The sequence below is a fragment of the Candoia aspera genome, chromosome 2 (assembly GCF_035149785.1).
Source record: "Candoia aspera isolate rCanAsp1 chromosome 2, rCanAsp1.hap2, whole genome shotgun sequence".
NCBI lineage: Eukaryota > Metazoa > Chordata > Lepidosauria > Squamata > Boidae > Candoia > Candoia aspera.
Genome location: NC_086154.1, coordinates 247,740,847 through 247,812,935, shown reverse-complemented (window position 1 = coordinate 247,812,935; position 72,089 = coordinate 247,740,847). Strand labels below are relative to the sequence as shown.

Sequence of the window (72,089 nt, the reverse complement as noted above, 5' to 3'; positions counted from 1 at the left end):
TAGCAAGTTTGCCACAGGTGGCTCCTCATGACACGCTTACAACCTCTCGCTTCCCTCAAGTGCTTGGCCATTGCACAACATTTCTGTGGGTGTCAGGGCCAAAAGGAAGGTTCCTTTGGAAATGGAACCAGAAGCATGAGTGATATGCAATCCAGTATACCCATACAAAGTCATTCCTTACGTACCAGGACTTCTGGAGCCAAGAGATAAAATAAATAGAACATCAACCTGATACTGATGTCCGTACGAAGGAAATTAATGGGGGGGAAAGGCTCTTTGGCTGTGCCTGTTAGATTCCATATACCAGGCATGGGGCCAGGTGGAACAAAGAGAGAGAGAGATGGATTAGGATATAGTGGGTGGTGTAGAACCCTGGTTCATAATCGGCCGGCTGACTCACTCAAGAACTGGTCTGGTGTGGAGGAAATGCTTGCATCTCCCCTAGCAACTGCTCATTCCTCCCATACACAGTCCCATCGCAAAGTTAATGAAACTGAATTGCTGTTCAAAAGAAAGAAAGAAAGAGAAACCCAAGTAAGATGAATGGCTGCTTTCAATGAGGGATTTCCCAGTGTACAGAGTGGAGTGAGTCCCAAATACAGTTAAATGGGATACACTACCAGAACACTTGCCAACAGATCACAAGTTTCCAGCAAACACCGGGTGGTAGACAGAACTGGATAGAGATGCTTGTATTTTCTGGAGCCAGGCTTTATAGGACACTGTTAATGAGCTTGCCTCTTCTTTTTCCCATTACACTGCCTTTCAGAGTCTATTTTCTAAGGTGCCTGTCTCATTGCTCATATGAGCTTTTAGGTTTAGTACATTAAGTAAGGTGAAAGGTGAAAGGTCCCCTGTGCAAGCACTGAATCATGTCTGACCCTTTGGGGGGACACCGCTTTCGTGATGTTTTCTTGGCAGACTGTAGCGGGGTGGTTTGCCACTGCCTTCCCCAGTCGTCCCCTTCCCCAGCAAGCTGGGTGCTCATTTTACCAACCGCAGAAGGATGGAAGGCTGAGTTGACCTGAGCCAGCTACCCAAGAATCCAGTTTCCGCTGGGATCGAACTCGGGTTGTGAGGAGAGTTTCGGTTGCAAAGCTGCCGCCTACTCCTCTGCGCCACACGAGGCTCACACACAAGGAAAGGCTATTTTGCACTTCACTCCTTAGGGCTGAATGTTGCCACATCAAGAAGATGTGGTGTCCCTTCCTTTGACTTTAACAAAGAACCTTGTTTCACTTCCATATAAACTATGCCTGGGTTCTTCCCCAGAGATTGCTTTCTTAGATTCATTTATTCTACCATTCAAGAACGTAGGGACTTTACCTAAGCATTGCTTCTGGCTTAGAGATTAGGACAAGTCTAAGAAAAGAAAATGGAACAAATTTGAAACATGCCGAAAACACTCTTCTTACTATTCCCGATTCATAGGGCAAATATAATACAGTAAATTGCCCAGGCCTTAGATAACATTTTATATAATTTTGATTGCCATACAATTTATCATTCTATGTTTCTTAGTGAAGCAACAATACAAGCTAAATAATACACCTAAAAACATCAATACAGCAGTCTTGTCAATGACATTTAGAACTATAGCCATTTTACAGTAAGTTTAAAATTGGACCCAAACAAATATATAATCTAAACCTGATCACCATTAGTTTTATTTTTCATAAAAATGAATGTGACACACCCTCAATGACTCAATCTCACTATACACTTCTTGTTGAAAAGGCCTATTAGTACCATAAATTGTTGTTGTTTATTCGTTTAGTCGCTTCCGACTCTTCGTGACTTCATGGACCAGCCCACGCCAGAGCTTCCTGTCGGTCATCAACACCCCCAGCTCCCCCAGGGATGAGTCCGTCACCCCTAGAATATCATCCATTCACCTTGCCCTTGGTCGGCCCCTCTTCCTTTTGCCCTCCACTCTCCCTAGCATCAGCATCTCCTCCAGGGTGTCCTGTCTTCTCATTATGTGGCCAAAGTACTTCAGTTTTGCCTTGAATATCATTCCCTCAAGTGAGCAGTCTGGCTTTATTTCCTGGAGGATGGACTGGTTGGATCTTCTTGCAGTCCAAGGCACTCTCAGAATTTTCCTCCAACACCACAGTTCCAAAGGATCGATCTTCCTTCTCTCAGCCTTCCTTATGGTCCAGCTCTCACAGCCGTATGTTACTACGGGGAACACCATTGCTTTAACTATACAGACCTTTGTTGTCAGCGTGATGTCTCTGCTCTTAACTATTTTATCGAGATTGGTCATTGCTCTTCTCCCAAGGATTAAGCGTCTTCTGATTTCCTGACTGCAGTCAGCATCCACAGTAATCTTCGCACCTAGGAATACAAAGTCTTTCACTGCTTCTACATTTTCTCCCTCTATTTGCCAGTTATCAATCAAGCTGGTTGCCATAATCTTGGTTTTTTTCAGGTTTAGCTGCAAGCCAGCTTTTGCACTTTCTTCTTTCACCTTCATCATAAGGCTCCTCGGTTCCTCTTCGCTTTCAGCCATCAAAGTGGTATCATCTGCATATCTGAGATTGTTAATGTTTCTTCCAGCGATTTTAACTCCAGCCTTGGATTCCTCAAGCCCAGCTTGTCGCATGATGTGTTCTGCGTACAAGTTGAACAGGTAGGGTGAGAGTATACAGCCCTGCCGTACTCCTTTCCCAATCTTAAACCAGTCTGTTGTTCCGTGGTCCGTTCTTACTGTTGCTACTTGGTCGTTATACAGATCCTTCAGGAGGCAGACAAGATGACTTGGTATCCCCATACCACTAAGAACTTGCCACAATTTGTTATGGTCCACACAGTCAAAGGCTTTCGAATAGTCAATAAAACAGAAATAGATGTTTTTCTGAAACTCCCTGGCTTTTTCCATTATCCAGCGGGTATTGGCAATTTGGTCCCTAGTTCCTCTGCCTTTTCTAAACCCAGCTTGTACATCTGGCAATTCTCGCTCCATGAATTGCTGAAGTCTACCTTGCAGGATCTTGAGCATTACCTGACTGGCATGTGAAATGAGTGCCACTGTTCAATAGTTTGAACATTCTTTAGTGTTTCCCTTTTTTGGTATGGGGATATAAGTTGATTTTTTCCAGTCTGATGGCCATTCTTGTGTTTTCCAAATTTGCTGGCCTATAGCATGCATTACCTTGACAGCATCATCTTGCAAGATTTTGAACAGTTCAGCTGGGATGCCGTCGTCTCCTGCTGCCTTGTTATTAGCAATGCTTCTTAAGGCCCATTCAACCTCACTCTTCAGGATGTCTGGCTCTAGCTCACTGACCACACCGTCAAAGCTATCCCCGATATTGTTATCCTTCCTATAAAGGTCTTCTGTATATTCTTGCCACCTTTTCTTGATCTCTTCTTCTTCTGTTAGGTCCTTGCCATCTTTGTTTTTGATCATGCCCATTTTTGCCTGGAATTTACCTCCAATGTTTCTAATTTTCTGGAAGAGGTCTCTTGTCCTTCCTATTCTATTGTCTTCTTCCACTTCCGCGCATTGCTTGTTTAAAATGGAATTTTGGATTTAATTGGGCATATCTCCCCCTATCACTGTTGCCTTTTGCTTTCCTTCTTTCTTGGGCTACTTCTAGTGTCTCAGCAGACAGCCACTTTGCCTTCTTGGTTTTCTCTTTCTTTGGGATGTATTTTGTTGCCATCTCCTGAACAATGTTGCGGACTTCTGTCCAGAGCTCTTCCGGGACCCTATCTACTACATCCAGTCCCTTAAATCTATTCTTCACCTCCACTGCATATTCCTTAGGGATATTAGTGAGCACATATCTAGCTGATCTGTGGGTCTTCCCTAATCTTTTTAGTCTGATCCTAAATTGTGCAATAAGAAGTTTGTGATCTAAACTACAGTCAGCTCCAGGTCTTGTTTTTACCAACTGTATAGATGTCCGCCACCTTTGGCTGCAAAGGATGTAGTCAATCTGATTTCAGTGTTGTCCATCTGGTGAAGTCCATGTATAAAGCCGTCTCTTAGGCTGTTGGAAGAGAGTGTTTGTTATGCAGAGTGAGTTGTCTTGGCAAAATTCTATCAGCCTATGTCCTGCTTCGTTTTGTTCTCCCAGGCCATGCTTACCTGTAATTCCAGGTGTCACTTGACTGCCCACCTTAGCATTCCAGTCTCCCGTGATGAAAATAACATCTCTTTTAGGTGTGTTGTCCGGTAGGTGCTGCAGATCCTCATAGAACTGCTCTACTTCAGCTTCTTCAGCATCTGTGGTTCGGGTGTATATTTGGATCACTGTGATGTTAGATGGCTTACCCTGAATTCGAATTGAGATCATTCTATCGTTTTTTGGATTGTATCCAAGCACTGCTTTAGCCACTTTACTATTAATTATGAAGGCTACTCCATTTCTTCTGTGGTCCTCTTGTCCACAGTAGTAGATCTGGTGGTCATTTGATGTGAAGTGGCCCATTCCAGTCCATTTCAGTTCACTGACGCCCCAAATGCCTATATTTAATCTTGACATCTCACCAATAACCACATCCAATTTGCCCTGGCTCATAGATCTTACATTCCAGGTTCCAATGGTGTGTTGATCCTTAGAACATCGGATTCGCCATTCACCACCAGCACTGTTGGCTGCTAGCTGTCCTTTCGGCTTTGAGCTAGCTGCGTCATCATGTCTGGGGCTAGTTGAACTCATCCTCTGTTCCTCCCCGGTAGCATTTTGACCATCTTCCGACCTGGGACTCTCATCTTCCGATGGTATACCGACCTATCTCTGGTTGTACTGATCCATTTAGTTTTTACAGCAAGAATACTGGGGTGGGTTGCCATTACCTCCCTAGGGATCGCATTTAGTCTGACCTCTCTGTCATGACCTTCCCGTCTTGGGTGGCCCTTCACAGTTTAGCTCATGGCATCATTGAGGTGCTCAAGCTCCAGCACCACGACAAGGTAATGATCTTTTGCTGAAGAGTACCATAAATAGCATAGTACTAAATCTCAGCAGCAAAAAGCTAAGTCAGAAAATTAAAATATAGGGCTCAAGTTCCTCAATATGTGAACTAAACCACAATGTGATGATAAAACATGAAAGATTATTACAATCATTATTGTTGAATAAGCCTGGATCAAGATATTTTGCTGTCAGAAGTATTTTATATAAACTGTCCTTTGATTCTACTAATCATCATCTTCCTTTGCTTCCTTCCTTTTTAATTTTAATGTTCAAGTAGGGACTGTATAGTTTTTAACACTTTGTAGGTGCTTTGTAAATCAATAGCAAGAGCTAAATTGAACTTAGATGTTTTATTAAACCTTCATGTATAGAGATGAGAACAAGCCACAAAGGATAGACATGTCCTTCATGCTCTGCCATGTACTGCTTACATCTAAATAGCCATGGATGGAAATCAAATTATTGGGCTACACAGGCTTTGAATTAATCCAGCAAGAAAATTCTTACATTCTTTACAGAAAAAGCAGAAAATGGGGAAGGGGGGAAGAGAATAAAGAGGAGAGAGAGTAGATGGTTGACAAACAAACAACAGCAATGCTTGCAGGCAATTCAGAATTTTGAGAAGTCCCAGGTACCAAAATGGCTTTAATAGAGCAGGAACTTACTCATTAAAAAAACTCTGCCCTTGTCAAATAAACATGTATCATTTTTCTATTTCTAACAATGTGTATAGGAGCTTATGTGCCATCTAGGAAATACTGTATACAAAATGTGGAAAGGTGGCAGTTCACTTTCCTATCTGACTGTGTGGCAAAAAATCACTTTAAAAAATCAAGTAAAATAAGCAGCCCATTTTCCTAGGCCGGAACTACATATTCCCATAGGCATAGGGTGGTCTGAAAATGGTGTCCTTCTGCCAAATCCCTTACTCAAACTCCTGTAATGTGTTTTGAAATATACCTAATGGCAGGCACTGATCCAACTGTGCCTTTGCCTCATCTCTGCCAACTGCGATCATATAGGTGGGTTGGGGAATAACCTGATACAGGACAGAGGCCCATTGTGTACAATGCCATGGTGATCTATCTCAGTAGAAGTGCAACTACATCAGAGACTAGAGAAAATTCACATAAAGGTGCTCTCCCTGGAGCAGTCCTGTGTCTCTAGTAGCATGCTCCATCCACAGATCAGATGGGTGATAGTTTCTGGTTGTCTGTAATGGCCTGGCTCTGGTTCGTAAGAGACACAAATGGCTGCAGTTAAAAGCTACTCAAGGTTGTGTTGTTAAGCAGACTTAAAGCAAATGTGCAGGAAGAATATCTACGTAGCAATGAGGAAAACAGTTATTTTATTTTTATTTTAGATGGCTACCTTTAACAATCCTTGAGAAATCTCAGCATGAAAACTCTTAAATATTTTCTGTAGTTTCCTGGTAACTCAGCCATGAAAACATTTTCCACAGATCTTTCTCTTTTTCTTTTTATCAAAGCCCATCAGATCTAGGAGAGAAAATTATTTTTCACCATTATGGCATCATTCAATACAAAATGTGCCTCGTACATATTTGCGAAGGATCAGTCTAAAACCGCCCTGAATTTTGCAGAAAATCACCATCAGAAATGGAAGGGCTTGAAACCATCCTTAGCATTCTAAACTTGAAGCTGCATTTTCCCTTGCTAAAAATTTACATAGTTTTTCAGAGTCTGTTTCATTCCCACAATAGACAATATCTGAACCTCCTGCCAAGGATATGTCCAAATGCTAATCAGTAGCTATAACAGTCATTACTACAAGAATAACTCTGAATTATGAACATTCTTAAATTACAATTACAACTACAGATGATTTTACGTGTCTTGATGGCTGTGATTAATGATTATACAACTATAAATGTGATTGTTTTATAAATTCATGCTGACATTAGGCACTATGTTAACAGAACATTATTAACTGTATTTAGTTTTAGTTATTTGTCTCCTTTGCATTCACAATACTGTACATTTGCTGATGAAAAACCAACAGAAATTTGCTAAGCAACTGGTTTAAATTCACTAAGCAAAATTCACAGCCTTCTCTAGAAAAATGAAGATTCTCAATGGAAACGTTTAACTCTTTCATCTAGTGTCCAATGTTAAACACATAGATCCTCTGCCAATTTCAGAATGTTGAACACATTATCTGGATTTGTAAATATTTAAAATCTGCAGGACTTTTAATAATGGGATGCCTGTAAGCATCGAACACTACTGAGCTTCTGTAATAAGAGATAAAAACTCTTGAGACAATCAAATGTGTTGATATGAATATAACATAAATGTATACATAGTCATGGAAGAACAGATATCCCTCAGCAGTGGAAAGTCAAATGGTTTTGAGCTTCTTTGATTTTATTTATTTATTTATTTATTTGGTGCCTTTGAGTCAGTTTTGACTCCTAGCGACTGCCTGGACTAGTCCCTGCAGTTTTCTTGGCAAGGTTTTTCAGAAATGGTTTACCATTGCTTCCTTCCTAGGGCTGAGAGAAAGTGACTGGCCCAAAGTCACCCAGCTGGCTAGAACACACGGTCTCCCGGTTTCAAGCCTGATGCCTTAACTGCTACACCAAACTGGCTCTCTGTTTGACTATATCATTCTATTAATTAACTTGATTATTATTTGTTATTCGGATGTAGTCCCAAATGTTAAAACTATGCAAACTAACTGGATATTACCAAACCAACTGGAACCAGTTTTCTACAAGGCTATTAGCAAGATGCAGGATTACTTAACCCAAGTGAATCATGGAATCCAATTTTCCTATATTTTGCTACATCCTCATTGGAATCCAATCTAAAATGACAAGACGTTGTTTACTGATGTTTTACTACATACATTACAATATCACATTCAGTCTCTGGTGACAAGACATTCTTGATTTCATTTTGTTTTGTTTTGCTTTTAAATGTATTCAAATGTGTTATGGATTAGCTGTGCCTGAGAATAAAAGGATGGGGCTTAAACACTCCAAAATTTGATTTGCATGTAAATAAGGATAATGAGAAGTGAATGTCTGAATGATCTGAATATTTTTGAATTTTTAAAAAAATTGAGAAACGCTAATTTTCCATGAAGATTGAACCCTGTGTAAGAATGCAGGTACAAAAATTAAAGCAGCAACATCCTGTTACAAATTATCCATATGTTCAAGGAGATACTCAGGAATTCAGTTGTTTAAAAGCTCAGGTCAAGATTTCTCCCAAATTATTCTGTACAGTTCTGGTGAGTTTACACAATAATGTATAATAAGTAAAAATATGATGTACCTTTAATTTAGCTGTGACAACATTTCCTTGTATATACCTTCCCCATGTGGACACACATGCACACCCAAAGATAGCCTTATATTTCCATTTTACTGAGAAATAATAATACACTCATCTTCTTCAGGCCACTGTTGAACATAATTTTTAAAAATGTATTAGAAATGCAATATTGAAAAAGGAGACAAAAATGTGGTGGCATTTTTCAGTTATACAGTAATCATACAAATTCATTCTCATTTTATTCCATGCAGACACTGAATCATTATTACTTTCTGTATTTGTCAATTAAACTTATTTTCTAAATACCCACAACAGAATAAATGCAAAAAACAAGAGGAATTTCCAGTCATATGTTTGAGCATTATCCTGAAGACCTAGTTTCTGGGCTGAAGGTCCTCTGTGGACATTTTTATCATTGTCACCAGAGTAAATTTATTTATTTATATATTTACAGTATTTATATAGCTGCTCATCATAGTCTTGTGAATGTCAGCGGCTCACTAATGCAGTCTTAAAAACAAGAAACAAGAAAACAACATTACAACACCACAACAAAGCCAAGGCTCCTAAAAGCTATAATTCAATCAAACCATACTAATAGCCTGCCCCAACAATATTGTGCTGTATTTCAAGATTAGTATTGAATAAATTGCCTTTACCCAGAGGTATCTGCCCAAAATACACAGTGTACATTGCATATATCTCCTACTTGTTGACTTGCAAAGTATACATTTACATATGCTTCCTAGTTGTTGCCAGTACACTGCTTATGTCTCCTAGGTTTTTTTTTTTGCAGAGTATATGTCTACACTAGCTTCCTAATAGTTGCTAGTACATTGTATATATCTACCAGTTGTTGGCTTGAAGGAAGATTCTAGATTACAGATCCTAGCTTGCATAAAATAGTATGAGCATGCTTGGAGTAGAATTGGGCATTGGATGTGCTTGTGCTATGCTGGCTAAAATATGCCAAAACTGACTAATTCTGTCCTTACTATTAACAGGGTTTAATGTAGCATGGGTGTGACTAAGGCTGGTAAAGTACATGTGGGAAAACGTACAAGGCTTGCCTATGATGATATTAGAAGCAGGTTTGTCAGGGATGTGAAAGCATGTGTACTTTTCAGTGCAGATAATGCCATGTTGTTGGCTGAGAACCCAAATTATTTCCAGCTGTTAAGAACAATAACACTATGAGGAATATGGATCTGAAAATCAGTGTATCAAAGACCAAAATAGTTGTGTTTGAAAGAGGAAAGGCGGTGAATGATGGTAATGCATATACAAATGGCAAAAATCTAGTATAAGTAGATGAATGTATATAGCTTGGTAGAATATTAGTAAACATTGGGGAAACTGATGGAAAAAACTGAAGTGTGCAAATGTTTATAGAAAGGTCGTGGGTAGTATGTGTTCTGTTGAAGGGAATGAAAGTTTGTTAGAAGTCACAAAATCGTTTGAGTAACACCATGCTCATGATCATTTTGTTATATGGGAAGGTCCCCATTTCATTGTTACATTAACACCATGGCTTTTAAGATCGCTTGGCTGTATTTATATTTATATTTAATTTTTGTTATTGTTGTTATTGTTTTATATTACGACTGTTTTTATTGCTGTTAGCCGCCCAGGGTCAGTATTTTGAGATGGGCGGCAATATAAATTGAATGAATGAATGTGAATGTTATGTCAGGGGAACATGAGAATAAATTGAATGCAATGAGAATGGGGTACTTAAGAAGTATCTCTGATAGAACAAGAACAGGCAGGACCAAGAATGAATGGGTGCTGAATGAAGGTGCATTGAAGTATATTAAGGTGGCTTATATAGAGAGAATAAGGGACGCGGTGGCGCTGCGGGTTAAACCGCTGAGCTGCCGATCGGAAGGTCGGCGGTTCGAAACCGCGCGGCGGGGTGAGCTCCTGTTGCTCGTCCCAGCTCCTGCACACCAAGCAGTTCGAAAACATGCAAATGTGAGTAGATCAATAGGTACCGCTTCGGTGGGAAGGTAACGGCGTTCCGAGTCGTCGTGCTGGCCACATGACCCGGAAGTGTCTATGACAACGCCGGCTCCAAGGCTTAGAAACGGAGATGAGCACCGCCCCCTAGAGTCGGATTCGACTGGACTTTACGTCAAGGGAAACCTTTACCTTTACCTATATAGAGAGAAAGAGGAGAAATGATGATCAAATTGCAAAATAAAACTATGAAGGAAGAGTGAATATGTAGGGGAAAAAAGGGAAAGATTGAGAAAATTGTGGTTGAATGGATGAAATCCTCCATCTTTCTGATGAAATCTTAAAAAGAGAGAGGTGAAAAGGCAATGTATGAAATATATATGGATGTAATGGAAGCAGGGATGGTTTGCAAGGATAGAAAATTTTGACAAGATCTATTGAATGGTGTTTGTGTACACTAGATTTTGATAACACTTCCTTTTCTTTTCCATATCTCACACCTGGAATTTCTTTAGATTGGTATTTCTTACTCCTCTGCACTCTGCATAACTCTTCCTGTCCTTTAACCTCATGCTCATACACAGATACACAATGATGCACAGCATTTAAACAAGTTCCTCAAATCCTTTAAAAATAAAAGCACATTAAAAAACCAAGTTCAGCATAGTCCTACAAAGAGCATTTCATTCATTAAAATGGTTTTGGTGGCAGTTCAGTCTACCAAATTTCTGCAGCAGACTGTTCCACCATATTTTAGTAGTAAATTAAGATTTCTATGACCAGGCAATGGCACTGTGGCATAGGAGTTTGGTATAACCCATGATGATGACATGCCTGTCATGATATCATTGCACAAATCCACAAACTATGTAATCAATCAAGGCCTGCAAAGTCATTTGCAGAATGATGTCCTGATGTATGTTATGTTACACCCTTCTCCCCTGTGGGATAGCCATACATTGTGGGAGTTCATGCAAGCTATAGAAAAAATTCTGAGCATCCAAACTAGGCATAAGTGATGCATAAATTCACTTCTAGTTAAAATATTAACGTAAAAGGGAATTGTTGCTAACTTCCCAGTCTAAATTAATTTTGTTAATTTACTGGCAAACCCAAATGTGGTTTTTTGGGTTACAGTTCTTTTTGCTTGCTTCCTGTGCTCTCTATAATACACCCTTTTCTCTATAAAGCTCTAACACTTTTGCAGATGTTACAGCCAACAAAGATCTATTTAAATCGGTAAATAATGTTCATCTTGGGTTTTTTATCCACTTCCTATTAACCAATAGGGCCTTTGATGGTATCTTCCAGTAAGAAGAGTATTTCTGGGAAAAAATTCTTAAGGCATGATAATGAGTTACCCAACCAAACCAAACAAAATAGAGGCACTGTTGCTCATGACTGAAGTAGCCGTCATGAAGGTGTTTTGTCAAGCTTCTAGAGGCTCCATATGATTTACACTTTCTCTAAAAGCTATAATATTTTTAAAGAAAATCTTATTGCCATAATTTGTTTTTTTAGTTCAAGGAAGTATTTCATAGTATACAGTATGTTCCACATGTACAAGAAGAAATATTGATTACACACAAGACTGGAATAGTTACCAATAGTTGGAAACAACTTTAATAGTACAAGCATCTAGTACCGACTTAATGATGGAATGTGCATTATATCATCATGCAGATAACCTCATGAGGCAGGTGATGTCACCTTTGTCTTCTCTACTGAATAGTTCTATAGCAAAGAACTACAGATAGTCCTCACTCAACAACCATTCCTTTAGTGATGGTTTGGACTTACGATGGTGTTGAAAAAAATGACTTATGACTGGTCCTCACACTTACGAACATTGCAGCATCCCTGCAGTCACATGATCACAATTTGGCTGCTTGAAAACCAGTTCACATTTATGACTGTCACAGCATCCTGTGGTCATGTGATCGCCATTTTTTAACCTTCCCAGCAGGCTTCTGGCAAGCAAAATCAATGGGGAACCACATGGTTCACTTAATGCTTGGGGTGATTTACTTAACAACTGCCACAAAAAGGTTGTAAAATTGGGTTGGATTCACTTAATGACTGCTTTGCTTAGCGACCAAAATTCTGGTCTCGGTTGTGGTTAAGTGAGGATTACCTGTATAGAAAGAGCAGTTTGGAGCACTTGTACTGCCCTCACTAGGGAAGGGATACATTGGAGAGCATGTGGTGTGAGTGAACCTCAAGCAATGGATCTTCCTTCTGCCTCAGGTAGTGGATCATTTTGAGGTGTTCCTTTTGTGCAGACTCCCTCAACGGTTTAGTGTTATAAATTGCATTGAGCCTTCAGTTAATGGAGGGCAATGTAGATAGGAATGACCGCTCTTCTCTCTTACTCTTCTTCCCTCACTGGATTTTAATCATATACTGTATGGGAAGTTAACACCTAAATAGGTCTCATGAGAATCTGCAGTTTAAGAGACACCACAGGGACAGATACCAGGTTTAAACTTTGGATTAAGCTATAATTCTTTTTAAAAAAAATACTGGTTTATTGAATACTGTAAGCCAAAATTGACTGGATTTCCAGATATGTTAAACCAAGAGCACAGTTTATAAACCACAGAGGCTAGGTTCTACTGTATCATGCTAACTAAAATCGCTTTTGCACAATGCTGTCTACGACAATCAGCAAGAAAGAAGTTGATCAGCATTGGATAGGTATTTTCTCCTACAAAGTAGATCTGCATAGGTGCAAGCCCAGCCAGAAAAGCCTTCTGCAGGTATGCATCAAATTTCTGCACGCAATTGCTTGATGGGTAAAATTATGTATTATCAAGGATCGTTGCAGGGAGAAAGACTTCATGGTAGTCACGATTCGGAATCACTACTTCTAACCGGAAAAGTTCAGACATCCGCTTTCCCCCATTATCCTCCAGGACTTGGTCAGTAACAGGAATTAAAGTTACTTCTGAAAGCTTGAAAAAAAAAAGAGAATAAGCTTTCTCTGGCCCTTAAAGAAAAGGGAAGAACTATCCGAGGTCAGGTTCAATCTTTTCTGGCTAATGCTCCTCTTAAGGATTGGGAAGTTGAAGAGGGCACGTTCTCAAGACACTTTTTATGGGGAATAATAGGCCAATCCCAAGAAAAGTCCCAGCCCTGTGCAGAGGGCTTCGGAGTCAAGGGGGGAGTATGCTCGGTCACCCTTCCATTCTCCTGTTCCCTAAAGAGGGGAGATACTGCTGTAGATTCGTCTTCAGATGAACGGGATTCTCGCCTGCCACGTCCAGCCCGAAACAGCGGACTCGGGAAGACGCTGCGTGCCTGCCTCGTCCACCCTCAAGTCCGCGTTTCTAACGAAGAAGCTGAACTGACAAAGCGTGAAAGTGGGCTACGGGGCGGGGGAGGGGGCAGACAAAGAAAGCTGCCCGCTTCCAGGGTACCAACGCTCATCAATATTCCCCAGACTCAACTTTCACCGCTCCCCTCCTCCTGAACACACGTTTTTCTGTTCTGCGTGTGGGTCCCCCCCACCTCGAACTTGGCTTAGTAGACTCCTCCCCTTTCCTTAACTCGCTGCGATTTGCTAGCAGAGCGAGTACTCGCTTTCTCCCAACTTCGTTTCCCTTTACTTCATTGTCACACACACCCCCCCTTTTTTTTATCTCATTGGTATCTTCTGGGGCACCTTACCTTTGCCCAATTGCCCCTCGGAGAACTCCAAGTTTGGAAAAGGTGGGTGCGTTTATTAATTTCAATCCTGTCCGTTCCTTTCTTCGGTTTTCCTCCTTTTTCCTGGCCGATTTGGATGCAATCACACCTTGACGTTGACTTGTTTCCCCTTTCTCGTGATTTCACCAGAAAATGAGAAGGAGGGCGGGAAGAGAACTTTAAATGCTCTGAGTCTGGGACGTGGGGAAAGATTGAATATCTGGTTTGGTTTGATTTGTTCTTTTTTTTAAAGCAAATGCTTATTACGCTTTCTACTAAAATTATATGTTTGTGTAATGATGGATGAATAGTGGGATTTTCCCGCCTGCGTCATAAAGTGGGTAGAAATGCGTATTTAAACACGCCGGCGAAACAAAAGGACCTGATTCTCGAATGACTGCACTTTATTAAAATTCTGTTCTTTTCAGGAGTTTGAGAAAAAAAGAACAGGGTTGTGGAGTGAAAAGTGAAATCCGAAATGCATAACTGCATAGATATGATCATTTCTGATCTGTTAGAACATTTACTGAGCGGGGCTTCAGCAACTATTATCAGTGGTTCTCAACGTTTTGGAATCCGCGGCGAAATATTGAGCGTAGCAGTAGTTCTGTGGCATACCAGAAAATTATTAATCGTATGTAGGTGTTTTTAAATGTGTAAGACGTGGTTCGAGGGGAAGTGATACATTTTTTATTGTTATGCACTTAGGGTTTAGGAAGTAAGACCAAAATCTCGTGGCACACTAGAACCAAGCCTATGGCACACCTGTGTGCCGCAGCATGCCAGTTGAGAACCACTGAACTATGGTAAAGAAGAAATCCACCCTCTGACTGTGGAAGTGAACTTGATTTAAATCTGAGAGTTAAAGAAAGCCCTATAGAATCTGGCATTGGATGTGTGGCTTGTGAGATTTGGTTTATGGTGTAAGAAACGGGTGTAGTAAGATTGCAACTTTAAATTCTTAGCTGCCCTGTTGAATTAGTAAAGTAACTACAACATGTATCTGAGCTTGGGCTGGTGGGTAGAAATGCGTATCAGAGGACTCTTCTAGAATAGTTGAACATGTCAGGTGCTTGTGTGATTTATGCCAGATAATCCCAATAGATCATTTGGTAACAACGTTAAAAACTTAGCATAACTACCGTAGCATTGACCTTATCTAAGCTCATATTGCATTACGTTAAATTTCATTGACCTTGTACCGAGTGATAAGCATATGCTTAAATTTCCCCCACATGAGACCTTGAGGATACAGTGTTCTACACACATTTGGGAGCGTTAGGGTAGAATACAGTGAGATTTTGGAATGAAAATGGCCATGACTGCTTAACTTTTTTTTCAGCCCACACGTCATTATCTTTTAACGAAAACAGTTCATTTCTCCTGTGTTGTAGTGTCAAATGGGCAGATATTGCCAATATTTTTTTTACAGTCTCTATATGATAAACTCACTGTTGTTTAATTTGGATATCCACCCATACTAAACTAACGTCATAATGACTCTGAATTTTTTTAAATGCCAAAGCTTAATTTGCAACTCAGTATTATGTAATTTTGGTCTTTTTTGATGACTAGTTACCAAAAAGGTAACTGCTAATAAGTATGAAACTTGCTTATTAATATCTCTGTATTCTAAGTAGCGTATTTTAAAATAAAATGTTATTACAGAAAATGATTTTTTTTTAAAAACTAGTTAATTACAGATTAAACTCATATTCTTTCTGTCTTTTCTCTGTAGGTCTTATCGCTGCTCTAAAAGATTTTTTATTTTTTTATTTTTTGTCCCTTGTTATTGCTGGGGAGATTTTAACAGTACTAAAAAGTAAAGGAGATTTTTTTTTCCTGAGATACAAATGACTAAAGCTAACGGAGAAGACACAATATCGGGTAATAGGATGGAGCGCTTCCAGCAAGGGGTCCGGAAACGTACGCTCATGGCCAAAAAGAAGGTCCAGAACATCACAAAGGAAGACGTTAAAAGTTACTTACTGAGAAATTTTTTTGTACTATTCACTATCCTTGCGGTCATTGTTGGTGAGTAATTTGATCAAGACCACAATCTTGAAAATTTCGTTTGGATAATGTTATTGCTGTTCACTTCACTTCCCTGCTGAGAATATGTTGTTGCTCCAGAATTTTTTAGTCTGATCCTCCATGTTGGGTAAGCAGAGGAAAAACTTTTTCCTTTTTCACAATTGCAGTTCTGCCTGCCATTCCACGTCCTAGCAGTTCAGACCTAAAGGGAGCTAATTGGAAATAAATTTCTTATGCTGTAATGATGCTTCCTCTTTTTCTAAATAATCCCTAAATTAGAATATTCTTTGTAATTCTTCTTGATACTTATTAGAAATCAAAGGAATTATCTACAATCTTAGTCCATTCCTTATTTATTCTCCAAGGACATCTGTCCGTTACAAGCTATAAATAATCAGACACACCAGAGATCTTAATGTCACATAATTCTGAACAATGCCAAGCCACAGAAATAACAAGTTCAACTACAGCAGTTAGCTCTTTTTTTTTCTTAATGGAATTGCACTTGTGCCTCCAAGGTCAAGTGTCCCACTACATATTCTACTCATGTCATTCAATCATTGATGGAAGATTTATCTGGCAAAGATAACATAAAGGAATTTGGTTGCATATTGTTTGCAAAGCGGATTAGAGCAATGTTTGCAAAGGTTTTATGTTTCGAATATTTCTCCATTCAAAAGGAAAAAGGTTGGTTTGGGATGAATCCTTGCTCCTGTAAGACTTTATAGTGAACTGAATCCAAAGACTTGTGCAACGTGTTCTGTGTGACAAGAACTTGGGTTGTGTTTTCAGTGCAATGGTCTTTCTACTTGCTGGTTTGCAAATGTTTTGATTTTTTAAAAAAAGAATTTTGACAAAGATAAGGTAGGCATCGAGATGATGATGATGATGAAGAAGAAGAAGCAGAATTATTATTATTATTATTATTGTAGTTTTCCCTTCAACAGATGAATAGTTGGCTTCTTTTTTAATTCAGAATTGCCAGCATCACCTTGGGCACAGCTAAAGAGCTTCTTGAACTTTTGTTACTGAGTTCTGTTTTGTGAAAGAAAGTATTTTTATAAGAAGAAAAAAATAAACCAAGTGAACGAAAGTATTTGAATAAACAAAAATAATTGTATTATGTATAGTCATAATCTTTATTTTATTTAGAGGGAGTATCAGGTACTTGGATAACATTAAAAATAAGGAAAGAATGTTTGCTTATTGTAATCAAAGGAACTAAGTTTTCTTCATAATCCACTGTAGGAAAAGGACTTTAGAGTTATTTCCTTTCGAGAGTTTTACAGGAAAAGAAACATGGGTGACCATTTTGGGGAGAGAATGTTCAAAACAAAACAGTATAAGATTTCAAAATCATTTTCCAGGAGCTCCTGCTTCTTGCAACTTTTGCTTAACCTTACATTGTTTCAGGTTTCTATAGTTTGTTGAGACGTGAATGCCTTCTGCATTGCCCCACTGAAAAGACTGGGAACTCTCAAGAGAATGGTCATCTTGTATATGTTCCATTCCTTTCACTGGGACGTACAATCTAGGTGTAGTACAGCAGAAACTGAGGAGTTCACCCAACCACAATCACTTCTGATCACATACAGTGGAAACAAGTTTGAAAAGAAATGAGCATGCCTCCCATGCCATAAGGCATCCATAGCCAAGCAGATGGGTATAATAGCAATAGGAAGTAAGCAAGCACTGTCTAAGTAAAAGCTCTTCTTTGTGTCTTTATCTTAAAACGGATATGACTCCGAAGAGGAGACTTATGTCATAGAGTCATAATCTGGTATTTCTAAAAAGTAAGGATACAATCCTGGAGTTACTAATGTAGGAGTAAATCAGATGATCGCAATGGGATTTATTCCCAAACTGACATGTAGACATATGTACTACTCTATGCATAAGGAATATATACTGTTCTGGAAACCATCAGAATGCACCTGTTTTATTCTTTGAATCAATATTTTAGTAAGCACAAATTGCATTTAAATTTTAAGAGCTGATTTCTTTGGGCAAGGCATTGATTAGGCTTAGAATTATGCTGAATGTAACAGCATTATATACCCTTAGATTATTCTCTAGATATAGTTAATGGGCAATGATTCCTTGATTAAATTTCACGGGGTTACTTGAAAAATAGTTCCAAGGATCTATTGTTAATGAACTCTTACAGAAATATTTCCAAGAATCTATTTTGTTGTGCAACTCAAGTTGATTGCAAAAAAGCTGTATCTAGATCAGACATGAGAGATTTAGGTTCACAAGCTTTAAAGCAGAGCAAAAATTATGGGGTATAACTTCAGTGAAAAAAAATTCTCACTGCCATAGCATTAGAAAAAGGAAATAGACTGATTTCCTGAATGGCCAAACACATCCATTTAGTCATTTGTCGAGATGGGTGGTGAAGAAATGTGATTAATGAAATAAATAAATTTATCTCAATGTTACTAGGACCTAATCATCTATTTGAGGCCACAATCAAGCATGAAACTGTGGTCATGTTGCATCAATACTTGTCTTTCTGGAAAGGTAAATCATTTCTAGTGGCTAAAATCTTTCTGGTGCACAGATTAAATTTGAAAAGAAGCAGTTTGGGGAATGGTGGATGTTTTCAATTCATAGAGGGACACATTTAAAAAGCTGAACTTGTGGAAAGATAGTTTGAACTGAGAATGAGCAGAGCTAATGGCTAAACCCTGAATGTAAGAGGTCCTTTAAAGAGACGAAACATTGCAGTGATTTAAAGAGGTGGATAATAAAAGTTACAATCTATGATCTCAGTGATGAATGCTAGTGGCCTGAAAATTAAATATTCATCAGGGCAGTCCTCACTGTAATGGCTATTGGTGGAACTAATTTTTTCTTAACTGAACTAACTTTCACTCTGGACAAAAACGGTAGAGCAGAAGTTAAGAACATCTGGAGTGCCTGTCAATTCCTTATTAACTTTGGATTTTGTTCAGGCCAAAAAGCTGGTGTTGCAAAATTGGGCAACATTGAATATCAGTCTGAAGCCAGCTCACTCTCTCAGAACCCTAGAACTGCGCTAGACGCAGGTTCCTAGGAACCTGCAAGCTATTGGTATACCTTTTCTTTCTCTTGTTTAAGGAAAGGATTTTTTCAGGGCCAGGCATAACATTCTTCCATCGGTGCTGTTGACTGGCAGGTATGCCAATACTCCCCTGTCTCAGAACACTTGCCCTTTTGACTCTGGGGAAATTGAGACAATTCAACATGTCCTTTTTATTGTAACTTTTATAAGGATCTTCTAAAGGATATCATAACTCCTCTTTTACTAAGTACCTGGGAGAACAGACAATTTTTACACCCACCTTTTACTCTGACGTGAACCGTGAAACCACCTACACAGTAGCCAAATTTAAAATGAGTTAAAATGAGGCAACAACTAACAACAAACATAACTGGACAATCCTTTCTCTTCCTTTTCCTTTTGACTGTTTGATTTTATCAGGTTGAAGCTATTGCTGATCTCTGATCATAAATAAAGAATTTGAATTTGAACTAACTGATATAAAGGAGGTCCAGGACAGGAGGCAAATCTCCCGTGACATCAGAATTCAACTAGTAAATGTAAACTTACTAACAAGAGGTACTTCCCACCCTACAAGTATTATACTACTAGAACAAACCTTACAGTATAATATTAGGCCTTTATATCAGAAATAAGCCCTATATGATTCAGTGGGATATAGCAAGGTTCCACAATGTGGCTCCCTGCAGATGAGTGGTGAGTGTGACCCTCAGCACTCCAAACCAACATGGGCCTTCAGCAGATTGCCAGGTTGTGAAATCTGAAACAGAAGTCTGCAGTAAATATATTGCAGACGAAATGGCTGGCACTGCACTTACAAACCTTGCTAAGGTGATACGAGATTTAAGGTTTGTAAAACAGTGATCTGTAGTTATTAACTTGCTGTGGTGGTGACAATCAGTTAAATTATAGTCTCTACTTCGAAAAATCATCTCAGGTTCAACTAACAATCAGTGAACCCTTCCCATGCTGCTTTTATTGCAACTCTGGAACAGCATGAAGCTGGGATGGGAAGGATTTTAAAAGTGAATTGAAAGACTTGCTTTAATATAGGACCCAGTGCTTGGGAGAAGACTTTCTTGGACTGATCCTGATCCTATTTTAAGGCCACCTCCAACCCTGAGCAGTAGCATAGGACCTTAAGGGCCTCAGGCAAGCTCTCTCCTGCAAATGTTTAAAGTAAGCACTCTTATTCGGATACAGTGTGTTGCCAATGTATTAGTTGGCTTTGACTAGCTGGGGACAGCAAGGAGGCCAGCCAGAGCTTGGATTCAGAGCACTGATCACAGGCAAATTATCTACTTCTGGCAGAGAACAGAAATATTCACCCATATAAACACTGCGGGGAAAAAAATCAGTCAAGAAATATGCTGCAGACTACCACTTGGTAGAGCCTAGGAAAAGAGATTCAAATGCCATGATGTGTCTACACCTAAAAAGATCAGAATCATGCAACCCATGGTATTCCCTGTGACACTCTATGGAAGCAAAACTTGGACTTTGAAGAAGCAGAACAGGAACAGTATTGATGCCTTTGAACTTTGGGGTTGGAGAAGACTCCTGAGGATACCATGGATAGCTAAGAAAACAAACAAATGGATCATTGAACAAATCAATCCAGAATTCTCACTCAAGGCCAGGCTCAAATTATCCTACTTTGGACATATCATATGAAGACCCAGTTCTCTGGAAAAGGCTGTAATGCTGGGAAAGTTGGAAGGAAAGAGAAGAAGAGGACCACCAGCAGCAAGGTGGACGGACTCAGTCATATGAATGCACCATTGGAAGACTTGAAAGAATAGGTTAGGGATAGGTTGTGATGGAGAACATTTATCTGTGTGGTCACTAGAGTTGAAAATGACTTGTTGGCACATAACCAACCAACCAATCAAACAATAAAAAAAACCCCTACAGCTCTTAGCCCAATATTCTAAACTAATATAGGACCTGTAAAGGGGTGAGAGGAACTGTAAATACAGGGAGTTTAGCTCTCTCGTTAACTTCTGATCTCCCTAAACTGTCAGTCTTTTGACCTTCTCAGTCTTCTTTGCCTTCTCAGTCTTTTCTCCTATAGCTGGCCAGTTCTGATGGCACATAGTAAAATTTTGTAAAAGACACTGTCAGAGCTTCACGGTTTCTCAGATAGCACAGTGTCATGTAGTTGAAAATCCAAATCTGAATCAATTTATTATACTGTATTTAACAGCTTTACAAATAAAAAATAATGGTAATAACAACAAAAAGCCCAATCAAATATATGCTATTTTGATATATCTAGATATCTCATTCGCAATAGGGGCAGGCAACTCCGTTGCTAAGCAGCATGGTTGTTAAGAGCAACATCATATGATCACACTGACTTACACCATCAGTTCTGGTTGGTAAGCGAATCATGGGTCGTTAAGCGCAACATCATGTGACCGCGACTTGCAACTTCCTGCTGGCTTCCCCATTGACTTTCTTTGTTGGAAGCTGACTGTGAAGGTTGCAAATGGCAATCATGTAACTGAGGGACACTGCAACCATTGTAATGCATACCAGTTGTCAAGCACCCGAATTGTGATCACATGACTGTGGGGATGCTGCAACAACCGCAACTTGAAGGACCAGTCATAAGTCTTGTTTTTCAGCGCTGTTGTAACTTTGAACGGTGGCTGAATGAGTGGTTGATAAGCAAGGACTACCTTACTTTATATTTAATATAATTTTCACTACTTTCTGTTTGCTTCAAACTTTCCAACTTCTACCACTTAAGGCAGCATTCTCACACTGTCCAATGATAGGATTGGCCTACTTAGTATTGCACCCTTTGTTGTAGATTCTGGCTTAAGCATACCATATCTCAGCTGCAAAAATTATAATGCTCTAAACCACTTTTTCCCATTGAAATTCAAAGCACTACATAGCTGTAATATCTGGGAATCCCCAAAATTAGATCAAATGGGTGAGGGAGCATCAGGCATTGTTAACGCTGACTTCAGTTCTCAATCAGCTATAAGATTGCACAGTTGCCCTTCCTTTTAAAATTTTCTTTAGAGAAACCATGCCAGGGCCAATCTGGACTGGGAACAGCACATCTAGGGTGGGTATAGCCTTGTCCTTTTATTCTCTCCACCCTCAAAGCATTTGTTTAGAAACCTTGACATCCTTCTGGTCTAGTGGATGGCTGCAGCCCAACTCTTCCTTTAGAAATGTGCCACTTTCCCCAAAAAGACAAAGACAGACTAGAGTAATTGGGGGATCCTGGGGAGGTGGAACTAGAGAAGGTGAAGGGAACTCAACATCACTGGTTGCCCTCTAATAAATGGATCTTCTGTGAGGGATCCTATCAGTCATGGCAACCATTTACGGAAGCACCCATCACATGCCTCAAAAGATGGTTCCTTCTTACTTTATCCATTAAAAGAATCTTCATATACTCCTCGTGTTTTATAAATACCTATCCTGGAAGCTAGGTTTCTTTCCCACAGGACATATATTATCCTCGGTGATTCTAGTTCCTGTCTGTTTCTTCCTTGTTCAACTTCTTCCTGTACTCTCATCTCTAACAAACTTCCAGAGTAGTTTCTCTAGCCTGTTCAATATAGGTAAACATCTATGCTTGGAGCATGATCAGTTCTGCTTTCTGTTTTCAGATTAAGTGCTTCGGCTTACACATGGCTGAATTACCCTGTAAACTCAAAAAAGGCAAGATGAGATCTAGTTGTGATGGGATACCAAAGGAAAATCTAGCGTTATAAACTACATTGGGAAGTTGAAACCAAATTCCAAAAAAAGTCTTGCCTTATCGTCAGAGAAACTACATAGATACACAACTAGAGTCTAGCTCGAATTGAGAGCATCTGTACTTTTTTAAGAACTCCAAAAAAGCATTTGAACTTCTGCATTTGGGGGAACAGCTACATCACCCTTTACCCAACCTTGCATTCTCTTTGGATCGTAGGAATTATTGCCAGCTGAGAGTTCAGCTTTAGCATAACCAACCACCATGGATACAAGCAAGGTTGAAAATTACTTCACTCGCATGTAATCCATTGTGTAATGGATGTATTACATGGTAATGTAACTTCATGTTCCCATGCTTGCTTCCCTGTTTGATAGGTTCTAGGTGACCTGTGATCTTGGACTTTTGTCTGCAGATATTTCATTCATTTACTCAGTAACCTCATTAGTGAATAAGTAAATATTTATGCCATTGTTCCAAAAACTTGTTGCCGAAATATGGATTGTGTCTTTGTTTGCATTTATGAATTGAAGGCTCAGTTGCAAGATAGCTTATGGGTGCCAAGCAAAATAATTAGTAATTTAGAAAATAATATACTGCAGGCAGTTAGTTGTAACCAACCTGGGGGGAGGGAAGCAGACTGTGAAGAGAAAGGGAGGAATCCCAAATACTTTTTTACTGGTATTTGGAATTTCTCCCTCTCTCTTTTGTTTGCTTTATAACCAAAGAGAAAAAGATTCTATGGCATATTTCATTGTAAGCTAAAAATGCTGGCTTAATAAAATCAGGATGTAAACAAGTCATGTACAGCCAAGTTGTCTCCTCACTTTGTGACAACATGCCATCAGGCTAGGATTTGGTACTAGGACAAGGTAGGATTTCACATCAGAAGTAATGACAAGCTCAGATCTGTAAGCAATTTTAAAGATTAGTTTAAAGCTGACTTCTGATCCTAGTTTGTTTTTGCAAGTGCTTAACTGAGTTCTAGGCTCACTCATCACAAGAAACCAGAGTAAGTGCTGTATCTTAGCTTAATAGCTACCTTTGCAGAATGTGGAGTACAGTGAGTGCATATCTGTAGTTTGTTTAGATCCTGGTTTATTATAATAATGAATAATAACTGGGGAAACGCCAACTTAGCCTATTGCACCAAAGTTGTCAGAGAAATATAGTATTAAAAGGTAACCACAAATGTCAAATTTAAAATACTGTGTGAAATTCTAGATTTGTCATCAAATGAAAAATGCTGCAGGGTATAGATCTAGAAACATCCTTAGAAGAATGTTAAGATACTATGGACCAAATATACCTTAGGTTCAGCAAAACATCTTACAGTACAGAGTACTCCATGACATTCGTCTTACCAAACTAAGTGTGGACTGGCTGGTATGACAATTGAGTATTGTCAGAAACCGTATTCTCAAAAATCAAATTCAGGGTGCTCATCAATAGTTCTTTATCAAACTGGAGAGGGGTATAGAATTGAGATGCCTCAAGGTTTAGTCCTGGTCCTCTACTCATCAATAGTTTTATTAATGACTTGGATGAGAAGATGGAGATAATATTAATTTTATTAGATCAATAGAGAATACAACATTGGAATGGATAGCTAATACCCTGGAAGACAGAAATAAAATTCAACATAATCTTGCTAGGTTAGAAAAATTAGCTAAAAATAATAGAGTGAACTTTAGTCATGATAAATGAAAAATTATTCAAATAGGAAACTGAAATCAACTGCACAGATATAGCATGGTAAGATACCTAGTTTAGCAATAGTATTTGCAAAAATAATCTTGGACTAAGGGTTGATAACAAGCCCAAACGAGTCACCCTTGAGATGTGGTTGCAAACAATGCAAATGCAATTTTAGGCTACATTAGTAATAGTTTATAATCATGGGAGTAATAATATCACATTATTCTGTGTTGATCTGACCCTTCCTTGGGTTCTGAGTCTGTTCCTGGGCACTACATGTTAAGAAGGATTGAGACAAACTGGAACTGGTTCAGAGAAAGGCAACAAAGATTTTTGGAGGAGAAGGAACTATTTTCTATGAGAAGAGATTGAAAGAACTGGGAAAATTTAGCCTTGGGAGAAGAAGACGGGGTGGGGGGTGCATGATAGCACTCTGGCAAGCTTTTCTTCACTGGATGCATTTCAGTAGAGGCTGAATGGTCAACTGTCTTGGATTCTTCTTTGGATTCCTGCACAAAGCAGGTATATGAACTCAGTGTCTAAATGGCTCCTACCAATTCTATTATTCTACTTGACTGGGGAAACAAGAAGGCACATACTGTATAACTGAAGTTTAGACCATCATAAAGGGCCTGGAATTAATGTATTATTTTTTGAAAACTCCTTAGCTTGATAACATCTATTAAAACCACAGCCAAATGGTTGTTGAACATTTCTTCATAGGAACTAGATGGATTTAATTCCCCCAAGACATTGTGATGCTCAATAGAACAGACACTTAAGAACATATTAGAGAATGGATGGAGAGCAGGTTTTTCAGACACTGTTGACTATGAATGGTGAAAATGTTGCCAGCTTTGTGTGTGTGTGTGTGTGGAGAGAGAGAGAGATTGAGAAAGAAATCTCCAAAGCAGCTTTTCGAAATTGAATCCAAAGTGCTTCACAGCCCCATGTTTTTATTCAGGTATAATATACTTCTCAGTATTGAATAATGTGCTCCTGAGCCATTCCCTAATTGCAACTGAAGTTTAAACTGACTTAAATACATTTTAGCTCTTTGACAAAGTTCAAGCTTTTCAATTTGTTAAGTGTGAATTAAGTTTTGGAAGGATTTGTTGGGGAGGGGTGCTTTGTTAGTTTCAAAAAGAGTAGTCCTGGCATGCCATATAAAGATCTAGTGTGGCTGTTGGCCCAAAATTTTTTTCCCATTACTCCAATAGAGGAAAACAATTCTCTTTTTCTTTGTTGTTGTTCAAGAACTTCTTGCTAGTTTTTAGATGAGATGGTCCTTTGGCATAATCAGTAGTCCCTGTGTTCTTCCTTTCTTACTTTTCATGTTGGTCCATGAAAGGCTTTTGGATGACCTTAATAAAAAAGTGTTATCTCACCTCATTTTTAGTTGTGTGGTTGTACTATGTAGAAAGTATATTTTCCATGGTAACATTATAAGGAGAATTAAACTGATTGTTAAAAGATGGTTGGCACATGCTGATACTCCCCATCACTTTCTGGTTCACAGGAACATAAGTTTGCCATGAAATCTGCATCAGGCAAGCAGTGTGTATGTGTGTAAACTTGAGAGCTAGTTAGTGTAATGGTTAGTTGCTGGACTAGGAGTGAAGACCCTATAATAGACCCATATTCTAGTCCTCCCTTAAGCATGGAAACCAACTGCTTCTTCAGGGATAGTGCCTTTCTTTAGCTTGTTTCATCCCATTCATGTCCCAAGAGTCTCAAGATACCAGGTCAAGACTTCTACAGCATCTCCAGATTGGTAATGTACAACTCAGTATTAACAGCATACTATGAGAACCGGTGATTAAGGTGCTAGACTAAAAGCAGGGAGATCCAGGTTCTAGTCCTCCCTTAGGCACAGAAACCAGCTATATGACTTTGGGCCAGTCACTCTTTCTCAGCCCTAAACTGGTAAGTTAAAAAAAAAAATCAATCTACTAACCTGTACTGGATCAATGTGATAGATTACAGCCCACAACTTTCAGTAAAGAGGCTTGTATCTTACAGTAAATTGATTCAGAATAATAATAATAATAATAATAATAATAATAATAATAATAATATGTTTTCCATATGAAGAAGTCCTCAAGAGCTTAGTTTCAGCAGTACTGCTCCTAGAATGTGTATTGGCTCTTCCATAAAACTACAGTTGCTCCAGAACTTAAGTGAAATGTTTGAAATGTTTTCAGTTCTGCTTTAGAGGTAAGGCACACTATATTTGGAATAGTTGGCACTTCAAAATAAACTATGGCTGCTGCAAACCAGGAGGGGAATTAGAGTACAACAAAGAAGGCCAGGGGCAAAGCCCTGAAGCTCAGCTCTTATACTGAAATCATGGTCAATATTTGAATTGAATCACTGAATTGGATATCTGTCAAGTGGAGTGAAAGGGACTGAACAGTTTAAATTAATCAGTGTTAAACCCTCATATCTTACTTAGAGGTAAGATATATTACTTAGAGGGTCTGTAAGGTACATCCTATGATTAATTAAGTAACATAGTCAAGCATTCCATTCAATAGGAGGTCATTCTTGATTTCCTAATGGTGATGCTGTACAAGCCATGAAATCATATTTTAAAGTGATTAAAGTGTGGGTGTCCATGAGCAGGGCCTCCCAGTCTAGCAACAACTGATGCACAACATGAAGTTGTGCAAAGGCCCTTCTGGGATGGTTGCCACCTGCTCTTTGAACAGGAGCTGTGAGTCAGAAGGACCCCCAGAGTGTGCATGGGTTCTGTTTGGGGTAGGAGATAGAGTAGTGGATGTGGTAGGTAATCCCATCTAGAACAAGAGATGGAAAGTCCCCAGAACGAGGGGGTCCCAACACCCAAAGCCACTCAGTCTTCCTTGGGTTGAGTTGAAGCCTGTTGTTCCCCATCCAAATCCCCACAGCCTCCAGACAGAACCTCCACAGCATCACTTAGTTGGCCCAGAGTGGAGGTATAAATCTGGGTATCATCAGCATACTGATGGTATCTCACCCCATCTGTCAGATAACCTCACCCAGTAGCTTCATGAAGAGGTTAAGCAGGAGCAGAAAAAATACCAAAGGCCCTCCCAAGCAGCACCCCCAAGCAGGACCTCTCCCCCCTATCAACACCAACTGGAACCAACACAATACACTGCTACCCACATTTAACCCCCAGAGCCAATCCAGAAGGATACCATGGTTACTGGTACTGAAAGCTGCTGAGAGAGCAAGAAGAGCAAGGATGGACACACTGCCCCCATCCCACTGCTGCCAGAGGTCATCCAAAAGTGCAACCAATGCAATTTTATGTCTTACTTATGCAGATAAGTTATTGTTGGTTTATCAGCTAGACAAGACCAAGTATCTGCAAATACCACTTATTTCAGAGGGAATTATGAGTAATAGGCCCAATACTTCTTTTAAAAAGCCCATTAATTCTTTGATGTTGTCTTGTAAACATGTGAATAGTTGTTGAGTAGAAAAAAGGCTGCCAGATAGGATGATAGACTATCAGTTTCTGAGGCACAGAATGGATGCACAGTGAATCTTACACATTTGTAGAAATATGGACCAAAATATAGGGTGCCCTATGTAGCCATGTGAGTAACTGACCTATAGAATATGTGAATTGGCATAGTGGTCAATTGATTTACAGGGGTCTCATATAACCAAGTTAGAAGACTAGCAAGCAGTATTATCTGATATTCTTTAGGTATAACTAAGGGTTGGTAAAAGCTCTCATGTTGTGAAAACAATTTTAAGTTTGAGGGGTGTTCTTTCTCTAATTTTAGGCTTTAGCTTTTGGTCAGAGGGAAATGCTCAAGGAAAATGTAGAGATGCCGTATTGACAGAAACACACTTATATCCATATACATAGATGTATGGATATCACATCACACTGATTCCACCAAAGGAAGGTATTTTAGTTGTCATATCACTCTAGAAAATATCAGTTTGTGACATTAAATAGCTTAATTACAAGAAATATTTGACTTGCCTTGCTATCATGTTGCCATTAAAATTCTTAGCTGTCTTCATTTTCTCCTAAATCTAAATCTGGTTCCAAATTTTTAGTTTATTTCATGTTGAGTCCTTTATCTTTGTTTCTGATCCATCCAGTATACGTGTTGGAAGACCTTACCTCCAACAGGAAAATCAAAGAGTAACATAAGGAGTAATTTAAGACTATTCTTTATTTTTGCACATTTAATTTCAAGTCTGCCTGATATAGACATTATTAAAAATTCTTAGTTAGATACTAATGGGAGAACAACACAATTCTTAAGAATACAAACCCATACACAACCTATTGTTTCTACACTGGCAACTCATCAGATGCCAAGATCCTGAATCTCTTTTGAATCTTTTGAAGCTCTTATATAATGCACATAGGTATTTGGTCTCCTGCTATATTCTCCACTGCTTCAAGGTTCTGTTCATCTCCCATCTCAAATCCATCTTTGCTTTTAGGAGGACACCAAGTATTCTCATGCTCACATGGTTAAAATCTTATAAGAGGAGAACCGGCCAATGCTTTGTGGCCCTGTCTCCTCAATTGTATTTCTGGCACCTCACTGCATTAACACCCACAAACTGGAGAAGATCTGAGTTAGAGATCAGTGATTGATTAACTTTATTAAGTTAAATTTAACTAGTAAATGTAAATTAGTAATTTAAACAGTCTTATAAGGGTTTATTTATTTGATTTTTATCCCACCTCTATTTTGGGCCAACTCAAACTGCACACATACCTTCTGCTTCCTTCTCCTATTTTCCCAACAACAACAACCAGGTTGGGCTGAGAGAGAGGGACTGCCCAAAGTCACCCAGCCACCTTTCATGACTAAGGGAGAACTAATTCACAGTCTCCTGATTTCTAGCTCAGCACTTTATATCCCTACACCAAACTGCCTCTCAAGAGTTCTAAATCATGCAGAGAGCTATTGAGCAGATACAGCTTTATGCTCTATCAAAGGTGCCACCTCAAGCCTTCTCCCCCATTATGTAGATGGCAGTGGGGCCAGTTAATAGAGACATGAGACAGGAAGCATAGGTCAGCAGTCACGATCCCCTTCCCTCTCAAATGATTTCAGTTGTATGAGCGAAAGAATGCATGGCATCTTCCCAGATATATTTGATAAAATACAAATGAAGTGGATGGGGAAAGGTCAGCAAATATAAGCTCACTTTCTGCTCATACATTTTTAATCTCATGAAGGACTACTGAAAAAGGATTACTATCCATATATAATTATAACTGATTGGAGTCAGTATCTCCTTTTATCTAGTTGAAGAGAAACAGAGTTCTTGCTCAGTTTCTTGACTTGATTTATCCTCTAAATTTTCTCCAAGAGACAAGGATGTTACTTTAAACTATAATGCTAAGGCAGGATTTTTTTTAAAAAAGTACCATTTGCGAAACAAGAAATAATGGTTTCACATAATGCTAAACCATAATGGGTAAATTCAATGTTTTAACACTGTGGGAACCCAGAATAATAATGAACAGATTAATATTTGGATACAAGATTGGCTGAGTGGTGGGCAAAAAATTATTTAAGGAAAAAAATTCTGAAATTTGTTTTTGTGGAAAGATTGTGATTTTAATTTTTTTTTCCATTTTATTTTGGCTTGCAAATACTAGTAAGAAAGCAGTTTTTGACATTTTCGTTTTGGATCTGGATATTACTTTGTTCCAAAGTTAAATACCATCATTTGGATGACCATACATCAGTGTTTTTCAAGCTTGGCAACTTTAGGATGTGTGGACTTCGACTCCCAGAATTCCCCAGCCAGCATGCTGGCTGGGGAATTCTGGGAGTCGAAGTCCACACATCCTAAAGTTGCCAAGTTTGAAAAACACTGCCATATGTGGTGCAACCTATTCTTACTTAAGATTGGTATAGACATCTGTAGATTTATCATGCAATAACTATACTCCATATATTGTTATTTTGCATGTCCTCTAATAAACACATTTAATTAGTACCTTAAATTAGTAACATAGCACAGTTGCATTTCAGAACTCTGCATTAATATTTCCACTTTAACATGAAGAAGTGTAAACTAGAATCAAGATCTTGTATTTTGCTTGGTTTGACGGTTCTACAGATCTTGCAAGTGTTCATTTTTGTCTCTGTTTAGACTGCATACCTGGGCAGTTTCTTTTAATACAATGTTCTCCCGGAAAAATCAGGGCATTAGAATTGCTTTGTCTTTTGGAAATATGTGCTCCTCCTGTCTTCTTTTTGAATGCCTGCTTCCCCTCTCCCCCCGCCCCACGTGAAAGGTCAGGAGAAAACCTGTAGTACAACTTTTGGGAGATTTCTTACTACGCTTTGTTCCACTGATGGGCTCACAAATTGTTAGGAAACTTAAACCTTTGTAGAGAAGGGGTGTTCCCCATCTATGTAGAATCTAAACCAGAGCCCCTTTGATTTCCAACCCAGCCTTGCTGCTTTTTTTTTTAACGTACAATGATTGCCCTGTTGTCACACATGAATGAATATAACATAGCATCCATGGTGTCTTTTAATGAAATCAAAGGCAGGACATCAGTGAGTTGGTACTGTAATTGCAAGAACACAGGGAGGAATTTGTAAAGTTCCAAAACTTCTTGTGGGTTTCTCTTTTTTTGGTGCCTTCAAGACAGTTTTAACTCCTAGAGACTGCCTGGACTAGCCCCTGCAGTTTTCTTGTCAAAATTTTTCAGAGGTGGTTTGCCATTGCCTCCTTCCTAGGGCTGAGGGAGAGGGACTGGCCCAAGGTCACCCAGTTGGCTTTGTGCTTAAGGCGGGACTAGAACATAAGAAAAGGAAGAAAGAAAATTTCATTTTATGTGCTCAGATAACTTTAATTTAAATGCAAGTTAAATACATTTCTCATCCATCCATAATCCCTACTAAATCATTGCTGGATACTACAGTCATGAAATGATGGACTTCAAATATTCGAGTAGGGCCTAAGAGTAGTTCCGATTATGTATCCCCTGATTTTGGCTCTGGAGATCCGGAGCGTTGAAGTTTGACTCTCAAACACCAGATTGAAGAAAGCTGTTATAACAAACAAGGTGGCACAGGACATAAAATATATGGTATTTTCACATATAAACTTATGTTTGCATAAGTATTTCATAAGCTGAACTTACGTTTGCATATTGATGCCATTTTGGGGTATTGATGGGCATGGATCCCCTTGAGTCTGGATGGGGAGCCCAAATAACAAAGATGCTACCAAGATTAGGGTTATTTTTAATCACCCCCAGTGGTTGGAGAGTCGAAGATAGGTCAGCCTCCCTTGTGTGAAATGGCCTGTGTCTATAGGTAGAAAAATGGTTTGTGGGTGTTTTCTTCTGCGTTTGAGTGTTGGTGAAAGGATGCTCTGGAATGAGGAGAGTCTCTAGGTTGAGAAGGTATGTTGAAGGTACTGGTGGTAAGAGGTGTGCCAGGTGCAGGAGTTCTACCAGATTGCTGACCACAAAGAAAGGTTGGTGGTGAGTATTCAGATTGGAACGATACAGGATGGTGCTAGGTCTGGTACTTCACATCAGGGGATCTATGCTCTGCTCGTGAGGTGGGGAAGGCTGATCCTGTTTGTGACAGGTTGAGTGTCATTAAAGAGGAAGTTGGTAACAATGCAGTCCTGTCCAAATTAGTTGAGAATAAACCTCACTGTCCTCAGTGGGACTTCTGAGCAGAAATGCAAGGGACTGCACTGTTAGTTTATGGATTACTCTACCTTCTGGTTGAAAAGTAGACTACTGAAAAGGGTAGGTATGCAATGTTCTTCAATGGTTGATAAACTCAATTGCAAATTAGGTTACCAGAAGAAAATAAACGTTTATGTGAGCATTCATACTGCAGGGAAATTAGTTTTACAATAATTCCTTGTCTTCTGGAAGTCATGAGACCTAGATAGTTCAACAGAGAATATCCTATTGCCTCACAAACCCCACAGTCTGTAGGCTCAGTTGCAGCCAACATCAAACTGATGAGAATTTGCCATGCAGTTCTGCCCTGTGTTTCAGTGAATGTTCTTCTCAGTTATAGCTGTACCAAATCTATGTGTTTATACCAGTGTTTCTCAACCTTGGCAACTTTAAGATGTGTGGATTTTGACTCCCAGAATTCCCCAGCCAGCATGGGGAATTCTGGGAGTTAAAGTCCACACATCTTAAAGTTGCCAAGGTTGAAAAACACTGGTTTATACAATGCTTGCAGACGAATAAAGCTCCATGGTTTCTTTCTTCATAGGTGTCATCCTTGGATTTTCCCTCCGATCCTATCACTTCAGCTACCGAGAAGTGAAATATTTTTCCTTCCCTGGAGAACTGTTAATGAGAATGCTGCAGATGTTGGTTTTGCCTCTCATTGTATCCAGCTTAGTAACAGGTACTGATGTAAATTATTTCCTTTATTCTTTTTGTGTTTTACTACTGTCATTCAAGTTTAAAATTCCTCTTTGTGTGTATATGTGTTGCTTTAAAAAAACCCACAGTATCTAAGGATATACCCTAGGCATGTCTTAGGATCTAGAAGTGTGATGTTGTAATGTATTAATTCATGATAGTGATTATTAGGTGAAAAATAAGCTCTTTTTTAATGCAAGGACAAGAGTTCCGTGGGAGAATATTTGCTGGCATACAGAAGCTGAAAGGTTCAGTTACCAACAACTTCAGTTACAACTAAGATAAAACAGTTACTAATTTATTAGAATTGTAAGGTGACTATATGATAGAATTGCATTCATTTTTATGCCAAATGTTATTTATGTTTTGATTCATTATAAGGCACTGCTAAATTAAGTAACTTCAAGACACATATATTAGTAAAGAAACATTTTGTGTAAATCTGTGTATTGTTTTATTATCTTTTTTGGTGGTGCATAAATGGCTACCTTCCTTCTAACATAGTTACATATGAAACCACAAAGCCTCAGGGAACATCAGTGGGAAACCAGGTTTAAGCTACTGGTATGCTGGCTGTTGTCCAAGAGTATCTGGTTCTCATATAATGCTAAGCTGTGATCTCTTTGTTTTGACTTAGCATGATGAGTAAAGCTATTTCAAGAAAGAAAATGTAGTTTGTAAAGCAAAATAGGTGGGTTTTCTGCTACAAGCTGGTGGGAGTCTAATTTAATAAATACGGGTTTTTTTAAGCTATGCCCTATATTCCGGCCTAGAGCTTGTATCTTGCCCATTGGTATCAGTCTTCACCGAGAACACAAAACCTGCTAAACCAAACAAACCACATTGTGCGTAGGGATATTCTGTGACCTCAGCCATTGGAGTTTATGGCTTATGAAGCATGAATCCAACCAGTTGTGGCTTATTCAGCATAGCATAGTTAAACAAGCATGTTTTAGCATGATATATGTACCTTTTTTTGCAGCATTCCCATATATCTACAACTTCATGAGAGATGCACCAATGAAAGAAAGCCCTTGTCAGTGCTGAAATAATTATAGGTCACACAAAACAGGTCCAGCTTTTACCACTCTGCTTTATTTTATAACTGTAATTTTTACAACTTTTTAAAAACTGGTTATCTTTAAACTCTGCTGGAGACCAATTTCGGCCATGCTACCTCTTTTCCCTTTTAAATAATAAAGCATGGAGATGAAGATTGTACCCACCCTGCATAAGAATTAAAAATGGTAAAAAAAAAATGGCTACCTGAACATTGTGGCTTGTACAAAAAAATATGCATGGTCTCAAAACAGCATTAGAATCTTTTCATCTATCTTATGTGCCTGCAAAATCCAACAATATTATTATTTTAAAAGTAATCTTCCTTTCATCTGGTTTTTTTTCCCTATTCCAAAAATCTCCAGTGTTTTATTGGCAGTTATAGCCTCCTGCTTTCCTTCTTAGCTCACACTTCATTCTTTTTTAGAACTGAAATATGCACAACAGTTAACTTCATTACACATCTGTGTTTGTGGAAGGGGGCGGTGGGAAGTTCATACATTACCAGCTGCTTTCAAATAATTCCAAGGTACCTTGGGGGTCCCTTGGTAGAAGAAGGCCGACAATATCAATAAACATCTTTCCTTGTAAAACAGCATACTGAGGCCAACTTCAAGTTTCAGAAGGTTTTCTGCAGAGTGTTCTCTGAGAGAACCTGCAACAGCTTTAGTTCTTATATACATTTTTTTTGCAATCTTGTAAGGAAAAGCGTTGTATAACGGTTGTAACACAGAGCAATATGAAGGAGATAAATAATTATCCCAGTTAGAATAACTGCAGGGGAAGGAAGCTCTTTCTGAGATGTTGGGAAAATTGTGGTTACCTGGAGAGAGGTTCTGTGTGAGACAGATTGTTTTCAATCACACCCTGAACCTGGTTCATTAAACTATTAAGCACTAAACTATTGCTGGGTTCATGCAATACATTCAGTTAGAAACTTACCCAACAGGCTAACAAACTGAGCCACAAAAAACTAACCAAGGTTAACACCAAGCTTAGTGTTTTAAGTGAATATAACTGCTAGATTGTCGATGGGTTACACAGGTTGTACTGTATAAACACAGCCAGAGTGAGCTTTATAACTTCAGAGAAAGTCTAACAGAAGAGCAGAGTCGGCTGGAGTTGGGCAGCATCAAAATTGGATCAATCAGTATAAATCCAAGGTTTTGGCATAGAGTATTTGGCAATGACAGAATCCATCAAAGTGTAGAAGAAAGTAACTAAATTTGAATAGAAGCAGATAGATTTTAGTATAGGAAGTGTGCTAGTCTAATACAGATATAGTGACTTCAAAATTATTGTGAAAAAACTAAAATTAAGCAAAGTAAATCTCTCTCCAGAAATTCTCTACACCTAAAAAGAATATTTACAATAACTAAAACAAAAACAAAAAACCCCCAAAACTCTGTGGATTTGCAATTATCTGCAAACTCACAACTTGAAACTGTGATGTTTAAAGCTCTTTTAAATACCCAGTAAACCTTGTCATCTGATAAGGATTATTTTCATATTCAACATGGATTTTTATGAAACCTCTGTCAGCCCCCAGATGGTTTCTGTGATAAAGACACCATCCTGCTAAAGATGTTGGGTAGGTTCACCAAGACATCTAAGTTTCTTTTTCTGGCTTTGCATCATTTATTAAATCCTAAATTAATCAAATGGGCTGGGCTCACACAACACACTAAGATTTTTTGTTGTTTATTCGTTCAGTCGCTTCCGACTCTTCATGACTTCATGGACCAGCCCATGCCAGAGCTTCCTGTCGGTCGTCAGCACCCCCAGCTCCCCCAGGAACGAGTCCGTCACCTCATCCATCCATCTTACCCTTGGTCGGCCCCTCTTCCTTTTGCCTTCCACTCTCCCTAGCAACACACTAAGATAGACACACACAAAAACCTTATGCCCAGCATCTGCTATAATACATTCAGCAAAGAAACAACTGCCAGTTTGGGAGTTAGTTCATTTCTCCATTAAGATTTTCCATGGTGAACTTTAGTTTCATCAGTTTCTTTGTAAATTCCTGCCATCACAATTCAAAGGATTGTGCCTATGGTAGGTGACTTAAGGTGCTGTTCACTTTTCTGGCACTTCCAGTGGTTTTCTTAACCAATCACTATCAGTGGTGCTTTGTTTTTAACATCCTTCTTCCCCATTCTTTGCAGCCATAGAAGAGTTTTGTTGGATCAGGTCAAAGGCCCAACTAATCCAGCATTCTGTCTTGTATTCTGTGTCATGGATGCACTTAGGAAGCTTACAAATAGAATGGCAGATGATAGTCCTCTTTCACAGTTGTTCCCCAGAAACTGGCACTTAAGGCACGCTTAGGACATCGTTTCCTTGTTCATAGTAAGGCAAGAGCACTATTCTGCACTTAAACTTCTGTGCTATCTAGTTGCCTGGTCTGACTTTTCTTTCCAGCATTCTTTACAAAGAAGGCTGCTGCCTTACAGCCAGGAATTCCACCGAGGCTATAAATCCTGACCTACGTTTCCAGAGGTCAAAACGTAGTGCCTAACTATGAACCTGGAAATCTGGTTTGCATATGACCCAGTAACCCTCTGCCTTCAGTTACAGAGGAATTGCTCTGTGGCTCATGTTTCAGTGGAAAGCACCTCACTGCCTTACATTCTAGTTTCCAGCTTCCTTGTGCCATTATCATCATCACTGTTGATCATTCTGTCTCTAAATTTGGTAGGAAGGAATAATAAATAATATTACAGGCTCTCCTTGGCCTGTAAATTAAAGTAAGTTCTCCATTTTGCTATCACATTCAAATGTTGCAAATGTGGGGAATTGGTAATAAACTTAGCCTCAATGATTATAATGTTCTCATAGTTGTGGAACCACATGATCACTTCCTCAGGCTATATAAACTGAGGGACAGGAAGTCTTCATTTATGTAACCAATCAGAGTGAGAATAATATTTCTTCTCGTAAGATGTTTTTCCCTACCCTAACTCTAGGGAGAAGTGCCTACTAGCCGCTGAGGCAACCAGGTTTGCTCCTTTTCCTGCTGTCAGAACTGTGTAACAGGCAAAAACAAATATGAGTTGGTGAGGATCTAAAATATTCTTAAAACTTGAGTTCTGAAGAGAGGGTTTTCTTTAAAATAATATGAACATGTGGCCCTTTCCTAACTATGATGAATTTAGATTTAGATTTTTTTTAATCCCACCTTTATTATTTTTTATAAATAACTCAAGGCGGAGAACATACCTGATACTCCTTCCTCCTCCTATTTTCCCCACAACAACAACCCTGTGAGGTGAGTTGGGCTGAGAGAGAGGGACTGGCCCAAGGTCACCCAGCCGGCTTTCAGGCCTAAGGCGGGACTAGAACTCTCCTATTACACCTGATTGGCTCTTGGGCTGAGAGAGAGGGACTGGCCCAAGGTCGCCCAGCCGGCTTTCAGGCCTAAGGCGGGACTAGAACTCTCCTGCTATGCCTGATTGGCTCTTGGGCTGAGAGAGTGACTGGCCCAAGGTCACCCAGCTAGCTTTCAGGCCTAAGGCAGGACTAGAACTCACAGTCTCCTGCATTCTAGCCTGGTGCTTCAACCACTAGACCAGTTTGGAAGTTCTTGTTACTTATTTTTGATTAGCCTACAGCAGTGTTTATTTTTGATAAGCTTAAAGCAGTGATTTTCAAACTTGGCATGCTGGCTGCGGAATTCTGAGAGTTGGTCCACACAACTTAAAGGTGCCAAGTCTGAGAAACACTGGTGTCAAACAGCATGTGAATTCAGCCAGTTGTGGCATAGTTAACAAAGCTTTAACAAACCATGGTTTAGTACTGCATATGAATCCACCGCAGGGCTAGTATGTATGGAGCAATTTAGAAAAGCATTATTTAAATGCGAGATACTTTAAGCTGTCTGATCATTCAACATGTCTCTGGCTGGATAAATTGAGGGGAAAGAAATGGTGGTTCCTAGCCAGATTAATGTGGTAATCTTTTAAGCAGATTTAAATCTCTGTTACTATTCTTGTAACACATTGGGACATTGCTTCGGATGTTTTACCTCAGACAAAAAATTGGTTTTCCTGCTAATTTGCTATGCCTCAAGAAGTTTGCTTGGCTTAGGAAGTCACTTTGATGGACTTCCCTCTAATTAAATCACAGCATTTCACTGTATTACTTTAACATTAGGGAATCCAGCAATATCATCAAGTGAAAGTCCTTTTTTGGAAGCTAATGGGCTTTGATTGTACATCATTTACTTTCATATCCCAACTACCAGAAAGGGCCATTTTAAGCTGTTTAATGACAAGGGAAAATGTTTTTATAGGAGAGCAAGTTAATTTAAATGTCATATCCATCAAAGGATGGTCTCTTCAGGTCTCTAGCAAGCAGGTATTGGCTGCCTTTAGTTACTGAAAAAAATTGGGCTGCTATTTCTCTGCTCCTTCGTTTCAGATTCTTGGCACTGGGACAGTTAGTTCTTTGTGCTCCGGTTTTACAATGAATTACAATGAGGCAACCAAAGAGAAAGAGTCTCGGTTCAAGGCTGTCAGCTGTTACTAATCACTGTTCTATGGCTTGCTGTGAATCTCTGCTAGTCCCTACCTCCTGCTCTGCTTAGCACACATAAAGAAGATAAATTACTCCCTTAGTTTCCCTTCAAAAAGCATATTGTGTGGTGCATTCCAATATCATGAGCGAAAGATGGAATAATGCAAAGAGTTAAAGTGGTATCTAAACAGCCCACACAGTAGGGCCCTACCCTGGCAGATGTGAAGAACAGGAAATGTGCCACTGGGTTGGGCATCTAGAAATATTGTGTTACTTTGCGCTTGCAAGGTTGAGAGTAGAAATGGGATGCAAGCCCTGGGAGAAAGGGCCTGAGGCAGTGGCCTCCTCCTCTTCCTCTTCCTCTTCGAGATAGGCTATTCCAACTGTGCAACCTGGCTGCAGTGTCAAGGGCTGTGGGAAATTCTAGCAAAAGACAAGAGTACATTTGAGCATGAAGAAAATACTTTCCACACATCTCCAAGAAGTCAGAGGCCGTTTGCTAAATCTGGCATTGGGGAATGGGGACTCCATCACTGGTATCAAGCGATCTTGATACCAGTGATGGATTCTGAAATGTTGGCACAGAGGGACATGTTACTTCCTCAGATTTACCCCAAGAACTGTCTTACATGATACATGTAGCTTATTTGGCTTTATTTGGACATATCTAAAATGTCATAACTGGATTAATCAGTGGCACATGGTGGTGGTGGTGGTGGTGGTGTTTTTTTACTTTATTTAACAAGAATGTCCCACCCTTGTCATTAGGACAATACAATGTTTCTGATTCAATCAAGATGTGATTTGCTTTAGGGAGTTACAGATTGGTGCTATATTCATACTCTGAAGCTTTTGGAGGGTGAATCCAATCAGCTGCACAAACCTAGTAGACATACTGCAAATGGCAAGTAAGATTGTAAAGGGTCCATCTGATGCAGCATCCTACTTCCTAAAACTGCTGTCTACTGTTTGCAAGTGTAGCCTTCTCAGAGGCATGGCGGGGGGAGGGGAGCCAGAGGGGACTGAAAGGTGAAAGCCGCATCATGCTCCTGCAAGGCAGGCAGTGCCTCTTTTGTACATGCATTGTGACATTGCACACACGTACAAAAGGGGCAGAGCTTGCTTTGCAGCCGAGCAACACTGCTTTCATCACTTTGATCAAAGCATCAGACCCTGTGGATGCTTCGGCTTTGATCTAAGAAAAGTTATGCATCCCTGGTGTAGGCATAATAATCTTCCTTAATCTCATGGTTTCCAGATAGGTTAGATTTTAACTTCTGTCATCACCCAGCAACATAGCTGCTGTTCCTGTGTGTATGCACCAAATTTCTGCTTTCTTTAGGAGGTTGAAATATTAGGGAGCACAATAGGAATCCCTTGATTCTATTTGTTGTTCTTTGATTTTAAAAATTGGTGGTTTAAAATAGAGTATGAGAAAAACCCACCATGGATTCCATTTCAGCTGAAAATTACATTTAATTGCATGCCAGTTTGTGCCATTTTGCTAGGCTGCATCACTTCATTAGTATTTTTTTCAGGTATTACTCAGACCAATAAATCTATATAGAACCTGCATATTGAGAAAGTTGCTTAAAAAATCCATACTTTTGGAAAATGTGCCTATAAGGAGGTCTATGTCCAAGGTAGCAGCATGTAAAAACAAATACAGATTTCCTTGCAGTTGGAGGAAAAAAAGACAAAATTATGTAGGGAGTTTGATAGAATAAAGTAACTGAATGCACATGACGTGCATAAAATAGATATAGGCCACCTGATCATCCATTAATGTTTAATTTCAATGAAATCAGGTGAGTTACAATTTGTTCAGTTGCCTTCCCTAGCAGTTTCCTCAGACAACTAAATATGCTAGTGAGTGAGAGACTGTTGTGTTTTTTATAGTAACTTTATTAAAAATTACAGTTACAAAGATACAAACTAATACAAACTAAAAAAAAAGAAAAACTAAGAAAGTAAAGAGAAAAAATAGAAAGAAAAATAGAAAAAGAAAAAATAAGAATATAGCAAAGAAAAGAAATATATAAAGAAATGACTTCCCTCTTCATCACACAAGTATAAACTATTTTACTAACTTATCACCTTCTCTTAAAATACAGCAAATGTTCTCTTCTTCCCATAATCCATCTCTTACATATAAACAAATCCTTAAAGACTTGCAATTTCAGTCCTGATCAGTAAAAGTCCATTAAGGGTTACCAGAGATAACAACATTTTACCCTTAATCAAATAAACCAACTTAATATTCCTTCCTTTTACTGGTAACAGTCTTTATCTTTAGTCCCTTCAAATAATATCCTAAAACTTGATTTCTTTTCATTTTTTCTTTGTCTCTTCTTACAAAATCCTTCAAAACTTTAAGGCCTCTTTTATAAATCCAATATAGGAAAATTATCCAGGTCACTCTCTTGGTTTGTTATTTGTATATCCCTTTTAATTATTAAGATATCAGCTGGTTTCTTTTGTATGTCCATTGTAGCATCTTTTTCCATATCATTCTTGTAGCCTTTCATTTTTAAATTCACTTTCAGAACAATCTCAATCTTGTCAGGTAAATCTTGTTCCTCTTTCATAACATCTTTTAAACACAGACACCCTTAAAATTAACTCCTGGCTCCATTGTTCAAATATATCCTTCAATATGTCCAATGTTAAAATATTTTGCTTCATTCTGTATTAATAAGAAGTGTTCTTCTCCTTTAATTATAATCTTTAGTTCCTTCTGGTTCCCTATAGTGTCTCCCTCTAGTGTCCAACCTTCAAAGTCTCATCCTATCATGTTTTTTTTTTTAAAAAGAGAATTCAAAACAAAAGTATTTTCCCATGGGAAGGATTCTTTTAATTAATTCCAAAATCTTATTTCAAATCCATCTAGACCCTTAGTCTGTTTGTAATTTCCAAAATCAAAGTTTTAATCACCCTTTTGCTGTTTATTTCCCCCCAAAAAACTTTTTTAAGTCCTTAAACTTGTATTTACAACTTCTTTCGCTAAAGATTGAAGGAAACTCACCCAGTGCTGTAAAATTTGTTGATCCAAAGGTTCCTAATATCTGAAAAGAGTTAACAAGCAAATTCTGAAAGTGATTAGAAAAGGTAGTATGCAAACACAATGTCCTTAAGCACCAAGTGTGGCTTGAGCAAGACGACTATTCCCTTGTCTCCCAGAGTTCTAACCTGCTGGAAACCGCTGTCTTGCGGTCTCCTCATGAGAAACAACTGTCTGGAGCACTTGTGGGCAATCTCAAGTCCTCTCCTTGTCCAGAGAGGACTTATGAACAGCCAGTCTACTCGCCAGCTCTTCATTCCGCTGCAGTCATCATTTCTTCCCCAGAACCAAGAGGCTGTTGTATTAAAGTGGAAAGAGTGATAAATACCCTACATACACAGAGAGGAATAGGAAGGGCACTATGGCTATCTGTCCAGAGAAAAGGATTTGGTTGGCTCTGTATGATGAAGCCAAACCTTTTCTGCTTACTAGATCTTTTGTTGAAAAATGGATCTGGCTTTACAGGGCATAGGGAATGGCCTTGAAGGACAGGAGAAAGAGACACTACCAAGGCAACAGTCAGATAAGTGGGGCTTGAGCTCAGGCCAAAAAAATAATGTGAGGAAACGTCTCAGACAAGCCCCTCCCTAGTTCACATGAAGATATCATGAGGAAGGGGGAAGCACATTCAGACTTGCATGATGCTGTTACCTTAGCTGTTACAATAAGAGTTGTCCTGACCTATATGCCATTGGTTTCTTAGTCTGGTCTGACGGGGCCGACATTGGTAGACTTATAACAAAATCTACAGTGCAGAAAACCATGCTCCAAGCTGACATCCCTAGGACTCAATCTTATATTTACGGTAGGATTTGCCTGGAAGATCCCTGATGAAGTCAGTCAAAGGATTTCTTGCTTAGTTTGAATTGCCTCTTTAGAAGTTACTCCCACCCTTTTCCCTAGAAAAACCTCTGTGGGGTGGATTTGTTTTGTCTTCAAATGGCTGGTGAACAGTAAAAGCAAGATTTTGCTGCAGAGTCCCAGAGAGTTCAAAGCTTAAGGTTCCCGCTAAATTAGGTAAAGGTAAAGGTTTCCCTTGACGTAAAGTCCAGTCGAATCCGACTCTAGGGGGCGGTGCTCATCTCCGTTTCTAAGCCTTGGAGCCGGCGTTGTCATAGACACTTCCGGGTCATGTGGCCAGCACGACGACTCGGAACGCCGTTACCTTCCCGCCGAAGCGGTACCTATTGATCTACTCACATTTGCATGTTTTCGAACTGCTTGGTGTGCAGGAGCTGGGATTAACAACGGGAGCTCACCCCGCCGCGCGGTTTCGAACCGCCGACCTTCCGATCGACAGCTCAGCGGTTTAACCCGCAGCGCCACCGCGTCCCACTAAATTAAATAGCCAAATAAACTGTTTTGGCCCTTTTTTAAAAAACAAAATCTAACTCCTTTGACTTGTATTGAAAAAAATGTTCTGAACTGAAAGCCATCTGATTTTAGCCCTTTTTGCTTATCCGCATGCCAGACTGCAAGGTGTACATACTTAAAAGAAAACTTTGGTAAGGATGCTTGCCCTTCTTTGTGGAATCAAGGCCTAGCCTACATTCCCATGAGTTCAGACTGAAATTTACTATTGTTAGTCACACAAATGGTGTCCCTCTGAATTATATTGCAAAGGTTGTTTGCTATTTGTCCAGCTTTGCAGGGCTGGTGTTGCAGCCAACCTTTTTGTCACACAGTTGCCCAAGTAGGATATCCACTTACAGGATGTCTCAGCCAATATGATGTAGTAGTTAGAGTGTTGAATTGGGCAGACATTGGGTAACATTGGCCCATTCACTTCCTTTCAGCCCAATCTACCTAACAAGATGGTTGTTGTGAGAATAAAGTGAGGGTGTGCTGAGGTACACCTCTGTTAATTCTTTAAAAGAACAGCAGGCTATAAATACAAACAACACATAATTGAATGAATAATAAAGGAATTAAAGAATTAAAAGAGGAAATCCATCATCAAAAAAGAGTGGGCATATTTGTGCCGAATACTCACATGTAGAGTGGCAAATGTAGAATTTATTGCTATAACTAAAACTGAAATATAATAGAATTCACCATGGGAAAGAAGATAGATATTCTCTGCCTTCTCAAAGCCCTATATGGATGTTATTGGTGAAGAACTTCAGGGTTCTTGTCCCTCCCTGTCCTTTGCATCTTTAAATGGACTTGGACCAGACAGAGAGAACTGCAAAGAAGGACAGATTTCTGAGATGTATGACTTTGTGCATCCTTTGTGTTAGGTGTGGCTGCCTTGGACAGTAGAGCATCAGGGAAAATGGGTCTCCGAGCAGTCATCTATTACATGAGTACAACAATTATTGCTGTCCTGATTGGGATAATCATGGTAGTCATCATCCACCCCGGGAAAGGGTCAAAGGAAAAAATGCACAGAGAAGGCAAGATTGTCCAAGTGACAGCTGCAGATGCCTTTCTGGACTTAATCAGGTAGGCAGCATTCTTCTGCAACTTGGCTCCTTCAGGTATGTTAGACCACATCCCCTTTAATGCAGCCTGGTCAGTGTGAGTTGTAGGAGGGCCCTGCTGGAGGAAAGCTATTAACTAAATCAAAAAATACTTCAGATGTGATCATGTAAAGCTAAATAAATGAATGATGCGACAGAACACTAAGATGTTCTCAGCTTAGAAATAATTTTGAAATGTAGTCCTAAAGTAGTCACATAGCCATAGATCATAGTTCAGCAATCTTTTGTGGCTGGGGGCAGTTCATAACATTTTTGGGAAGCCTGAGAGCCACAGGCTTTGCACACTTATACAAAGTACGTTAAAGTTACCATCAAGTTGAGCAAGACTCTGGTTGACTTTATGGACAAGTTTGGGTGGTTTTCTTGGCAGCAGTGTGGAACAGCTTTGTGACTGTCTTCTTCTGGGATATTCCTCAAGGTCTAAGTAGGCCTAAGATTTCTTGTTAGTCTCTCATCCAAATGCCAGCTTGGGCCAACAGTTGGCATTTGACATAAGGCAAGATTGGCTAGGGACTGTCATTGAACTGGGCTATAAGAGGAAGAGTTTGGGGTAGAGATTTAGATTCTTAAAAAAATCAGTTAAGCTTATTGTAGGGCTTGCACAACAGCCTTGATGGGTTTCCTTTCTCAAAATGGTGAAAATGCATGCCACCAATTTTCAGCAACAATGTTTAGGGGAGGCTCCAGATCCGGATCTCCAAGTTCTGGTCATTCTTGCCAGAAACTGTTGGAACATTTTATGCAGGCAAGTGAGAGGCTAATAGAAACATGGCCAGATTGGTGCTGCTCACATTTTGTGCTCACTTTCTGTGCTCTTTGTTTTGTAGAAAACAATGTTTGCAAAGTGGTTTTCTAAAGTGGCTTTCTGTAGTGTCACAACAGGTGGCAGCATGCAGCTGATATTAGTTGATCTCAAAAAAGCTAAGCAGGGTTGAACAGGATAGGTACTCAGATGGGAGACCATCAGAAAATACTGAGACTGTAAACTAATCTGGGAAGTAAAAAAAAAATCCCAGAAGGCAAGCCATTTCTTTACTGGTGCCAAGAAAAATACACTGGAGGAGACTTGACTTCAGAAGACTAGAAGCCTGCGTTTCCATGCTGAGTGTGGAGACTTTGGGCTACTTTTCTGTAGCCAACATGGGAACATAAACTACCATCCTCTTAGGAAGCAAACTGAAAAATATTGAAGGCTAGTAAAGTTTGTATATTTATTTACATACTGATGTCCTAAGTTGTTCTTGATCGGGATCATAAATTTGAGTTTTTAATTAGATCTAGAGGTAATTCAGAAATCCGAATTCTCCCCCAATTGGACTTTGCAATTATTCCATAATACTGAGAATTATTTAGGGTTCTACTTTCTGATTTTATTTTGCTGATTGCTATAACTTAACTGGCATTCAAATTTCATGTTTTTTGACACTGGGAATATAAACCTTCATTCAAAAAGATGCTATCTTAAAAATCACAATATTGCTGTTCATATTTATTATGCTGTTCATTATATTTCGAATTAAGGAAAAACTTCGCTGAATATGTGCATTGGTGAGAGAGATAAAATTCAAATTATTTTTCTACTGTTTATCCAAGACAGATTTGTGCCTGAAAAGTACCTAAATTTGTAGTGGCTACCGAAAAATCAAGTGAAAGTTTGCTAAATTTAATTTGGTGAATTGCAAAGTTATGAGACACTTAGAGTTTACAGTTTGCAAACTGAGGATAGCATAATTTGATTCAGGCTATGCAAATTATTTGAGGAGCCACTTTGCTTACAAAGTAGCAAACCTGAAGCTGTGAAGCAGCTGTGGCCATTAGGAGACCTGGCAGTTGCTTCAGAGTTCTCCCAGTGTCTTCTGGGCATGGTTGTACAAACCCAGAAAACACTTCGGCAGGCCAAGTTTCTAGTACTGGCCAAGCTACCAGTAACTAAATGATCCAGCCATAAAATCTGGATTTGGATTGCTCTTTGTGTTAGAAGGAATCTTGCTCTTTAAAACAAAAATAGGCATCGCCTTTTCTAGAGTGAAAAAATAAGTTGATTGTTCCTTAGCTTGATCCTGATATGGTGACAAATTATGGCTAATAGGTAGATACCTTTTTTTCTTTGCAGAAACATGTTTCCTCCAAATCTTGTAGAAGCCTGCTTCAAACAGGTAAAAAAAAAATAGAACTCCTTCCTATATGTGGGTGTATTACATGTCCTGTTTCAGCTGGGATTGCACAAAGACCAAGTTTATGATGCAGGGAATTTTCTTTAATCTCTCTCAGTGAGAAACACTTACAGTATAGCCTCTATAAGACAGATTTCAAGGGGTTGTATTATCTGGGTATAGCTTCAAGACCGAACCAGGATTAGATTTTCCAGTTGCTCTTCTGCACACTTATTCAAAGTATAAAAATGCTTCCATGGTTATTGCTGTTGTTCCAGCAGTGGCAGAGAAGACAAGCGTTTTGTTACTATGAAAAATACAGCATAAAAGTAGAATATCAGAAGCCAGCAGTGTTTAGATTATTTCTGTCTTCCTCCAGGGGGTCAGGTAAATCTTTTGATAATTGCATTTGAGCAGTTAGAAATAATGTTTCCAGAATTCCTAACACATGAATATAATATTTATCCTTCTACCCATCTCTAACAGTTCAAAACAAACTATGAAGAGAGAGTTCATAGTTCAGCTGATGGTTCTAATGAAACATCTGTCCTAGCTGGCATTATAAATAATGTAACAGAAGCTGTGGAAAACTTAACTCAGATGAAGAAGGAGGTAATCCCTGTACCAGGGGCTGTAAATGGAGTGAATGCACTTGGACTGGTTGTCTTCTCCATCAGTTTTGGATTAGTGATTGGAAATATGAAGGAACAAGGCCGGGCGTTGAGAGATTTCTTTGACAGCCTTAATGAGGCTATCATGCGACTGGTAGCCCTAATCATGTGGTAAGTACTAAATTCAATGTGCTACTATTGCCAGTTCCGGTCCCTCACAGCTCATTACTTTGGGGCTAAGCTGAACATCCTTCTTGGTGGTTCTAACAGTTTCTGTGATGGAACTTCAAGGATGTAGGTACAGATCAGATATTAGGAAGAACTTCTTGACAGTAAGAGCTGTCAGTCAGTGGAATAGGTGACTGCATGGAGTGGTTTCTTCCCCTTCACTGGAGGTTTTCAAACAAGCTGGATAGTCATCTGTGGTAGTGTAAAGTATCCTGCAATGTGCAGGGGGTTGGACTTGATCACCTCTTAAGTCCCTTCCAATTCTGTGATCATGGGGGTCTGTGTGTGTGAAAGTGAAAGGACAGTCCAGGAATCCCCTCGGAGTCCTTTTTCCAGGAATTACTGAGTTCCCATCAGGTGCATTATCTGGTGAAGCAGATAACCTGAGAGTTCCACAAGAGGTCACTAGGGGTTTCCTAGGAGATCACGATTTATTTAAAAAATTATTTCAAATTCGGGCAACTTCAGATTAAAGAGGTAAGTTTCTTTCTTTATTTTTTATTTATTTTATTTTATTTATTTATCATATTTCTATCACTGCCCATCTCCCCCACATGGGGGACCCTGGGCGGTTCACAGTAAAAACAATTTAAAATTCAATAAAATCATAAATAGTACCAATATTTCAATAAATATAAAATACAATAAAATCCAAATAAGGGCAGATCAAATGCAGCCCATAAAGGGATAAGGCTGGTACCTGCAGGGCTAGGGAACTAACCAGCCCCAAGAATGGCTCTTCCTCTCCCCACTCCAGGCATGGTGACAAAACCAGGTTTTCAGCTGTTTTCTGAAGTCCAGAAGAGAGGGGGAAGGATGTTCCAAAGGGCAGGAGCTACTGCAGAGAAGGCCTGCCTCGTGGATCCTGCCAGATCGAATTCTCTTGCAGACGGGGTCCGTAACATGCCCGCTGCATGACCGGGTGGGACAGGTTGATGTGACAGAGATGAGACGGTCCCTTAGGTAACTTGGACCCATGCCATGTAGGGCTTTAAAGGTGATAACCAACACCTTGAATTGGACCCAGGAGCAAACTGGCACCCAATGCAGCTCGCGGAGCAGCGGAGTTGTATGTGCTGATCTTGAAGCACCTAAAATCATCCGCGCAGCCGCGTTTTGGACCAGCTGTAGCTTCCAGATACTCTTCAAGGGTAGCCCCATGTAGAGCGCATTATAGTAGTCTATATGGGAGATGACCAGGGCATGAGTGACAGTTCGAAGGGCCTCTCGCTCCAGGAAGGGGCGTAACCGGCGCACAACATGAAGTTGCGCAAAGGCCCTTCTGGCCACTACTGCCACCTGCTCTTCGAGCAGGAGTCATGAGTCCAAGAGGACCCCCAAGTTATGCACCAGGTCTGTCTGGGGCAGTGGAACCCCATCCAGAACTAAAGATGGCAAATTCCTGAGAACCGAGGGGCCATTAACCCACAGCCACTCCGTCTTACTAAGGTTCAACTGAAGCCTGTTGTTCCCCATCCAGACCCCAACAGCCCCCAGGCATCTGGAAGGGGCAGCCACAGCATCACTTACCTCCCCCGGGATGGAGATGTATAGTTGAGTATCATCAGCATATTGATGATACCTCATCTCGTGGAGACGGATGTTCTCACCCAGTGGTTTCATGTAGATATTAAAAAGGAGAGGAGAGAGTACTGAACCCTGTGGCACCCCACAAAGGAGGGGCCATGGGCCTGATCTCTCCTCCCCTATTAACACTGACTGGGATCGGCCCTGGATGAAGGAGGTGAACCAGCGCAAAACTACACTGCCACCCCCAACTCCCTTAGCCGACCCAAAAGGATACCATGGTCGATGGTATTGAAAGCCACTGAGAGGTCAAGGAGAGCCAGGATGGATGCACTCCCTCCATCCCGCTCCTGCCAGAGATCATCCATAAGTGCGACCAATGCTGTTTCTGTTCCATATCCGGGCCTGAAACCTGACTGAAAGAGGTCCAGATAATCCACTTCATCCAGGATCCTCTGGAGCTGCAAAGCCACCACTTTCTCAACCACCTTCCCCAGAAAGGGGAGGTGGGAGACTGGACGAAAATTATCCAGTACAGTAGGATCCAGTGATGGTTTCTTGAGGAGGGGGTGCACCAGCGCCTCCTTAAAGGCCGCCAGAAACACCCCCTCCCGCAAGGATGTATTTACCATCAACTGGGCCCAACCACACCTCACCTCCCGAGCTGCCTTCACTAGCCAGGAGGGACATGGATCTAATTGACAGGTGGCATTTACAGTCCGGAGGATCTTGTCCGCTTCCTCAGGTCCAACAGGATCAAACTGTTCCCAGATAACTGGGTAAGTACATTCCCCAGGCATCTCCTGTGACCCTGTCTCACGCTTGGAGTCCAGCTTAGCACGAATCCGAGCGATTTTATCCTGCAGATGCTCCGACAACTCCTCAGCACGGCCCAGTAGATGATTTTCTGGACCCCCTTTCCCCAACAGGGATCAGGTGATCCTAAACAGGGCCACTGGGTGGCATTCTGCAGACGCAATAAGAGTGGAGAAGTACTGATGTTTCGCCACTCTTACCGCCACAAGGTAGGTCTTAATTGCAACTCTAGCTTGCGTCCGATCGGGTTCAGTCTTTGTCTTTCTCCAGCAGCGCTCTAGGTGTCTCTTAATCCTCTTCAGAACCTTCAGCTCCTCCGTGAACCATGGGGAGTATTGGGTTCGATGGGATAAGAGAGGCCACACAGGCGCGATCCTGTCCAAGGACCCACCCGCCTCCCTATTCCAGGCCACGGCCACAGCCTCTGCTTTTCAGTTTAAGAACCCTGTTAATGCATATATACAGGCCCAAACATGAAATGAATACAATAATTTTCTAACTTCTGGACTATATTTGAGCCTGAATGTGCAGGGGTTAAAAGGCCTAAAAAATATTTCAGGAGTTCCTCCAGGGTCGAAAGGTTGAGATGGGCTGCTGTATAATTGTTCTGTGGTGTTCACAGAGGCTTCCCTTTTTGTTCATAGACTGCTTTTCAGCCAAAGGGTCTGCAGACAATATACTAAACGAGAATATACTGGAGACAATATATTTAGGGTCATGGTCTCCATACTATAGAATGCAAGGAATTTCTAAGTGCAAGAGAATAGATGCATTACACACTTTTGCACAGAAGTGGACTTACAAGATAGTTACAAAGCAATACATTTAACCTTTCTTTCTTTCTTTCTTTCTTTTTCTTTCTTTCTAGGTATGCACCACTTGGTATCTTGTTTTTAATTGCTGGAAAAATTGTTGAGATGGAAGATATGGGTGTGATTGGAGGCCAGCTTGCCATGTATACAATTACCGTCATCATTGGTTTGCTCATCCATGCAATTATTGTTCTCCCACTTCTCTACTTCCTCATTACTCGGAAAAATCCTTGGGTCTTCATTGGAGGATTGTTGCAAGCTCTCATCACAGCTTTGGGGACTTCTTCAAGGTAGGATTTCACAATCAAATAGCTTGGGATATAGGAGTTTTTTATTGGATATATACTGTGTATACTCACGGATAAGCCAAGAATCTTAGGTCCCAAAATACACCCCCAAAATTGGGTTCGACTTATCCACTGATAGACTTATCCATGAGTATATATGGGTATACTTTTAAAAGTACTGTATATCCCATATATACTGGTGTATAAACCCATAGATAAGCAGACTCTCAAATGTTTAACCAAAATGCCATGAAATATGTACCACCCGCAGATAAGCCAACTGTGAAAATTAAAACGTATGAAAGTTTTGAAGGTCAGCTTATCCGCGGGTGGTACTTTTATTATCTATCTATCTATCTATCTATCTATCTATCTATCTATCTATCTATCTATTTATTTGGTATTTTGGTTAAAAATTCGAGAGTCATCTTATCCATGGATGAGCTAATCCATGAGAATATACAGTTGTTTTTATTGCAAATGATTGAGAGATGTCATTATCCCAGGTTTCTGCCACTCTTCAACTCTACTTTAGATTTTGCTTTACACCTGATGTTGTTCTAAGATGTGGATAGTGACACTCATCTGAATCTGTGTACCATTCCGAGTACAATATCAGACAGTGTCTAGATTCAGATTCACATCTTATTCTTTGGATGCATATTCCAATAAACATTTTAACTGGACATCTCATTTACATTAATTCTTCCAATATCTGAAGCTGCTTTGTACTGAGACATGCCTTTTAGTCTAGTACTGTCTCTGTGGCCTTCAAGCTAGACAGACATCCTAGTTCTTCAACTGAAATGACAGGCATTGAAAATGTGCAGGCACCACACATGAGCTACACGTAGGGTATGGTCTTTCTATAATATACATCTATTAATCCAAATTCGGGGTGCAGATTCCCTTCGATGAATTGGAGTATGGACTGAAGATTAACTATGTGAGCAAATTCTATTGAAATTTCAGATAATTTGAGGTGAAATAAGTATTTGTTCTAGAGGGCTGATGCATATATATACATCTCCAGGATGCCTGTAATAATGTGCTTATCTATATATCCTGCATTATTCCGTATGGTAGTGCGGAACTGTATTACTGTATTTTTCTCCCCTTCTGGTTTCAGTTCTGCCACTTTGCCTATCACTTTTAAGTGTTTGGAAGAGAACAATGGAGTAGACAAACGCATTACAAGATTTGTACTACCTGTGGGTGCAACTATTAACATGGATGGGACAGCTTTGTATGAAGCACTGGCTGCAATTTTCATTGCACAGGTTAATAACATGGATCTTAACTTTGGACAAATTATCACAATCAGGTTTGTAAATCTTGCAAAATATTATTCTTGTACACTTATGCATGACAACAAAGCTATATAAACTCATATGACTTGGACTCAGCTATCTGCCTTTTTCTTTCAGTACCTAGAGTTTCCCTCAAAAGTTGGGAATTGAGGAATGTTTCTGAATGGAATGCATGGTAACCCAGGGGACAGGATGAGGATAAAGTGGGAGATCATGAACAGAGAGGGCTACCCTCCACTCAACTCATAAATCACAGAATATAAATTGTTTGCAATGTAAACTGCAGTATCAGGACCTGATACAGACTGAGACTGCTACATAGACCGCAGGTCCTCTTCCTTTTGTGCTAGCTATGTCTTTAAGGTAATATAGAAGGAAGGAAGGCAGGCAGGCAGGAAGGATTGTGCTTTTCAGATTATAGGTCACGATCCCAAGACATCTGGAAAGTGCCAGCTTGAGGAAGACTGATCTAACTCATGAAACTAAATACACTGTTGAGGATGGCTTACCTAGATTAAGTATCAGATTTTCTTGTAGGAATAAAGAAAGTGGGAAAAAACTTTTGATCATGAAAACTAGCAACTGATTCCAACCGTACTCATGAACTCCTAGCCAACAACTTCTTCAAGTCTGAAAAAGCTTTAGGAATCTGGACATGTTTAGAAAATTGAAAATGGCAGCATGATCGGTTTTGTATCTCTTTTCTTGTAACAGCATTACTGCAACAGCTGCCAGCATTGGTGCAGCAGGAATTCCTCAAGCTGGCCTGGTCACGATGGTCATTGTATTAACCTCTGTTGGTTTGCCTACAGATGACATAACTCTTATCATTGCAGTGGATTGGTTTCTGTGAGTATTTCTCATAGATACTGTGCAAGGCATATTTCCAAAAGACACTTGTGAAAGCTAAATTTACAAGTTGTTGTGATTCATTTCTCAAGATGTACTGGATCTCTTTGAAATTATAGTTATATTGCATACGATATAATGATTATTCAGTTAGCAACTGTCCCGAGTTATGATGGCACTGAAAAATGCGACTTACAACTGTTCCTCGCACTTACGACTGTCACAGCGTCCCCATGGCCACATGATTGGGATTCAGATGCTTGGCAACCATCATGCATTTACGACAGTTGCAGCATCCTGTGGTCACGTGATTGCCATTTTGGACCTTCCCAGCCGGATTCCAATAAGCAAAATCAACAGAGAACCATGTTATTTGCTTAACAATCACAAGGTTCACTTAATAACCATGTGATTTGCTTAATTGCTTAGCGACCTAAATTCCAGTCCCAATTGTGGTCATTAAGTGAGGACTAGCTGTACAAATGTCGAACTGTCATTTTGTATAAAAAGAAAACTAGCATAGGATACTGATAAGGATTCTTTGGCCAGAGATATGAAAGTTACTCAATCTTGGTTCACCTTCCATGCTGTAGTTTTTAAAAGGAGGCATCATTCAAACGGTCTCATCAGCCACCACATTTCAGCATGCAAATCTTTATTTGCCTGTTACTTGTTTCTTAAAGAAACCTTTCAAATGTTGCAGCTTGTGACTGGTTAGTCTGAATCTCCTTGTGCAAGAAGTAGGAGACCTAAAGGAAAATAAACCACCCAGAGTCCCTGCTTAGGGGGGAGATGGGCAGTGATAAAATTTGATAAATAAATAAAAACAAATATAAACATTAGGAAACACTTATGCTATACTGACTTCCTGGAACTAATATTTAATGTTTAAATATGCCTCTTTTCTCATTTTAGAATTCATTTTTTCCCATCAGTCATGTAACACTTTCGCATTACTACTATGTAAACGTAGAAGCAAATGTTATTACATTGTAATTTTAATGAATGAATGTGGACATGTGTTGTATCTTTTAGTGAAAGTTTCAGTGTGTTGGTAAACAATGACTGGTTTACTTAAATGCAATATATTCTCTAGGGATCGTCTGCGTACCACAACCAACGTTTTGGGAGACTCTATTGGCGCAGGAATTGTAGAACACTTATCCCGACATGAGTTGCGGAACAAGGATGCTGAGATGGGTAATTCTGTGATAGAGGAGAATGAGATGAAAAAGCCTTACCAACTGATTTCACAAGAGAATGAGAACGAAAAGCCCGTAGACAGTGAAACCAAGATGTAAGGTAGAGGAAAGTCGACCTAAAGCACTAGAGATATGGAAAATGTACACTTCCTTTGGTCCTTCTGCTTGTTCCTCATTTCTTCTTGTACTATCAAAGCACTGAAAAGGTTTAAGGATGAACTAGATATTAGGAGAGACAGCGTCTGTGACATGCCTCCTCTGCCTTGTGATAGCCAGGTTAGTGCAGTGCACAACAGCAGGCTGTTGCTCCATAGTCCTCGCCTTGTTCCTTTAGCCAGTAAGGGAGGCCAGAGGAGGAGAAAGCAAAGCACAGTATTGCCATGTCTCATGTTGTGTTTACCTAGGCATACTTTCTCTGACCTGATGCCTTCCTGATGTGAGACTACAACTCCCAGAATTCTCAGGAAACATGCAGCAGATATGCTGGTTAGAATTCTGGAAGTCATAATCCACTGCCTCTGAAGGACATCTGGCTTGAGAAGGCTGTCCTACAGGTTGTGCAGAAGAAGATAATGATGGGATCAGCTCCACATTTTTCAAAATTGATGGAAAATATTCCAAATTAGTGGCAACTGTGATATAGAGCTACATGCCTTTAAAAAATAGTAGGCATTACACACAGTGATATGCAACGTGTTAATGGGTGGTAAATATTTTATCATCAAATTACCAAGCATATTCAAGGATAATATATATATATTTCTTTGCCCTGTTAATGTGATCTCACTTAATATAAGCTGAAACAGCAAAACGGAAGAAATCCTGAAAGAGGCTTCATTTGTTTAAACGCTACATGTTCTTAACACCATCAAGTCAACTTTTGACATTTAATGCTATTCCCAGAAAAATGAATAGCAAATTTTGATTTCCTTTTTTAAAGATAGTACTTCCTTATTTCATTGCTGTTAGAGCACTACAAGTATGGATACGCTTTTTTTTAAGGGATGAAATAAGTGGATAGTATTTCCCACAGGTCATTATATTTATGAATTAAGCAAAAACTACTAATCATGTTCTTTTCTAACCAATGGGATGTTTTAGTATCAGAAAGAGGCTCATGCTTCTTGGTACTGTGCACCTTCAAATCCCATTGATTTTTAATATCACAAACCTGCAAATACCTCTGTGTATGAGTAACATTATGACTCCCTTTTAGATGATAGTATTTAGCACAAATACTGCTACCCATACACACTGTTTTTTCCAGGATCAGAGATCAAATGCACACAGACAAAAACATATATGCACTTTGGAACAGGACATTCATCTTAGTTGCTTCATTGCCATGGGCATATTTAATTATGTCATCACAGCAATTGTGATGTCATTATTTTGTCAAACAACTAAATATTCTGCTGATTTAACCTGATGAGGCTTAGAGAAATTAAAATCTACCAACCATACATAGTTTTCAGAAAATAACTTCTTTTGCTTCCCGCAGAAACTGCTGATATGGTGGGATTACCAACAGTTAGGCAGACCAGAACACAATGATAATAAACTACAGTAAGATTATCATGGGTCATATATTGTGTCAGCCTTACTTAAATCTGAATCTACAGCTGAATTTTCAGTGGGAGTTGGGGTTTTTGAGGGCATCCGTACATAACCTATTTATCCACGTACCTTGTGACATTTCCAATCAGTACTAGGAATTGTAGTTTAGTCTGATAATTAAGAATCCTGTTGAAGATCCTTAACTTATCCCCACCCCACCCCACCCAACTCGAGGTTACAGGAAAGAGAGACCAACTCTAAGCCAATGAGAATTTTTGGCATAGATATAATCTAACTGTTCAGCATCACTGTTGTAACTCTCCTGAAACATAGTTGAATTTAGCGACCTAAAGGCTAAGGTATGAATTCTGAAACACACTTATTTTAAAAACAACAACAAACAAAAGCCCCTTGCTGTCAGGCAGATGCTGCTGCTAATCCACCATTATGCACTTCAGCAAAAAGGACTCACACAACAAGCTGGCTCACGTGGTGGGTGATCAGCTATTGTGATCCAAGTAAGAAATAAATTGGGATTCCGTTTCTCTTAGCAGCTTGCTTGCTTATTATATATGAACCAGGGATTGCAAGTAAAAAGAAACGTACTATAATCTAGCAAAACAAACCAGGGTGTGTTATTATGTAGTTTATTTAACGATGGATTAAAGTTTAGTTTAAAACACAATTCTTGTTTGCACATAAAGGCAAGCCACCAGGAACCTGCTACTAAAAGAAAATTGTACTCTGATTGTTCTTCCTTTTTGAGTAGGAATGGCTTTTACCAAAGTCCTTTCTGCTGGGGATGTAGTACTAATTTATGATCTATACTGTAGGCAAATACAGCTAGTATGAGTTTAAATTAAAACTTCTACAGTTAAATTGTCTGCCAACCCCTATGTTTAACTCTCTAATGGAAAGAGTTTTGGAATCGCTGACACAGTATTAAATATGAACATATAGATGGAATTCTAGACAGCAGTGCCTACAGAGCATCCATCAAGGTTCAGCAACATTTCTGCTTTCATGCTGAAACTACAGAGCCAAAAATGCTTTCAGGAAGGTGAATCTTCCAAAATTTGGTTCAATACATTTTTTGAAATACTGGTTTAAAGGTGAAACTTCCTGTTCCACTATCACTTTCCCATGTTAGCAGGATCCAGCTCATAGACTGCTAACCCATATAGGAGATTATGTTGTATAAAAGTAAAACTAATGTGGTGCTCAATTATTTTTTATTAAGAAAAAGAGTATATAAAGAGAATAATGAAAGCATTTAAGAAATATTGAAAATATAAAAGTGTTTTTTAAAAGAGGTCTTCAGGGAGTAAGGACAGGACAGTTTTTTTTAAAATTGTGATGAGATTAAAATATTGTGATTTTTGTCCATTGGAAGCTTGCTCTTTCATACAGCCCATTTATTAAAAAAATAAGATTTTTAAATTATATTTTACATGCATGGCCATAGTAGCCAGGCAGGAAGGCTTTATGTGAGCAGGATAGTTTGAGATGAGATGCTTGAGGGAACAGATTAGCCTTAATAACCTGTTGCATTCCAGATGTGTTGGATTCCAATCCCATTATTCTCCTAGGAATAATGGGAGAGTCCCACATCTGAAACAGTCTGACTTCAAAAGATTGGTGTAAATATAAACATGCATTGGTTGTATACTCTGTTGGAACAGTATTTTTAATAGCATTTTTGTAAAATAGGGACAAGTTATTCCTTACACCTGCCAATCTGATATTTCAAGGTTCATTCATTTGGTCCCAGATAGTAAAGACTGCCGAAAGCTACAAGACCTGTGATGTGTTTCACCCTGGCTAATTCTCAGATTTCTGCAAAGTTATACCCTGATTTTTTTATTTTATTTTATTTTCACAAAATGTTATTTTCACATAATACTTGGCATTGTCAAGTTTAGGCTAAAATGGCAGTCTTCCTCTGGCATTCTCTGATGAAACAAAAGACATTTCCAAGGTTCAACTTCACAAGTAGATTCAGATTATTTCCAGAGCCACCAAGTGTTACAGACAAATCTAGGCAGATTAAGAGAGATTATTTGCAATAGAATTCTCAGATTCAGCGTTAATCTTAATCTTAAGTAAAATGCTGGACATGGGGAAAAGATTTAGGCTCTCTGAGCTTTGATGGTCAAATGTGGGAATGATATGTGCGTTTTAATCCAGGCTCATGGCAGACTAACTCCTTTTCCATCATCGGCTCTTCAGAGCTTAAAGTAGACCTTTACTCCCCCCTCCCTTATAAGCCAGCATAGTAAACACTACATTGGAATAGGGTACTCTGTGCTTTTCTAACCTCTCGGTTTCTGTTCATTTTGGCTACTCCAGTTTCCTAATCCTTCCCGGAATGATTTCCAAAAGAAATAATTTACAAATGAACAGCATGTTCACTGTTGCTAGTGAAGACTCTTTCCCTATTACCAAGTAAGGTTTAACATAAACTAGGCCTGTCCTATCTGGGCTATGGAAATCCAGACAATCACAAGACAACAGCAAAGAGTTGGAATTTTCTATACTTCTTTGTTTTCATGGATTTTTGCAGCCCAGATATGATAATCCTAGTATGAACCACAAGCCACTCACAAGCCTGCCTTTCCACTAGTTGCCCCTGTCATGTTCCAGTCCGTAAAAGAAGTGCATGAGACTGTTCCACGTGACAATAATATGGTCCTTTCTAGGGGTAAGCCTCACTGTAAACTTCTTTCTGCTGCTTGATGGCCTCTTTTGTGGGACATTGTCAAACTGATAACATGAAAAGAAGCTGGCCTGAAGCTTCTGAAACACATCCAGGATTATCATCTTCAAAGTGTGACCAGTAAATTAAACTCTCCAGAGCCTTAACATTTCAGATAGTTAAGTGGAAATGTTAAGGTTGTTCTGACAGTATCTGAATGGCGGATGTAGGCAGGCATGTCTTTGGAGCAAAGAGGCGGTCTTTATTCCAACAAGTAACAGTGAGACTCAGTTAGCTTCCCCTTGGGCACTTCTTTGAAAATGAATAGGAATTGACCCAATGTGTTTGGTGGTGTTTAAAGCAATGCAAAGCTCTTACATCATCTCTGACCGAATGCGGTAAATGGATGTGCCTTTTTTTTATTATTTGTTCCTTGTTTGCGCTAACAGGAAGAAAACCTAGATTAGAGAGAGGTGTTTTATGAAACGTAACTAGAGATATTTTTTATAGCGGTACTGTATTGTGTACAAAGTTAATATTAGATTGTATGGAATAACTTTTACTATGATTTGCTTTTGAACGGATACTACTTTTGGAAATACGCTGCAAAGTTTTTCATGTAAAGGGCTATCATTCCATGCTGTCAAATTAGGAGAAAATGGTATTATAAAGTATGCCAGTTCTTTAATTATTTTTTTATACTAACTCTTGTTTCTTACAGAAATCATGAGCCATAGAATATTCTCTCTTCTGTGCCTATTCTGGGTTGGCAATTGATCCACCCAGTGTGTGGCTTGAGAAATATTACTTTGTAGGTGTATTTTCAATTAAAAAGCAAATAGGTTTACATTATTCTTTTTGAACAGTGTGGTTTTTTTCTCCTAGTGGATAATGGATCTTGAGATATGCTAGAATCTGGACACCTGCTCACACTTAAAATAAGTATTTACTACACGTGTTAGCCTCAGTCCTAAAAATGTTAATCCAGAAGTAAACCTCAATTCATCCAAGAAAGATAAAGGAAAAGATGCCCTTCATCAACGGATTGATGCATTCCTACAGGGTTTTGGGGGTTTTTTGAGCAGAAATTGTTTGGCACTGCATTCTTCCAGGATGTTTTTTCAATTTCATTGTTAATCCTCATTGTAGGTCTACAAAATCCAGACAGCAGAAAAGATCTGGAGTTTTCTGTGTCTATGCTGCAATGTATTGTTTGTCCAGATTTTTCTAGCCCAGATAAGGGAAGACAAGGGGCAACAGTGTGATATACTGTATGTTATTTGTTTTAAACTTTCCTGTGTCATATCTGCCATTCCCTTTTCCATATGCATACACAATCAAACACAACCTTACAATTGTGCATCAGAGAAAGAGAGTGAGCCAGTTTGTATTGCATGCTAAGCCATGGTAAAGCAGTTCACCATGGTTTTACTCCTGACTTGGTTTTAACTTACCTACAACCATGACATCACATGTGTTCCAAACCTAGACGAGGAGTTAATCTGTCAATAGCTTCCCCTTCCAATCTCTGGACACAGAGTCAGTAGTTGAGACTATTGCAGGTGCAGTAGCATCTTCATTTGTCTAGTTCTATTTTCAAATCCTCAGGCATTGGTGGGCTGCAAGGAAATGGAAACCCAAGGGTATGGAGAGAGGCTAGTTTCATATATCATGGCTCCAACTTAATTAAGTTACTGAGTTCATTTCTGTGAATGGGGGAGAGGAAATACCACCCTGTCACCTACCATGAAATTGGCAGAGATTCTGGAATGGACAGAAACTGCAACAGGACATGGTTTGTTATGTCATCTGGCATGGATCCAAGAATAAATCTCTCTATGGTTTATACTAAGCTGGACATGTGAACATGCCTGGTATGTGTTTATTGCATTCTCCTGGAAAAATGCATCCCGTATATATCATATTTAAAGGAATATCTTGCCTTCCATTAGCACACAACCCTATTTCGTACCATGGTCCAGATTAATGACTTTCTATTTTCATCCCAATATTTTATCAGACAACACATGGAAAAATGGCTAGATTTTGTAAATTGGTCTACAAAACTCCAGATGACCAGTAGATGGTAAGCAGCAATACAGAAAGCTCTAGCTCTTTGCTGTCATCTAATGATCATTTGAATTTCTGCAGGCCAGATACAGTAGCTCTACTGTAAGATCCTCAACTGGTCCATATGACAAGCCTTTCCATCCAAAGTGCTTTGGAAAATGACTTCCTCCCAAGATATGTCCCAGCAAACATAATGCAAATATTCTGTCTATAAGCAGTCAGTGAAGTGTCTGAGTTGAATTTGACTTGGTGATAACATCCTCATTGCTTTCTTAACAAGTGTTTTGCTACTCTCTTCTTCCAGGGTGATTTTTGTCATCTAGCTTGGTAGTCTACCATCCAAGTATTAACCAGTTCCAACCCTGCTTACCTTTTATAGTTCAGCTAAAGCTGACAAGGTTCTACCGCCTGCTCTGACTGTGAACAAATAATCTGCCAAAGTATAAAGGAAAACTTTCAGAAGGCTGGAAACAACATGTTATTCACATGCTATACATAAATGAGCAAAGACATCATATAAAGGGTCAGAATGTCAAGACCTGAGTGAAATGATTCAACCTTTCCTAACTTCCAGGTGTATTTTAGGATCACAGCTGTTAATTCATTTCTATAGCAGTTTTATTTCACCCTTTATGTTCAACAGGTCTTACTCCTATTTCTTAATGCTATCCAGAAGTTGTTGCACATTTTATTTCACAAAGCTAAAGGTATTATACACCAAATGCTGCGTTCAATGAGTGATATGTGTGCATAAGGTTGCTTTTACACATGCAGACAATATGGATTTTATTGCACCTTTGTAATTGGCCTTAAAATATAGATGAAATGCACATTCTGTATTTGGACAATTGAATTGGGATCATGGTTATAGAGGAAAAAATGAAATATAAAATTGGTTGCTGGCTTGTACAGCATATTAATATCTCAAATTTTATTAGGTGTTAGGAAATATTAAATTAGTTAAGTACTAACAATATTATTAACTATGTTATTAAAGCATCTACAGTATTGTATCCTCCTAAAGCAGATAGGTCTGTCCAGAAGTATTGCATTACAACAAATGTTTTTGCTGGCTGGAATTCTACATTGTCGTCACATTTGGAAAAAAATAACAAAGTAGTCTCCCTTAGGAATAGTGAAAGACAACACACAAGATCATGTATTATTTGCATATATACAAGAACAGAGGGCGCTGCAGGTTAAACCACTGAGCTTGCCGATCAGAAGGTTGGCGGTTCAAATCCGCGTGACGGGGTGAGCTCCCGTTGCTAGTCCCAGCTCCTGCCAACCTAGCAGTTCGAAAACATGCAAATGTGAGTAGATTAATAGGTACCGCTTCGGTGGGCAGGTAACGGCATTCCGTTTAGTCATGCCAGCCACATGACCATGGAAGTGTCTACAGACAAATGCTGGCTCTTCGGCTTTGAAACGGAGATGAGCACCGCCCCCTAGAGTCGGACACGACTGGACTTAATGTCAAGGGAAACCTTTACCTATACAAGAACAGAGTGACTCCTCCATCCAACTGCTCTTCGACAGCTTGTCAAAACTCTGTCCTTCCAAATGTATTGCTGAATAGCATATTTTGACTTTGTTTTCAGAAGCACTTTATCCTGTTCATCCAACTTGTGTTTTTACAAAAAGGAAGTAGCTATTATTCCTCTAAGTTTCAGAACTTTTTATACCATGTTTCCTTAAAACAAGGAAAAACGAATCCAAAGGAGGTTAATTCGGTGGGACATATTCTGAAGTAGATTTGCATACAAGAAAGTGTTTATAAGCGTTGATGGTAAGAAGTTACAATATAGACATGTTCATACCATCTTAAATCCGAAGTGACCCAACTATTCAGTGTTCTCACTGAAGAACATAAAAAACCCTTTATTGCCCTCCCCCCCTTTAAGTGCTAATTTTATTCATATTGGCTGGATTCACTCAACACATTTAACCTGTTTATAGAGACAACCCATTTTCTGGATTCATAAAGTACATTGAACCATAAAGGCTGAACTCACACAACTTTCTGAGGCACAAAAGGCAAGGTTAGCATTAATCAGACTTAGTATATTGTGCAAATGCAACTGTTGGGTCTTTGTCTTATTTCCCTAAGTATCTTGCATGAATATAGCCTGTTTTTTTGGTCTTTGTCTGGTTTATATGCCACTCCAATCCTGAGACTCTGGTATTAATTATACAGTAAGTATTAAGTTCATTCATTTTACCCAAGCTCATTTCATTCACTTCATATTAGGAGTGTATTGTTTCTGATTCTACCATTTTACTTCCTTGTGGTATGCATAGAAAACTTGAAAGAAAAATACAGAGGGTTTAAACTGAGTGGAGAATGGAGCTTATGCACCAGGCTCTGTCTCCTCTCCTCACCAACCTGCTTAAGTGCATCTGGAGAACTGAATCAACATGGATTTTTCCTACCACTTGAGAGTAACTCCAGCTGTTTCTTGCCTGCCAAAGAAACTGGAGAGAAAATTAGAATTCTGGGGCAGGGATCTTTATTGTGTCAGATGTATGGAATACAGACACTTCTAGACTCTCCTGTATATATCTGGAACTTCACAACATTCCAGAACGTTGAAGAAATCACAAGGAGTGGATCATTGTGCTAAGTGGATCATTTTGCCAACATTAATGAGTGCCGTATAACATGTTTCAACGTAATTCCATTTTCCTACATTAAAGAACATGGTGCTTTTAGTACTTTAGATGAATCAGAGCAGTGCATCTTTTGTCATACTATTACAGTGGTTGCCTAAATTATCCTTTAAATGTAATGTAGAAGATTAGATTAGCTGCAATATACACCTTTTTAATTGCCTCACTATAAGAGAGGCTCATCACCATTAAACAGATTAATATTTTAAATCATTTGTGGCAAGTGGGAACCCCCTGACTACTTTTTATTCAAAATTCCAGATTCAGTTTGGAATGCTAACTAGGGATGTGAACAAGTGGTAACACATACATAGAATACTAAATTAAGGTTTGTTTCATTATATACAAACATACTTTTTTTATCTTCCTAAGAAAGACCAGAAGGCATTTAAGTCTTAATTTCAAATTACACAAACCTTTAGATAACTTTTAATAAGTGTCAGTCTCTTGTAAGCTGTATATTTATTTTACATGATTATAATTACCTGTTATTTATAAAATTTACAGCCCACTTTTCACCTTAGGCAGATTTTTAAAGCGGTTAAGATTATGAATATCATGTAAGTGGTTGGCAAGATAGTTTTCATGTAAATAACCACTGAGCATTACAAGATTACAATAGGATAAAGATCAGATCAATACACAAGCAGTAACCACTTCCAGTTAACCTAGAAGACAGTTTATTGATGTCTGAAATTGGTCCTGGCAGAAAGGCTAAAGGCCTATGATACAAGGGTCTTGCTAGACAGGGACTGGATGGAAGCTTACAGATCAGGAGGTGGCAACATTTTTGTGGTCAGCAGCCAGCAAGCAATCCTGCCTTGAGAGGTGCTATATGGTGCATGTGGGCAGGGATCCAGCTTTCCAGGGGTGGGTTTCCTGTAGTTTGGCAGAGAGTCAGGGGTTGTTTTAAGCCTATTTTAGAGCATACCGTACAGTTGATGGGTGTTCGTGGTAGGAATTTACTGCCAATTTATACAAATGTTCCCAGAAGAAGATCTGAGGGACTTCCTGAGGCCTCTACTTGCCTATCTTTGCTAGAAACAAGAGCTCAATTATAGAGGAACCAGAAAAAACCCAGCCCCTTTAACTCTTATGAAACCTAGGCTCCCTAGCTCAGTGGCACGGCTGGCTGGAGAATTCTGGGAGTTGAGGACCACACATCTTCAAGTTGCCAAGGCTGAGAAACACTGTTCTAGCTACTCTTTGAAAAAAAAAAATCTTGAAGTATGAACTTAGGTTCAGTACTGCTGCAAAGAAAATTGGAGGTGCTAACAATAAGAGAATGGTTCCACTCCAAGCATGGACTTCCCTACAGATCACATGCATTTGGTGAATAAATTATGCAGTTAAAAAAACAGCAACACTATTTCTCATTTGCCAGATTACGCGTGGAAATAAAAAGGGGCTACTAGCACTACATTTATTGTTCCTATGTATTACATGTCGATGGGGCAGCATTCAGATGTTGCCTATTTGTGATCAAAAAGTTGTAATTAGCTGAAGTAACGCAGAAGCACACATGGACACAGGGTGACACTGTATTCTGAGCTATCCAACTCGGATACAGTGATCTCAGGTGGGGGTGGGGAGATCCTTGTTTATTTGCATGAAAGGCAGTTAAATACCACTTTTCCTTCCAGAAAGAATTCCTTCCTCTGCATGTAAGACTATTATTTTCCCCAACTTCCTCTACAAAGAGATGTTAGTTCACCCAAGTCCAACAAAAGCAAGCAATTCTCACTGCGCAATTGCAGTTAACTTAAAGGAGCAGAGGAGAGATTCAGAAGACTAAATATATAACAACTTGGCTCTCACTTCTGCCACACTTCTAATCCATTGCATATTTGTGAAATAGTAAAAACACTCATTGAATATCATTTTCTAAGGAGTCTAGAGTTGTAAGAAATATCCTAACAAGCAGTATGGGAAATATAGTTCCTGGAGAGTACGTTGTGACCATCTTCAAAATGTAGACACACTGGCCAGGTTCAGGGGGCAGGGCGGAGAGAGACTACTGAAAATCCAGTTGGGTTGTAGATTTTGTGTACAAACAGTAGGAATAGTTGGAACTTCACTGAAGTTCACATCCTAAACATCGCTGTCATGTAATGCCTGTTTCAGTCTTACCCAGGTGAGGAACGCATATCAGTAGCTGGTAGTATAAAATGGTATAAAATACTAACTTAATTTGCATAGCTGGATTCCAAGTCCTGAATAGCTTGTCCTATCTAATGGCCTCTCCAGTCCAGACATTAAGGACACAGGAGAGGCTGAATTATCAGAATTGTCTGTGTGATCAGCAGGAGAAAGGCTTCTCTTTCACTGCTGTCAGAATGCATTGCTTCACAAGTTGACATTGGCACCTATTCTCTAAGCATTTAAAAACCTTCCGGAGATGCATCATCTTTTCCTGGTCATTAATTATTGATTTATTGCAGTACTGGTAAAATGCTTAAAAGGTTAGGAAACATCTCAACATTAGTAAAACATTTAAAAAGCAAAAAAATAGTGTTTTGTCTTTAAAAAAATGTACCACTTGAGCAGAAAGATGGATATATGTGAAATAAATAAAATTAAATACTGCACCATCCAAAATTCCACGGGTAAACAATGGAATAAATATATGTTTAACCCAATTAACCTTTTTTAAAAAAAAATTCCCAATGATCATTACAAACAACATGATAAATGCTTTGAAAAGAGACTAGTAGAATTACACTTTTAAAAAGCAGATTTTGAACTATGTGCATATGTGCAAGCAGTAGAAATGAGACAGTATAAAATGTAACTTTAATAATTAAAGTATTAATTATGCTTAAGCATAATTATTGTAAACCGCCCAGAGTCCCCTGATGGGAGGAGATGGGTGGGGACAAATTAGATAAATAAATTAAAATAAAATAAATAATTAAGCATTACATTAAACATTACTTTGCCCCCTCCTGTTCAACATCTACATGAAACATTGGATGAGGTCATCCATCAGTTTAGGGGTTGGTAGCTTTAGTATGTGAATGACACTCAACCATACATCTCTACCTGAGCTGCACAGGTGAAGCTGTCAAGGCACTAAGCCATTGACTGACTGACTGGGCCTGGATGGGGAGGAACAAACTTTAATTCAATCCTGACATGACTGAGTGGCAGTGGCTGTTTGGGTCCACTGGGATACGTAGATACGTCTACTGCCCACTGTCCTGCGGGTCTGGAAGGCCTGGCTCTCTTCCCAGGCCTAAGGCTAGTGGGGCCCTGTCATGTTTTTATTGCTGTGGTTGTTTCTCTTTTGTTATGCTCTGCTGTTGTTTTGTTTTCAATTATATTTTGGATGTTGGAATCACCTGGAGTCTTTTGGAGTGGGAGGAAGGAGGAGGAGGAATATTATTAGTACTATTCTATTCGCAATAAATCAAACAGATGACTAGGTGTTCTGTGCAAGAAGGACAGAGTCATGGATGTCTAGGTGAGGATGTCTAGGTGAGGAGGAAATGGGTGTAAATAGCAACCCAGATGTGATGAAGTCATCATAAAAATGCTACAGCTTATATACCTGCATTGGACAGCATGACTCGAGAACATCTGCTGTGTTTGATTGATGGTTTCATCATGTACTTGTCACTTTGATGCGATCCCAGTTTGTTAGTGGATAAAGACCTAGTGGTTGGAGAAACGTGTGAGCATAGCCTAAGCCCCAGTCACTGAAAGCCCTTTTTTCTGTCCTCACAGTGTCTTTCCAAAAGTTGCCACTGAATTTCAAACAGAGCATAAACATTCTTGAAGGACCTAGATGTCAGAGGTGCTGCTTTACAGCAGTTATGATCTATCTCTCCAGAAGCAGCCAGAAAGTACTAAGGAGAAGCTTCTGCTCAACCCCCAGGAGTTTTTAAGTGGGATCCTGGAAGCTCTGTTTATTTAACTTGGGAAGGATGATCCCCAGTTTGGGAGCTAGTTGTCCTTGATATTCTGGGTTAGGGTTAGGGTATGAAAGTATCTCCAGGAGAAACCCAGGAGAAACATAAAAGTAAGCTGAATGCAGTAGGAATTTATTACAAGAAATGCCTATGATGCAACAAGAAGTACGAGTCAAGAATGAATGGGGGGCTGAGTGGACGTGGACCAAAGACAAAAATTAGTGACCAGTATGAAAGAAGTATGTTGAAGTGGTTTGGTCATAGAGAGAGAATGAATGAGTTGAACAAATACACCAAAAAAAAAAAAAGAATAAATGGTCAAGAAGGAGAAAACCAAGAAAGTTTGCTTGGTGTAGATGAGATCCTGAAAAAGATGGAGGCAAGAAGTTTAAAGAACAAAAGACAGTGGTTGAAGTGGTGTGTAGGTATGGTGGAAACAAGGATGGATTGCAAAGATAGAAAGGCATGGAAAGAGAGAATGGTGCCATTGTAAACTAAATTTATCTAAATTTCCTTTCCTTTTTCTTATTTTATGGCTTTAATTTCTTTGGCAATTACTATTCCTTGCTTTTGATTTCCACAAAAGGGAATTGCATGCTGCCCAATTTGTTCGTGCTATCTCTAGAAAGGGATCTCTTTCTCAGCTTTGACTAAGAAACCAGTTGTGTCCTTTCCTGAAGGAGGGAGGCCTGGTATCAGTGAAGCAAGTGGGAGTGACCTCGAGGCTGGATTACTGCAATGTGCTCTTTATGGGGTGATCCTTGAAGGTACAGCAATTGCAGCCAGCCAGGTCTTCAAACATCTTCACAGTCTACAAACACACACACACTTGCCATTAGCCTTTCAAGACTGATACTGATACTGATACATAAATATTTACACATGCTAGTAGGCCTTTTAATTGTTTCAGTTGTACTTTTTCGAACTGTTTTAACACTTTACTCCCCCCAAATACTGTTTTATTATTTAAATAATGTTTTAAGATTTGCTTTCATTGTCTTTCTGCTGTTCTTCTTTGATTTCTGTATGCCACCTTGACTCCTTAAGGGAGTGGCCAGCATGCCGATACCCTAGATAAAAGGATAACCAAGTTAATTATGAAGTCATTTGGAAGCCACTTACCATAATTGGAGGTAGATGAAATGTCCCAATTCTATAAGGGAATGGAACAGTATTTTCAGTCTAGGGAATTGATTTGCACAGTGCAGTTTTGACATCCCTCCGTAATGGTGATTCTGCATAGATTTAAAAATGGCACACAAGATGGAAACTCACCCAAAATTTCTTGCACAAGAAACTTGATGCTGATGAGAGCAAACCTCTTTAGCTTGGTGACAACAGGTGCTGCACGTGTTCCCATCAGACTTTTGCTGCCTATTGATCGTCAGCTTTGGCCTTCGCATCTTTTCTAACCTTGCCCGTGCCAAGTTGCATAGTTATTCTGTGAGTTGCATGAATGAATGAACCAAATAAAAAGAGACCACCCATTAAGCCTTCATTTAGGAGCTAAAGCAGGATGTAAAAAACACATTCCCGGAAGAATAAATGCCACTGTAGCTCCTGTAAAGAGATCCAGGAGACTTTGCCAAAGTTTTATGTTTCTCCCCATCTGTGAGTTTTGCAGCCCTTAGTGGCTAGCAGCCGTTAACAAATCCATCCATATTTCCTAAAACCGCTAGCTTCTACTGCCACCCTGTGGAAAACAGTCTTTTCTTTTACGGAAGGGCAACCAGAACATTAAGGGCACATAACAAGCAGGATTCCAGAATCTAGGACTAACCAAGATGCTACAAAAAGGTCACTGGCTCATTCACACATCATTGCAACTTATGGTTTGTTTAACCCTATTTAGTGAGAAATCACAACTGAATGATTCACACAATATGCTAAACCAAGATTGAACAACTGTGCCTGTTGTGCCTTTTCTGTGAACCAAGCCAGTGACTGCTTTAGCTTTTATCAATGCCCCATTCTGAATATTGCTGCTTTTATTCTATTTTAGCATGATTTGTATTGTGCCTTGGGCCATGTAAGGAAAGTGAATTATAAATGTTCACAAGAAATGCCATTTTTGGTAATACGCTGCTTTATTTAAAATCCCTGTATGCTGATTTGATTGCATCATCTTAACATAGGTAATATTTTGATAAAATGGACTTTTGATGGACATACCAGTGTTCCAGAGTAAAGGTGAACAATTAACCTATTCCATTTTCTAGAATCTTTCTTACAACAGAGGTTTCCTATTGAGTAGGCGATTATGATGACCACACCATTTTTCTCATATACCCGATTTATATTTATGATATTATTTGGCTTCCTTTACATTTATAATATTCACATAAACATTCTTTCTGCTGGAGATCTTATTTAAATATGATGCCATTTCCTCCTGTCTTTTACATATCAGCAAGCAGCTGCTATAGGCATTTAAAAGCAATTTGGGAGTTGGATTGCAAAGTTGGTGTAAGTGTTATAAGCTTAATTAAATCCTGGAAAAGAAGAAGAAGAGGAAGAGGAAGATTATTAAAAGAGAGAGATGACCATGCAGAAGTTATAACATTGTTTGTTGTATCAATAAATCATTTTCAAATAAAACTAGTTACAAGAATTGCATAGAAGACAGAAGCACCTTCAATTTCAAACTGAGCATGGAATACAATGTCAAGAACGGTAGACATTCCTTCTGGGACAGTGGCAAATTTGGAAAGTTGAGAGTATGTTGTGGATACTCTCACCAAATGGTACCATTGTTGTTGATTCATAATCCACCTGCCACAAAACACCTAGAAGGCAAACTGATGGTTGTTTCAACTACACCTTCCTGTTTGTCTCTTTTTTTCTGACCAATGAAGACATTCCAGATAAAGCAGTAGGTGCAGCCATCTACCAGTATTACGTTCTAAGAATTCTATGAGGTTTATGATGCCCTGGTGTATTCTTGGAAATAAAAGGTTAGACCTTTGCTCTGCAGCAATGCTGGTGTCTCATTTAATTTTAAAATATATAAGTGTTTAGCCAACTGATTTCAAAAGTCCAAACAGGATTGCAGTGGCTGTAGAAGTAGGCAGTGGCAAACTATTTTTGTATTGTAGTGAAGAAAACTGCCCGGGTATGTCCATGAAATCGTTAGGAGTTTATCTTGATTGAAGGAGGCTTTAGAATCTTAAAACAATCAGGGAGTCATATGGGGACTGAGAAAGCTTATATAATAATCACATATAATCACAGTCATCTGGATTTTACTCTTATTTATATTTATTAGTGATATATAATTTTATAGTGCATTTTTAGGTATTTATTGTGTTTGTGATTATTTTGTTGTAAACCACCCAGAGTCCCTCTGGTGGGAGGAGATGGGCGGTGACAAATTTGATAGATAGATAGATAGATAGATAGATAGATAGATAGATAGATAGATAGATAGATAGATAAACAGTCTTATCTTCCAGCAGAATATGATTGCTGAAAAATATGCTGTTTATACAATATTCAGTGTAATTCTGTTTATTTATTTATACACACACAGACACACTTGCATCCTACAGAACGTATGCTTCTACGTGGAAGTCATCAAATTGTGTCCTTATCAAGCCATACAAAAATATAAAAAGCTATATATAGGCCTGTCATATTTTAAACAAAAACAATGCCCATGACTTTATGCTTTGTTGTTTGCATATTGGCTTTTTGTTTTATTCTTACTGATTGAAACCTAGGAAGTTTCCTAAAGTATCCTGGTTCACACATTATGCTAAATTATGACTTACTTAACCATGGTTCATTATGTAGACCACAATTGGCTGCATTTGTACAAAGTAAGTCACAGTCTATTGTTTATAAACCAGAATGGCCAGATTCACAACATTAATTAAACACAATGTTTAATGTATTAAATGAATCCAGATGAATCGAGCCTAGTATGGAGCACTAATTGGCTGGAGTTTTCTGGCGTTCGGATCAATCTTTTTCCAGGCTTGCGTGGAGATACTGGGGAATGAAGCTACGGTTACCCACATATCAATCATGTATTCTGCAAATGACCACAACCTATTTATGGATAATACACAACAATATTTGCTCAGAGTTACTTTAGCAAAGAAGAACAGAGACATTTACAGAAGAAATGAATAACAATATTTTAGCCATGATACTGTGCAGTGAAGCCTCATTTTTATTCTAGCATAACCAGGAAAAGGAATGCATCTATACCCATCAAGCTATCCTCTGTTATACAAAGCACAGAGAAAGAGTATGCAAAATAATTCAGAGACAAACAATGAGATAGAGGAAAAAAGACAATGGATGGCCCATTAATTTTGCCTTCAGTCACCCATCGTAGTTTTGGTCAATCAAGGTTCTCACATAATACCTGTTAGTAAGATAGAGTAGACTCAGTTACTGGCCATAATCATACCTGTGCCACCTGCAGCATTCCCTGCTAATGCAAAGGAGAATGTTGGTTAGTTTTGATACCATTTGCCCAGTATGCCACAAGTGCAAGCAAAGCCAGGTTTGCACCCAGCATGCTCACACTGTTCTGTGCAATCTAGGATGTCCAATTTAGAAACTGCCATTGCCCGCATCCAACCCACTAGGAGGTGCATGTAGTATAGTAGGACATATTTCAGGTTCAAAAAGAAAGATCTTAATAGGCATGAAAATGCTTCTACATTAATTAATCCAAACATAAATGTCAAAAGCTTAGTTAACAGAGCAGGAAGACCAGCTTCAATTCCTAAGAATTACTGCACAGTAAGTTAATTGGTAAAGACAATCCAGACCCTGCCCTGACATTATCAGATATGCACAGAAAGAGTATTGAATTCACATGACACTCTCAGCCATTATTTGTTAAGCAAATGATAAAATGCCTGTTTCACACATATCGCTATGGTATAAATCATTTTTTAGAAAATCCAAACAAACCAATATGTCATTTATAAATCTCTGCTGCAATGTTCCTGTGGCTTATCCTTCCTCAGCAAGGAATTAATCACCCTAAACAGGGTCCCCATACAGCTGTTGATGGATGCAATAAGCGGAGAGAAATAACTATGTTTTACTGTCCTCATCACCATAATGTAATCCTGAATATGGGCTGTTACTCATGTGCAGTCAGATTCACTTTTCATCTTCCTCCAACACAATTCCAGGCATCTCTTCTGTCATCCCATCTCCAAGACCTCCTCAGAAAAACAAAGGAAACTCTGGGATTGGTGAACAGGAAGAGACCCCATAGGAGCAATGCAGTCCAAGATGTCCTCCACCAGCCCCTTCCTAAACTGCCCATTGGATCCTCTGGGAAAATTCCAAATTCCATCTGGAACCCTCAAGGTCCATAAATCACCTGGGGCAGGCTGATCTAATAGGTCCTATCTCCCTGTGGGATGAGGGGATGCTAGGAAGCTGAAAATCAATCAGAATGACCTTACTATGGCAAAGGACTGATGTTATGTTATCCACTACTAGATCATGTTGCAACTGCCTCACAACA

At 39.2% G+C, this 72,089-nt stretch overlaps 1 protein-coding gene across 1 annotated transcript; it reads left to right on the top strand.

Moving 5' to 3' along the window:
- Positions 1-15,625: 15,625 nt before the first annotated feature.
- Positions 15,626-54,413, top strand: SLC1A3 (solute carrier family 1 member 3). The gene is made up of 9 exons (XM_063295740.1): positions 15,626-15,913; positions 32,622-32,759; positions 43,652-43,856; positions 46,008-46,050; positions 46,534-46,829; positions 50,098-50,331; positions 51,458-51,652; positions 52,353-52,487; positions 53,584-54,413. The coding sequence occupies exons 1-9, from the start codon at positions 15,733-15,735 to the stop codon at positions 53,786-53,788; spliced, it is 1,632 nt and encodes a 543-aa protein (XP_063151810.1). The 5' UTR covers positions 15,626-15,732; the 3' UTR covers positions 53,789-54,413.
- The last annotated feature ends 17,676 nt before the right edge of the window (positions 54,414-72,089 follow it).

Bases quoted from the DNA above. Each gene is read 5' to 3' on its own strand.
- SLC1A3 (XM_063295740.1), top strand. From the start codon at position 15,733: ATGACTAAAGCTAACGGAGAAGACACAATATCGGGTAATAGGATGGAG. The intron at 46,051-46,533 runs GTAAAAAAAAAA...CATCTCTAACAG, and splicing joins TAGAAGCCTGCTTCAAACAG to TTCAAAACAAACTATGAAGA. The intron at 52,488-53,583 runs GTGAGTATTTCT...TATATTCTCTAG, and splicing joins ATTGCAGTGGATTGGTTTCT to GGATCGTCTGCGTACCACAA.